Source organism: Pyrus communis, chromosome 5 (assembly GCF_041283825.1).
Source record: "Pyrus communis isolate YQ-2024b chromosome 5, ASM4128382v1, whole genome shotgun sequence".
In the NCBI taxonomy this organism is placed as follows: domain Eukaryota; kingdom Viridiplantae; phylum Streptophyta; class Magnoliopsida; order Rosales; family Rosaceae; genus Pyrus; species Pyrus communis.
Window position 1 is genome coordinate 26199608 of NC_142569.1, and position 72089 is coordinate 26271696.

The 72089-nt window shown below is 39.2% G+C and overlaps 1 long non-coding RNA gene and 1 pseudogene across 2 annotated transcripts; both read left to right on the forward strand.

Moving 5' to 3' along the window:
• Positions 1 to 1003: 1003 nt before the first annotated feature.
• Positions 1004 to 39963, forward strand: LOC137726138 (cold-regulated 413 plasma membrane protein 4-like; annotated as a pseudogene). The gene is made up of 5 exons (XR_015962157.1): positions 1004 to 1182; positions 3695 to 3757; positions 37094 to 37147; positions 37261 to 37331; positions 37549 to 39963. The product of XR_015962157.1 is annotated as a cold-regulated 413 plasma membrane protein 4-like (transcript).
• On the forward strand, positions 24349 to 24874 carry LOC148697029 (uncharacterized). Its single transcript, XR_015963001.1, has 2 exons — positions 24349 to 24477; positions 24642 to 24874. It is a non-coding gene; the product is annotated as an uncharacterized LOC148697029 (long non-coding RNA).
• Positions 39964 to 72089: the final 32126 nt, after the last annotated feature.

A 72089-nucleotide genomic window follows, 5' to 3' on the forward strand; every position in this document is an offset into this window, starting at 1 on the left:
AAGGGGGAATGCAAAGGAAAAGCTAGAAATGCATGTGGAGTGGCTGCAAGGTGAATGAATAATGAAATGGGAAAGCATGTGCAAGGTTTTGGTGTGAATGATTGAATGTGCATGTGGCTGCAATGGAGGAGGAATCCTTCAATTTCGTCCATCCTCTTGGCTCCAAGCATACGATATCCATTCCAATCTCTAATTTGCTCCAAAAAGGCTCCAAAAGGCATCCTTTTGCATACTTTGCCCTTAGAACCTGAAAACACACAAAAGAAGCATAAAGGACTAAAATAACTAAAGAAACATAACGTAAATGCACGAGAACAAGCCATTTAAGTCGCATGAATATGCTCCTATCATAAATGCAAGGAAATAGGCTAACAAAGTTGTATAAATATGCTCCTATCAAACGACCTCTAGTTTTGCAGGTATGGTGGCACGAGATTCGAATGGAAGGTTCCTGGCAGCCTGCAGATACAACATCAAGGTTCCATGTGTAGCAATGGTTGAGGCATTGGTTATTCTACATGGATGTGAGTTGGGTATCTCTTTAGGATGGACTTCAGTTATCATTGAGTCTGACTCGTTGAAATCAAAATTTCTTGCCTTAGGAATACGTTGACAAAAAGGGGAGTCTTTCCAAGATTGTCGTTGGTCTTGGATCCCAATATCAGCCGATATGGCGGTTGACCAATTGGCGTTGCGTCGATGTAGGGAGATGTGCGACTTCATTTTGGTCAATCGATTTTATTTGGTTTAAGTTGTTTGCTTGCCTCTATTTAGGCTTTCTCTGTAATTTCGGCATCTTTACCCTGGTAATGAAGTATCCGGTTCACAAAAAAAAATATATATTATTGGTGTAGTTGCTCGGCCACGTGGCACCAACAGTGTTTCAGCTCTTTATTTTTAGATCTTTACAAATACAATAACATAAGGTCAAAACCATTTGTGTCCCCAATGTCTCTGCCTTTTTCTAGTAAACTTTTTTTCTGTCTCTATCTCTACTTTGGTGATGGCAATCAATAAGAGCTACTTGAAGATGATGACTGAACCGGACGCGGCCGATTTGATCAACAACGATTTCAAAGAGCTCGGTGCTGCTGTTAAGAAGCTTGCCAGCCATGTCGTCCCCCTCGGCAGCTTGGGATATGGAACTTCTTTTCTCAAATGGGTTGCTTCTTTTGCTGCAATGTATGTCATCTTTCTCCTTGTTTTGGATTGGATGCTATGTTTTATGGTTTGTTTTGGCGTTATCATAATTCACGGTAACCAATATGTTTCTGGGTAATTGTGAGTTATTGGAGATGTAGGGTTTCCAAATCCTATATTGAACCCTTTTTTTTTTCTTTTTGGTTTTCAATAATTTAGATCTCTTTCTTTCTTTCTTTTTTTTTTTCTTTTTTTTTTTTCCGTTATTTCACCAATTTTATGTTCATTTTTTCATGTTAATTTAGTTTGTTCTGTATTTTGTTAAATGTTCTTTGTGTGACATTTTAATTTTGCTTGTACTAATTTGAGAAAATAAACATACGCTTAACTATTTGTTTATGTGCTTACTGTAGCTATCCATTTGACACACCTCGACCGAGATCAGGGCATGTTGGCCGTCACGTGGAAGTGACGTAACCATGTGCACAGTGCGGAAGCTAATAAATAAAAATAAAAGTACGAATAAATAAAAACTAGCTATACACAAAGTAATAACATACATGTGCAAGCGTAAGTGTGAAAACAAAGTTTAGAGCACGGAATACCTAATGCAGTCCGGGAGAAACAACACTACAAAAACACACCCAAAGATGGTCCTACACTGGCGATAATCTGTCAGATATGCCGGGAAAATCCTCTGCGGAGCCACCAAAAGCGCTAGCCAAACTAGAACCTGGAGGGGCGCAAAACAAAAAACGTGAGTGGGCAAAAACAAAGCTTTTCAAAAACCATTTCATAAACAAAGTTCTAACCCCTCGCCGTAAAACCTGTATACTTCCCAGAAAAAAAATAGAATATACGTATATATAAATCATACTCGGAAATATGCCATGCCAAATGCCTCAATATAAAATGCAAGTACTCAGGTAATGCCAAACAATGCCATGTAATCTGTCAGCCGGAGTCACCTAACGTGACCTGTACGGCTGAATCTAGAGCTCAAATCTCCATCTCACTAACTATACCTGCACACGAGTCGGAACCACCTAAAGTAGTCTGTACGACAGGGCTGGGTGTATAATAAGTACGCTCAAGTGCTACGATCACGTGAAGGCTGGGCGAATAATCGCGGGTCACCTACAAGTCGGAACCACCTAAAGTGGTCTGTACGACAGGACTGTGCACCTAACTTGGATCCAAGATGAGCGTGTGGTGCGGGAGGTGAACATCACGTGAAGGACTGTGCCCAACTCTGGGCGGGAGCACTAACACTGGGGGTACAGGTTATGAGCTCTTTATGCATCTCAAATCACGACTAAACATAAACATAAACCATAACTTACCTGGCACTTACCTGTGCGTCCGCAGCACCAACATACATATATATATATATATATATATGCTACTAATAATGCATAAACAAACGGCAAACATAATGCATGGCATATAAACGTATAAACGTTTCAATCCACTTTTCGGGAAAAACATAAGTATAAAGGTATATACGGAAAACCAAAAGCCCACTCACTGATATGTAGAAGGGTCGTAACCCCCTTGCCTCGAGTGACCGTGCTCGTCCTCGGGATAGGTCTCACCTATATGCGAAACAACTATAAAAACGTTAATTTTAAAGCACATAACCAACCATACGAAATAACTTCTCATACAAAGCTCAAATGGGGTGTATGAATACACCAACGTGACCTACTCAACCTCAGGAACATCCCCATATTTTTAGAAAAAATTTCCGACGCCGCACGCGCCTCCACGCGCAAGCACGTGCCTGGCACACTGACAGCGTCAATTAACGCCGTCAGGAATATTTCATTAAATCTAACTGATGTCGTTAATGCCGTTAGCAATATTCCGTCTAAACTGATGGAATATTCCGTCATCTTCTCCAGCCAAACTCTGGCGCCGTCGCCGGCGCCAGAAAATCGGGAAATTTTTAAAACTTTGTATCTTCTTCGTTTTTCAACCAAATTTCACAAAATTGGTACCAAAATGAAGCTTACAACAAGAGGAACAAATCCATACCACTTTCAAGCACTAAAACCCACGAAATCTCGCCGGGAAAACACCACCAACTCCGGCCAAACTTGTAACTCACGATCCCGACGTCCAAAACCTTCAAACGAACCACCCTGAGCCTTCTAAGGACCTCACCAAGCTTCCTACAAGCTTGAAATTCCCAAAAACACAAGAATTAACGTGTGCATGAACAATGACTAAATCGGGGGATCCCGAGTTTGACGTGAAAACGAAGGTATCCTTACCTGAAAGGGGTATGGTTGAACTCCTAAGGACCTCACGAGCACGAATATGTAATTTGCTTCCTCGATCTATGAAGGTTTCAAGGGTTTTGGGTGTGTCCGTACGAAAAGGATAGGAAAGGGAGAGAGAGAGAGCTCGAGACAGGGCAAAGAGAGAGGGAAGTGAGTGTGGTATGTGTGTGGTCCAAAATCAGCCAAGCAAACCCAAAAACAACCACACAACGAAACAACCATACTAGGGGCAAAACCGTCAATTCACCCCTACAGTACGAAAAGTCCAGGACGGGCTGTCACATATTAATCTTGGATCGAACAAACTAGAAATCGAACATTTTTACAGGGCTATTGATCCTAGGCATGACAATTCTTAACATGACCTGATAACTCGACACGACACGACACGACACGACACGACACGGAATTAACAGGTGTTTAGGTTGACACGATAACGAATCGGGTCGTTATCGAATAACCCAATAAGCACCTGTTAAGATAACGGGTTGGTTCGGGTATACACGTGGGTAACACAATACACGATAAGCAAAATATTAATTTTATAATTTTTATTACACTAAAAAAATATTATAATAATTATATATATTAATTTAACAATTTTATACCCCTAAAAACTATAATAATTACATATATATATTAAATTAAATATTAAAAATTGGTGACAATTGGATCGGCTTAAATATACATACCATTCACTTTCTGAAGTATTATACGTACAAAATAAATAAATTTAAATCTACTTAATATACAACATTGAACTTGATGGGATACAAATTCTATGAAACTAATTTGAATGATCCAACCATCAAACTTGTTTGTATGCATCGAGATCACATCAGCAAAAATTCGAAAAAAACAAACATTCAAAGATCAAGTAATGGGACAAAACTTTTCGACGGTTATCAACGAAAAATCACAATTTAGCGGTTATTTTAACTCCGATTTTGATTGTTTTTTACAGCTACACTCCTTGACCCTATACAAATACAATGAATAAACTCGATCTTCAATTTAAAATATTTACGCTAGTGGATACCACAAAATCTTATGTTATACTTAATGAAAGTATGAATAAACTCTTAAGTGTTAGTGAATCTATTATTTTGATGGGATACTCATTCTACGAAACTAGTTTCAACGATCCAACTGTAAACACGAAAAAAGTTACTGAAACAAGAAACAAGAATACGTGTACAAAATATATTTTTGTGTTAATGATTTTGGGGTTACAATCTCTTTGTAATTTGATCCTCTGATTCTATCTTCGTAGGGTGTGGGTTTGTGGATGAGCTGTTGATCCAAAGGGCCGTCGGGGCTTGGTCTAAGGATGAGCAGTTGATGAACAGATCTTCAAGGGGCGTTGGACTTGATCTTGAAGACTGGGTGTATGGATTTCTTCAAGGGGGCCGTCGGGGCTTGATCTTGAGGGTTGATGGATGAGCGGATCTTCAAGGGCTTTTGGGCCTAATCTTGAAGACTGGGTGTATGGATTTCTTCAAGGGGCCGTCGGGGCTTGATCTTGAGGGTTGATGGATGAGCGGATCTTCAAGGGCTTTTGGGCCTAATCTTGAAGACTGATTGGATGTGTGGATTTGTTGAGGTTGTTAATCCAAAGGGCCGTTGGGGCTTGATCTTAGGACGAACGGATGATGAACACTTTCTTCAAGGGGCCGTCGGGGCTTGATCTTGAGTCGGCGGAAGTTCTTCAAGGGCCGTTGGGGCTTGACCTTGAAGGAGGGTTTGACGAAGAACGAAGAGTGTTTTCTTGATCCTTCGGGATTTTGCTTGAGAGCTTTAGAGTTTCAAGGCTTCAAGGTTTTGGTGTGATGTAAATTCCCTTCTTTCTTTCTCTTCTTCTTCCTCTCAAAATGAATGCCTTGGCTTCCTATTTATAGAATTCCAAAACTTGATTTTTGGATTTAAATAATCAGATGAAATAAATCATTTCTGCCAGGTAATGACACGTGTCCTATTTGATGACTTTTCCAATTTATTTCGATTTTTCGTTGAGTCACACTCTACATGTAAAATTTATGTGACACGTGAGCGTTGAAATTTTAATTATTGGTCAACATTCATTTCATCGAAATTTCGATGTCCACAAATGCCCCCACTTCAAGGCGCGTCGTAGACATATGCTTGTCACGTGTAGAAGATGCGTTTTGAAGTCCCTTAATGTAGATGTCAACCCAAGGGCCGTCGGGGCTTGATCTTGAATTGGGCTGGAAATTTCTTCAAGGGCCATTGATAGGAGCATATTTATGCGACTTAAATGGCTTGTTCTCGTACATTTACGTTATGTTTCTTTAGTTATTTTAGTACTTTAAGCTATTTTCGTGTGTTTGTAGGTCCAAAGGGCTAAAGGAGCAAAAAGATGCATTTTGGAGACTTTTGGAGCACTTTTGGGCTAAGGACGGATAGCTTATGCTTGAAGCCAAAGTGTTGGACGAAATTGAAGACCTAATTGGAGCCAAAGTGTTGGAACCTTGTTCTCTTTAGTTTTAGGACATTTAAACCTTTCCTAATCCCAATCATGCCATGCATAACACACATCCATTCTAACACATTGTCATTGCACATGCATTTCCTTCATTAGTTAACCCACATGCACTTATCACTTATCATCACCACATATCATATCACTTAATCACTTATCACTTATCATCACCACTTAACCACTTATCATATCATAACCACATATCATATCACTTATCACTTATCACTTAACATAACATCCACCCACTTCACCTACAACATCCACCTACTTCACCTACAACATCCACTTCACCTACAACATCCACCTACTTCACCTACAACATCCACCTACTTCACCTACAAATGACATAGCCATATGTTCCCTCCACTACTCCTATAAATACCCTTGCATTCATTCATTCAAAAACATCTCATTTTCATACACAACACACCACAAACACTTCCATTCCTTCTCTTTGCCGTGAGTCCCCTTAGAATCCAAAACCATCTTTTCCATTCCACACTTCCATCCCCCAAACCAATTATCCCTAGACCTTATGCTACAATAAAGAGGAAGAGAAGAGAGCCTAAACGTTCATACAATTCAAATTTGAGTTGTTGGAATGTTTAGGCGTTTCTTTGATTTCAATGTTTAATTTCAATTCTCTTTGTTTTGTATGAGGAACTAAACCCCCCTTTAGCTAGGGGGTGATTCGAAATTATGTTTATGTTTGTAATATGATTTGATTACTTTTAATTACGTTTCATAAATTGTGAATTCAATTTGTTTAACTGTTTGATTGATAACCTATTTATGTATGTTTATTAAGAATGAACGCTTAATTTTCATGCATGAATTTGACGCTAGAATATAAGTGAGTTTCACATAATAGTTATGAACTTATATTCACAAGTAGTGGAGGTTGCTTATAAACAATCGCGTTAAACAAATTCTTGGCATAAGTTTCATGCAATCATAGTAACGAATGCCTCGTCAACACTTATAGTTTTCATGATGCTTAATGATTCTTGCTTGTTTCTCTATTATGCAATTCATGTAGGGAACTTGTGAGGAATGCTTTGGGTTGTCGTATGCAATCATCCAATTCATTAACTTAAGGAAAACTTGACGGTTAATTTAAGCGGACCTAATTAACCCGGGGTGTTGAGAATTCATGGTTTGTTGAAATGCAATTGGAAATCATTTTATTATGCAAGTGTAACATATATGGAGATGAACCCCTTAGCTAGCCATACCATCCATTCATTTCCGTCAATTTCATATTTACAATTTGTTTTCTTTACAATCTATCCATTTTAGTTTAAATTCGTCCAAATCCAATTCCCCCCTATTTCGTTGAAGTCTTAGTCTTAATCTTTCTTATTTTTAGTTTTGCTTTCTTCGAGCATTAAATAGTGTTTTATATTGTGTTTTTATGTTTTTAAGTCAATTTAGAAGGTTTTAGCAAGCCCTCCTAATCCCCGGTCTAGAACGATCCCTACTTGCACTTATACTACAAATCGTCAAAAAGAGGGTTTAATTTGTGTGCGCATAAATTTCGCATCAGCCATCGAGGCTTGATCTTGAGTTCGACTGGAAGATTTTCTGGTTTCCCCCAATCGTTGATTTTCCACAGGCTTAACCTTGAACTGGGCTGGAGATTTCTTCAAGGGCCATCGAGGCTTGATCTTGAGTTCGACTGGAAGATTTTCTGGTTTCCTCCAATCATTGATTTTCCTTTGTGCTACTCTTGAACTGGGCAGCAGGATTCTTTTGGTCTCCCCCGAAGGTCTGAGCTTACTCCTTTTATCTGTTTCTTTGTTCAATCTCTCCAATTCGTATTGAAGAGGGTTAGAGGATAGCTCAGCATATGCAGTTGTTGCTTGTCTCCACATGCCTCAATGTATCATTTTCACTTGCCTTACTTGCTCCCCTTTGCAGAAGTGGTCCCTTCTCTGGAAGTGTATCAACCGTTGAAGATGACTACTCGAGAGCAACGCTAGGTAAGCAACCAGGGAATAGATTCCAGGCAGTCGGCTCCAGATCGGAAGACTGACTCCAAGTGCCGGCTGATTACTTCTTTCACTTTGCCATGCGAGTAAGAACAAGGACAAAGGAAAAGACAGGGAAAAAGCATGATATGAGATACCTTTGCTTTCAAAGAAGCAGCGAATGAATCAGCACATATATTTGTTGTGCTTGTCTCCACATGCTTCGTTGTATCATTTTCACTTGCCTTACTTGCTCCCTTTGCAGAAGTGGTATTTCCTTATGCAGGTTTGGCATCTTCTCTTGTAGTATTTGTCCTCTGATGCAGGAGTTGAATGCAAACCTTGCATTTGAATGGACCATCACTTCTTGGTGGCAGCGCAGGTTTGAGTGGAAGTTCCGACATATTGCTTTCTTTGTCCTTATCCTGGCAGGTGAGAACAAGGGCAAAGGAAAAGACAGGGAAAAAGCATGATATAAGATACCTTTGCTTTCGCCCTTGATGATATGAGATACCTTTGCTTTGGAAGAAGCGGCGAATGAATCAGCACATGTATTTGTTGTGCTTGTCTCCACATGCTTCGATCTACCGTTTCCTCCTGGCTCATCTGTACTCCATGTATCTGGTATCTTCTTTGGGGAAGAAGAAAAAATTGAGTATTTCGAGAGGCTTTGCTGGGAGTGCGCCCTCAGAGGTGAGGAAGAGTTGGGCATTTTCTTCAGGTCTGCCTTGCCATAAGAGATGAAGGTCGACGTATATAGGGATTTCTTAATAGCAAGTGGACGTCTCTTCGATATCTGAACGACGCCTCTTCGATTTCTGAACGAGCGCCACTTTTGACAAAGTTGCACGCGTTTTCTGAAAAGCAGAGAAAGCGTCGCCGAACTTTGCGCTTGTCGGCTAAAGACGTGTAGTTGCGATGATGGCCTCCACGTGTTTTCGACTTTGTCAGATATCTTTTGACAAAGTTGAACGGTGATGCGAGATTTACTTGACACTCAAATTAAACCCTCGTTTGACAATTGTAGTAGAATGGATAAGTGAGGGATCGTTCTAGACCGGGGATTAGGAGGGCTTGCTAAAACCTTCTAAATTGACTTAAAAACATAAAAACTAAATTAAAATACTCTTAACAAGACTACTATGACTCAGAATGGCTTTAAAACTAACTTTTAAAACACTAAGACAAACTAAAAGACTCAAAACAAGTTCAAAAGACTCCAAATACTTAAAAACATAAAATAAGACAAATCAAATGATTAAGACTTAACAAAATAGAGGGGGGAATTGTGTTTGGACGATATTAAATTAAACGGACAGATTATAATTTAAAACAGATAGTAAAGATGAATGTGATAAAAATATGGATGATGGAATAGCCAAGGGGTTCTTCTCCACACATGTTACACTTGCATACAAAATTGATTCTCAGTTGGTCTTTCGATAAGTTGTGAAACTCAATGCTCCAAGTTAATTAGATCCGCTTAGATTAACTTTCAGATTTCCCTAAATTCGTTGGATTGAATGGAATACGCATTACAACCAAATTATTCTTAATCAAAGTCCCTAACTATGGAATACGCATGATAGAGACATTCAACAAAGATCATTAAGTTCAATGAAAATTATAAGTGTTGACGAGGCATTCGTTACTATGGAATACGCATGAAACTTATGCCAAGAATTCGTTTAACGCGATTGTTTATAAGCAACCTCCACTACTTGTGAATATAAGTTCGTAACGTTTAGATGAAGCTCACTTATATTCTAGCGTCATATTCATGCATGAAAATTAAGCTTGCAATCTCAATGAACATACATAAATAAGTTATCAATCAAACAGTTAAACGAATTGAATCCACAACTTATGAAATTCCAACCAAAAGTAATCAATTCATATTGCAAATATAAACATAGTTTCGAATCACCCCCTAACTAAAGGGGGTTTAGTTCCTCATAACTTTGAAATAAAAGAAACCCCTAAACATTCCAACAACTCAAACTTGAATTGTATGAACGTTTAGGCACTCTTCTCTTCCATTCTCATACGTACAAAACAAAGAGAATTAAATTTAAACTTTGAAATCAAAGAAACACCTAAAAATTCCAACAACTCAAACTTGAATTGTATGAACGTTTAGGCACTCTTTTCTTCCTCGTTGTTGTAGCACAAGGTCTAAGTGAGCTTTGGGGATTATGTGAAGTGTTTTGGAGGGATGGGAAGTGGTTGGATAGTGGCTGCAATGGAGGAGAAAAACTGCACAGAAATGGAAGGGGATTTGCGGCACAAGGGTTGTGTTTGTGTTGTGTGAAGTGTATGAAAATGAGATCCTCTTAAATGAATGAATGCAAGGGTATTTATAGGAGGAGTGGAGGTGTAAATGGCTGTTTGTTTAATGTGTTTGTGTGGAGGAATGATGAGAAAACAGCTAGGACACATGTGAAAATCTGGAAAGCAAATGGAGTGCACGGCATTGATGTTGGAATTGCATGTGTGTGCTGAAAATAGTGTGTGTATGCATGTGTTTGGGAAGCTTTCTTGCTCATTTTCTGGATGCAATGATGAAGATATTAATAATTAATGCATGTAGGTGGCTGAAATGATGAAGAATGAGTGGTGGAAATGAAAGGGAAAGCTAGAAAAGCATGTGAAGATGCTGGAATTTCAAAGGGAACTCACGGCATTGAAGGTTTTGGTGCATGTGTTGGCTGTTTTGTGTTGTGAATTATGATGAATGCATGTGAGTTAAAGAGGGAGAATGTGGTGAAATGATGAAGTAGGAAGGTGGAAATGCATGTGAGATGTTTTGGAAAGGAAATGGGAACCCACGGCATTGAAGTTGTTTTGTTGATGTGTGAATGCATGTGACTTGTTTGTGGAATAAAGAATGAATGGTGGAAATGTGAGTGAATGATGTGCATGTGTGAGAATGCATGTGGAATTAAGAGGAGTATGGAAGTGAAATAAATGAATGATATGTTAAGTGATAAGTGAATGATATGTGGTGAGTGATAAGTGAATGGTTTGATAAGTGATAAATGAACTAGTTTAAAGGGCTAGGGTTTAAGTACATAGAATGGGCCTAAAATAGGTTGGTTTGTATGGCATAATGTGTTTGATTGGGCTAGAGGTTTTCCATGGCTCAAAGGATTTGTTTGATTGGGCTAGGCCCTTTGTTTGATGTCCCCAAAGAGCATACAAGGCTTCAATTTCGTCCATCCTCTTTGCTCCATGATTAAGCTATCCAATTCATGCACAAAAATGCTCCAAATAGCCTCAAAATGCACTTTCTTGCTCCCTAAGCCCTTAGAGCCTGAAAACACACAAAAGAAGCATAAAGGACTAAAATAACTAGAGAAACATAACGTAAATGCACGAGAACAAGCCATTTAAGTCGCATGAATATGCTCCTATCAAACTCCCCCACACTTATCTTTTGCTAGTCCTCGAGCAAAACAGAATAAAAACAAATAAACAAAACGACACTAAACACGTAAAACACAGCCTACACCTTCCAACAATCATTTCAGGGATTTCCAATGCACATGACAAGTTAAAAATCATTATTCCCACAGAATTTAGCCATCTTTACCCTTAAGTACATTCTTAATCATAGTTACCACATACTAGTTCGCAATTAAGCATTTAAAACCATGTTTTGAATGTAGTAACTTGCCTTAGAGAATTTGCTCAATTCCTTTCAAGATATGCACTCAATTTTTACTCAGATTTTCTAACTACACACCCTAATCTAGTCATATGTCAGAAGATTGATGTAAACATGAAAACGACACTCACATATATGTATCACAAAGAACGCAATTTCTGGAGTTAATAATCAAGTTTAGATATTATCTCATGAATGGAATGCTACTACTTAGACGCGAGAACCAGTGACACCATATGCTCATACCAAGTTCAAATTCCACAAATTGAAACACATAACACTCAAGATTGAAGTCACGGGTTGTAATGGGGCTTGGGGCGTGTGGATAACAACGAAGGGATATGGAAAACAAAGGTTCTTAAAGAAATAGTGAGCAAGGCAATTGAATCAACTTAGAATTCACTTTTGAATGCAAACTCAACTTTGGAACAAAAAGGGAGACAATTTAGGGCCAGAATTGGTGTTTTGAGCCCTTTCTTCAATCACTCAATTTTTTTTTTTTTTTTTTTTTTTTTTTTTTGAAACTCAAAACATACTTAAGAACAAGCATTCCTTCCCCCACACTTATTTTCTTGCATAATGTAACTCAAAAGGAATTTATTTAAGTCATGCTCACTATCTTTTAAGAACAAGGGTAAGGACGGTCATATTCTAGGTTAGGTGAAGATAAAGTGGGTTAACAAAGAACATGGGTTAACATGGCTCAACGGGGGTAAAACTTACAACATATACGAAATATGGGAAGCGAGGCTATTTGGCTATGGTGGCAACTACACAACTTCATCTTGATATATGTTATGCAAATCAATAACATGCTTTGAATGAAATGGGCATGAGTTCTAGCATTTGGAACTATATGATGAAACGCCTTCTAAGTAGTAACCAAGCAAAGAATAATGAGATCATGCAACGATTTTAGAAAACAAGAAATCACAGATTATACTCTCCAAAGAACGTTATAGGCTCAAGTCTCTCAGGGTTGTAGCATTTGTTTGAGTTCCTTCCTTCAGGCATGTTACAAAAACTAAATTTTCTTTTATGATTGCATGTGAAGTCATACATTATAACCATAACCAAGCATATACCAAGAGTAAATCAAACTTTTCTCTATGTTTATAACTCTTTTTAACAGTCATGCAATTACAAACCAAATCCTTATCATTGTGTTGGAAGGTATCCTAAGACACAAACACACACACAAAAACAACTTTAAAACAACTCTTTTTGGGTTTTTCAAAACAATTTTTCAAATTTTTATGGGATTTTCGAATTTTTAAGACAAAACACACTAAAACAGTTTTAAAACAGTGAGAAACAACATGTGAAGTGATAGGTGATAAAATCCAACGAATTTGCATCAAATATACTTAGTTACCCCCCCCACACTTAAATCAAACATTGTCCTCAATGTTTTAAGCATAGATTCACACAAAGCATAAGTAAATACACAAAAAGCACTTAAACATACTAAACATGGCATAATGTAATTAACAAAGAGAAGAGTTTAGAGACGCAAATCTGGTTATAGAGTGTAAATTCCATCTTCTCCTTGGTAATTGGATTGAGGCTTTGATCTTTGTGATTCCACAGGCTTACTCTTGAACTGGTTTCTGCCCATCGTTGATTTTCCTTTGTGCTACTTCTTGAACTAGGCAGCAGGAATCTTTTGGTCTCCTCCACTTGTTGATTTTCCTTTGTGCTACTGGGCTGGAGGATTCTTTTGGTCTTCCCCGAAGGTCTGAGCTTACCCCTTTGGTCTGTTTCTTTGTTCAATCTTTCCAATTCGTATTGAAAAGGGTTGGAGGATAACTCAGCCTATGTTTGTCTCCACATGCTTCAATGTATCATTTTCACTTGCCTTACTCGCTCCCCTTTGCAGAAGTGGTCCCTTCTCCGGAAGTGTATCAACCGTTGAAGATGACTACTCGAGAGCAACGCTAGGTAAGCAATCAGGAATAGATTCCAGGCAGTTGGCTCCAGATCGGAAGACTGACTCCAAGTGCCGGCTGATTGCTTCTTTTACTTTGCCATGCGAGTAAGAACAAGGACAAAGAAAAAGACAGGGAAAGAGCATGATATGAGATACTTTTGCTTTTGACCTTGATGATATGAGATACCTTTGCTTTTGAAGAAGCGGTGAATGAATCAGCACATGTATTTGTTGTGCTGTTTCCTCCTGGGTCATCTGTACTCCAGGCATCTGGTATCATCTTTGGGGAAGAAGAAAGAATTGAGTATTTCGAAAGGCTTTGCTGGGAGTGCGCCCTCAGAGGTGAGGGAGAGTTGGGCATTTTCTTCAGGTTTGCCCTGCCATAAAAGACGAAGGTCGACATATATAGAGATAATATCAAGTGGTGGTACTTTTTATCTTTGTCAACAAACGTTTTGATCCCGCAAATCCGGCTTTTTGAAATAATGGAGCCTCTTCGATCTCTGAACACGCCTCTTCGATTTCTGAGCAGGCGCCCCTTCGCTTTCTGAACGACACGTGGTAGTGCAGATGCGGCTGCTTTTGACAAAGCTGCACGCGTCTTCTGAAAAGCTGAGAAAGCGTCGCCGAACTTTGCGCTTGTCGGCTAAAGATGTGTAGTTGCGATGATGGCCTCCACGTGTTGTCTGAAAAGAAGAACTCTTTTGACAAAGTTGAACACGTCTTCTGAAAAGCTGAGAAAGCGTTGCCTAAATTACGCCGGAAATTCCGGCTTTTTGAATCGGTGGACGCGTCGCCTTGGCTTCTTATTGAGGTATCGATCACCGCCACAAACACACTCTGAAGATTTCCCATTCTTGAAAATCGTCTCTGGCCCTTCGAAATTTAACTCCATCCACCCATTCTCTTTGAACACTTTTGAAAAAAATGGCAAACTCATCGAACCTTAGCTTAGATTTGAGTCTCAGCAGCGATCCGGTTGCGCCCCGTTAAGGTAATGTATGGCGCCCTTCTTTTTTTTCTTCTAACGGTCCTCTTTCAGGTGAAGACTCTGTGATGCAGGACGCCACAACAGCTAGAATAGTAGCTAGGAACCTCCTCACTCCGAAAGATAGTAGGCTGCTGTCAGGACGGTCCGATGAGTTGGCCGTTCAAGAGTCCCTCGCACTTAGTGTTCAGTGTGCGAGTTCTGTGTCCAACATGGGCCAACGCCTGCTTGCCCGCTCCCGTCAGGTGGAATCATTGATGGCAGAGGTGGAAAGTCTCAAGCAGGAGATCCAGCAGCTGAAGTATGAGAATAGAAGTTTGCACGTGCTTGCAAAAAACTATTCGACGGGCATGAAGAGGAAGCTTGATGAGCTGCAAGAGTCTGAAGGTCGGATTCACAGTGACCGTCAAAGGTTTTCGTCTTTCCTCCAGAGGCACCTTTTTCCTGGCTCATCCAGCGCTTGGCCAAGTATTGAGGCCTGGAATGCTCTATCTTCGATGTCTCCCGCTCCGATGCCTTCTGCTCCTATGCCTTCTGTTCCTACGCCTTCCGCTCCGATGCCTTCTGTTCCTACGCCTTCCGCTTCAAGAGTAAAGCCACGTAGTGGGGCCTCAAGCAAACAACCTTTGTGAAGCACCATCTTTCTTTGTTTAGCAGTGCCTATCAATAAATCAAACATTTTCTCAATGTTACAATCATAGACTCACACAATTAATAAACAAACAAACAATAACAACTAAACAACCTAACAAGGCAGAAACGAAATAGCAACAAAGAGAAGAGTTTTTTTTTTTTTTTTTTTTTTTTTTTTTTTTTTTTTTTTTTTTTAGGAATCTGGATTTGGAGTGCTTTCTAAGTCTTCCTTTGTTGAATGCATGGGTTGCCTCCCAAGTAGCGCTTGCTTTTACGTCTTTCAGCCGGACGGTACCTCCGTTTAAGCTTGACTAGGTTCCACGGCATGGAGAGGTACCTCCTCCACGACATGCTCCTCAAACATCTCGTAATAGGGCTTCAATCGATGCCCATTCACTTTGAATTCTTGCTGCGTCCTTGAACTTTTGATTTGCACTGCACCATGAGGGAAAACATTAGTAACAACAAACGGGCCAATCCATTTAGAACGCAACTTACCAGGAAACAAACGTAGGCGAGAGTTGAAAAGTAACACTTTCTGCCCAACTGTGAAGGTCTTGGTTCGAATCATTTTATCATGGAATGCTTTGGTCTTGGCTTTGTACATCCGGGCATTCTCATAGGCTTCATTCTGAATCTCCTCAAGTTCATTCAATTGGAGCTTCCTATGAACTCCCGCTGCATCTATGTCCATGTTGAAAGTCTTCACGGCCCAATGTGCCTTGTGCTCTAACTCTACGGGCAAATGACATGGCTTACCATAGACGAGCCGAAAAGGTGACATCCCGATGGGTGTTTTGTATGCCGTACGATATGCCCACAGTGCATCATCTAAACGTAAGCTCCAATCCCTCCTTGTTGGTCCAACGGTCTTCTCCAAAATTTGTTTGATTTCTCGGTTAGACACCTCGGCTTGGCCATTTGTTTGAGGATGGTAAGGTGTGGAGACCTTATGGTTGACATGGTACTTTCTTAGCAACGCCTCAATGGTCCGATTGCAAAAGTGAGACCCTCCATCACTTATGATTACTCTCGGCATTCCAAACCTAGCAAAAATGTTAGATTTCACGAAATCTGCAACCACCTTAGAATCGTTAGTACGGGTGGCTTTTGCTTCCACCCATTTAGAAACATAATCAACGGCTAGCAAGATATAAGTGAAACCATAAGATGGAGGGAAAGGGCCCATGAAATCAATGCCCCAAACATCAAAAATTTCAACATTAAAGACAGGGGTTTGCGGCATTTGGTCCTTGGTACCTATGTTACCCATTCGTTGGCAACGATCACAAGACATACAAAAGGTTCTAGCATCCCTAAATATAGTCGGCCAATAAAAACCACACTCTAGAACCTTGAGGGCAGTGCGTTGTGTGCCAAAATGACCACCACATGCATATGTGTGACAAAAGCTTAGAATTGAGTGAAATTCAGAATCATGCACACATCTACGTACAATTTGATCTGAGCAATACTTCCACAAATAAGGGTCATCCCAAACATAGAAACGTGCATCATTTTTAAGCTTATCACGTTGGTGCTTGTTTACTTCATTTGGAATTTGTTTAGCCACCAAGTAATTCACTAAATCTGCATACCATGGTTCACTTACCTCAATGGATAGCAGCTGCTCATCGGGAAAAGTTTCAGGGATAGGTACGGCATGTTCATGCTCCTCGTGGATCATTCGGCTTAAATGGTCAGCCACTACATTCTCGCTTCCTTTCTTATCCCGGATTTCAATATCAAATTCTTGAAGAAGAAGAATCCAACGGATAAGCCTCGGCTTTGCTTCCTTTTTCGTGATCAAGTACCTCAAAGCTGTATGATCAGAATAAACGATTACTTTAGTACCAATTAAATATGAACGGAATTTATCTAAAGCAAAAACCACAGCTAGAAGTTCTTTTTCCGTCGTGGAGTAGTTCAATTGGGCATCATTGAGAGTCCGAGAGGCATAGTATATGACATGCGGCCGCTTGTCTCTTCTTTGTCCTAGAACAGCTCCTAATGCATAGTCGGATGCATCGCACATGAGCTCGAACGGAAGGCTCCAATCTGGAGGTACAATAATGGGGGCCGAGACTAGCTTCTCCTTGAGTTGGTTAAATGCCGAATTACACTCTTCATCAAACTTGAATGGCACATCTTTTTGAAGCAATCGGCAAAGAGGGTTGGACATCTTGGAGAAGTCCTTGATAAAACGCCTATAGAACCCTGCATGGCCAAGAAACGAACGTACCTCTCTAACCGAAGTAGGAGAGGGTAAGTGACGTACAAGGTCTATTTTCGATTTATCTACTTCAATTCCTTTTTCTGAAACAATATGTCCTAAAACTATACCTTGTTTCACCATAAAGTGACATTTCTCCCAATTCAAGACAAGGTTAGTTTCAACACATCGTTTCAAAATTAAGGTTAGATTATCCAAGCAATTATCAAATGAACTCCCAAACACACTAAAATCATCCATGAAAACCTCAATGATCTTTTCAACAAAATCGGAAAATATACTTACCATACACCTTTGGAAAGTGGCTGGAGCGTTGCATAAGCCAAATGGCATGCGACGATAAGCAAATGTTCCAAAGGGACATGTGAATGTGGTCTTCTCTTGATCATCCGGGGCTATCACAATTTGGTTATATCCAGAGTATCCATCAAGAAAACAGTAAAAGGCATGACCGGCTAACCTTTCGAGCATCTGGTCGATGAATGGCAAAGGAAAGTGATCTTTCCTAGTCATGGCATTTAGCTTCCGGTAATCGATACATACTTGCCATCCAGTCTAAATGCGTGTAGGTACGAGCTCATTCTCATCATTCTTGATAACAGTTACTCCGGACTTCTTGGGAACGACTTGAACTGGAGAGACCCAGCGGCTATCGGAGATAGGGTAGATCACTCCGCAATCGAAAAGCTTGATTATTTCCTTCTTCACCACTTCCATCATCGGAGGGTTGAGACGGCGTTGAGCCTCTCGAGTTGGTTTAGCCCCCTCCTCAAGAAGTATACGGTGCATGCATGTGGTAGGGCTTATTCCTTTAATGTCGGCCAAAGTCCACCCTATGGCCGTTTTGTGCTCTCGCAGCACCCTCACAAGCTTCTCCTCCTCCATTGCCGTGAGACTTGATGAAATGATGACGGGCAATGTTTCGCCTTTTCCCAAAAACACATACTTCAAATGGTCCGGCAACGGCTTAAGTTCAAGCGATGGTGCCTGAAGAACAGAAGGTAGCATCTTAGTGGAAACTGAATTTGAAAGTGAGAGTGGAACCTTACCATATTGTTGTGGCAATGACTCAAGAGCTGCCACAACCTCAATTATTTCTTCACTAGAACCCATTCCAAAGAATTCCTCCTCCTTGCCGTGGCTTTGCATTGGCCCAAATCCTTCATTTTTGCGCTCTATGGCCTTAGTGATGGTTGTTTCCAGGGCGTCCTCGTTCAATTCTTCAAGGTATACCTGCGCCAAAGAATCGATAACATCAATGGAAAAACAAGAATGGTCATCAACGGGATATCTCATAGTTTCAGAAATATTAAAATCAATCACTTCCCCATCGAATTCCATTGTCAAGGTGCCTTTGTATACATCAATCTTCGTTCTGGCCGTCTTCATGAATGGCCTACCAAGGAGAATCGGCAAAGATGTAGAATGGGCTGAATCCTCCATGTCTAGGACGTAGAAATCAGCCGGAAAAATTAAATGGTTCACCTGCACAAGCACATCTTCCAAAACTCCTTTTGGATACGCGTTAGAACGATCGGCCAATTGTATAATTACACCATCTTGTTTTAATTCACCCAAATTCATAGATGCATAAATAGAATAAGGCATGACATTTATGGATGCACCTAAATCAAGCATGGCATGTTCAAAACGATTATGTCCAATCACACAAGGAATCGTGAAACTACCGGGGTCTTTGCACTTGGTAGGCAGTTTACGTTGCAAAACAGCGGACACATTCTCGCTTACCTTCACTAACTCTTTGTTTACCCTTCTTCTCTTTGTATTGCATAGGTCCTTGAGGAATTTAGCATACTTTGGAACCTGTTTGATTGCATCGAGAAGCGGTATGTTCACTTGCACTTTCCGGAACGTTTCAAGAATGTCCTTCTCGCTTTCTTCCTTTTTTTCTTGCATGAACCTGCGAGGAAAAGGTACATTGGGCAGATTAGGACGTGAAGTACATGAATTTGAACTTAAATTACCTGATTTGGCCGAGTTAGGGTGATTGGGGGCCTGCGGCATTGGGTTTTTCACCCTTACCGTGGGTGAGCTAGACACTTCCTCAGGTTGTGTCGTCTCTTCATCTACTTTCTGGGCAGATTTGGGATTGTTTGGCTCGGTACCAACTTCTTTTCCACCCCTTAGGGTGATGGCCTTGGCGGATTCGAATCCTCCCTTTGGATTGACTGTGGTTGAGCTAGGAAGCTTTCCTTGCTCTCTAATCTGTCCAAGGAACTCAGAAATCTGCCCTATTTGTTTCTGCATATCCATCATCTCCTTCTCGTTATTTGCTATCCTGTTGTTTTGATTTTGCAACCCCTGCGAAATAGAGGTTAGTAATTGCATAGCTTGATCACTTTCCAAGGACGTACCTGAATGAGATGATGCCGAAGGTTGTTGGGGTTGTTGGGGTGCATACGGCTTGGAATAAAAACCAGGGGGGTTTGGCCTAAATCCTCCTTGTTGGGCAGCTTGTTGTGGCTCCCTCCATTTGAAGTTTGGATGGTCCCTCCATCCGGCATTGTAAGTGTTCGAGTATGGGTTGTTTTGATTTTGTCCTTGGAAACCAATTGCATTGGCAGATTCCCACCCACCATTCTCGATTAGTTGAGGGCACTTGTCGGATGGATGCCCTTGAATTGAGCACACGCCACAAACTTGGTGTTCTTGTGCTTTTGGACCAATCACAACCTGAGAAACAAGAGAAGTAAGATTAGCAAGTTGTGATTGAATTTCAGAAATAGCACTCACCTCATTTACACTTTGTTGCCGTGGGGCTTCCCTTTGGCCCACTCCTTCATATTGTTGAGCGTTGAGTGCTCGGTTGGCTATGAGAATCTTGGCATCCCTTGGTGTTTTGTCCACCAATGCTCCTCCCGCTGATGCATCAAGCATTTGACGTTCGATAGGAAGGAGGCCCTCATAGAAATATTGAAGGAGAAGTTCCTCCTTCATTTGATGTTGAGGACATGAAGCTACAAGGCCCTTGAAGCGCTCATAATAAGCCGGGAATGTCTCACCATGATTCTGTTGAATACCACTAATTTTCTTCCGTAGGAGAATCACTCTCGAAGTAGGGAAGAATTTCTCCAAGAAAGCACGCTTCATACTCTCCCACGAAGTCACAGTTCCCGGGGCTAGTTCGTAGAGCCAATCTTTGGCCTTGTCCATAAGTGAAAATGGAAAGGCCTTCATCTTCAATATACTCCCATCCATGGCTTGTCTATGGAAGACCCCAACAAACACTTGAAGGAGTTCGAGGTGGTTTGTTCGAGCATGACCCCCGCCAATGTTTGATGCGAGATTTACTTGACACTCAAATTAAACCCTCGTTTGACAATTGTAGTAGAATGGATAAGTGAGGGATCGTTCTAGACCGGGGATTAGGAGGGCTTGCTAAAACCTTCTAAATTGACTTAAAAACATAAAAACTAAATTAAAATACTCTTAACAAGACTACTATGACTCAGAATGGCTTTAAAACTAACTTTTAAAACACTAAGACAAACTAAAAGGCTCAAAACAAGTTCAAAAGACTCCAAATACTTAAAAACATAAAATAAGACAAATCAAATGATTAAGACTTAACAAAATAGAGGGGCGAATTGTGTTTGGACGATATTAAATTAAACGGACAGATTATAATTTAAAACAGATAGTAAAGATGAATGTGATAAAAATATGGATGATGGAATAGCCAAGGGGTTCTTCTCCACACATGTTACACTTGCATACAAAATTGATTCTCAGTTGGTCTTTCGATAAGTTGTGAAACTCAATGCTCCAAGTTAATTAGATCCACTTAGATTAACTTTCAGATTTCCCTAAATTCGTTGGATTGAATGGAATACGCATTACAACCAAATTATTCTTAATCAAAGTCCCTAACTATGGAATACGCATGATAGAGACATTCAACAAAGATCCTTAAGTTCAATGAAAATTATAATTGTTGACGAGGCATTCGTTATTATGGAATACGCATGAAACTTATGCCAAGAATTCGTTTAACGCGATTGTTTATAAGCAACCTCCACTACTTGTGAATATAAGTTCGTAACGTTTAGATGAAGCTCACTTATATTCTAGCGTCATATTCATGCATGAAAATTAAGCTTGCAATCTCAATGAACATACATAAATAAGTTATCAATCAAACAGTTAAACGAATTGAATCCACAACTTATGAAATTCCAACCAAAAGTAATCAATTCATATTGCAAATATAAACATAGTTTCGAATCACCCCCTAGCTAAAGGGGGTTTAGTTCCTCATAACTTTGAAATCAAAGAAACCCCTAAACATTCCAACAACTCAAACTTGAATTGTATGAACGTTTAGGCACTCTTCTCTTCCATTCTCATACGTACAAAACAAAGAGAATTAAATTTAAACTTTGAAATCAAAGAAACACCTAAAAATTCCAACAACTCAAACTTGAATTGTATGAACGTTTAGGCACTCTTTTCTTCCTCGTTGTTGTAGCACAAGGTCTAAGTGAGCTTTGGGGATTATGTGAAGTGTTTTGGAGGGATGGGAAGTGGTTGGATAGTGGCTGCAATGGAGGAGAAAAACTGCACAGAAATGGAAGGGGATTTGCGGCACAAGGGTTGTGTTTGTGTTGTGTGAAGTGTATGAAAATGAGATCCTCTTAAATGAATGAATGCAAGGGTATTTATAGGAGGAGTGGAGGTGTAAATGGCTGTTTGTTTAATGTGTTTGTGTGGAGGAATGATGAGAAAACAGCTAGGACACATGTGAAAATCTGGAAAGCAAATGGAGTGCACGGCATTGATGTTGGAATTGCATGTGTGTGCTGAAAATAGTGTGTGTATGCATGTGTTTGGGAAGCTTTCTTGCTCATTTTCTGGATGCAATGATGAAGATATTAATAATTAATGCATGTAGGTGGCTGAAATGATGAAGAATGAGTGGTGGAAATGAAAGGAAAAGCTAGAAAAGCATGTGAAGATGCTGGAATTTCAAAGGGAACTCACGGCATTGAAGGTTTTGGTGCATGTGTTGGCTGTTTTGTGTTGTGAATTATGATGAATGCATGTGAGTTAAAGAGGGAGAATGTGGTGAAATGATGAAGTAGGAAGGTGGAAATGCATGTGAGATGTTTTGGAAAGGAAATGGGAACCCACGGCATTGAAGTTGTTTTGTTGATGTGTGAATGCATGTGACTTGTTTGTGGAATAAAGAATGAATGGTGGAAATGTGAGTGAATGATGTGCATGTGTGAGAATGCATGTGGAATTAAGAGGAGTATGGAAGTGAAATAAATGAATGATATGTTAAGTGATAAGTGAATGATATGTGGTGAGTGATAAGTGAATTGTTTGATAAGTGATAAATGAACTAGTTTAAAGGGCTAGGGTTTAAGTACATAGAATGGGCCTAAAATAGGTTGGTTTGTATGGCATAATGTGTTTGATTGGGCTAGAGGTTTTCCATGGCTCAAAGGATTTGTTTGATTGGGCTAGGCCCTTTGTTTGATGTCCCCAAAGAGCATACAAGGCTTCAATTTCGTCCATCCTCTTTGCTCCATGATTAAGCTATCCAATTCATGCACAAAAATGCTCCAAATAGCCTCAAAATGCACTTTCTTGCTCCCTAAGCCCTTAGAGCCTGAAAACACACAAAAGAAGCATAAAGGACTAAAATAACTAGAGAAACATAACGTAAATGCACGAGAACAAGCCATTTAAGTCGCATGAATATGCTCCTATCAAACGCGTTTTCTGAAAAGTCGCGAACGCGTCGCCAAACTTCACGCAGGAAAATCCAGATTTTTGAATCGGTGGTCGTGTCGCTTGGCTTTTTACAGAGGTATCGATCACCTCCAACATGCACACTTTGAAGACTGCCCATTTGTGAAAATCGTCTCCGGCCCTTTGAAATTTAACTCCATCCACCCCTTCTCTTGAACACTTTTGAAAAATGGCAAACCCATCGAACCTTAGCTTAGAATTGAGTCTCAGCAGTGATACGGGCGCGCCGCGTCAAGGTAACGTATGGCGCCCTTCTTTTTTATCTTCTAACGGTCCTCTTTCAGGTGAAGACTCCATGATGACGGATGCAACAACAGCTACGATAGTAGCTAGAAACCTCCTCACTCCTAAGGATAGTAGGCTGCTTTCAGGACGGTCCGATGAGTTGGCCGTTCAAGAGTCCCTCGCTCTCAGCGTTCAGTGTGCAGGCTCTGTGTCCAACATGGGCCAACGCCTACTTGCTCGCTCCCGTCAGGTTGAATCGTTGATGGCAGAGGTGGAAAGTCTCAAGCAAGAGATCAAGCAGCTGAAGTATGAGAATAGAAGTTTGCACGTGCTTGCAAACAACTATTCGACGGGCATGAAGAGGAAGCTTGATGAGCTGCAAGAGTCTGAAGGTCGGATTCAAAATGACCGTCAAAGGTTTTCATCTTTCCTCCAGAGGCACATTTTTCCTGGGTCTTCCAGCGTTTGGCCAAGTATTGAGGCCTCGAATGCTCTATCTTCGATGCCTCCCGCTCTGATGCCTTCCGCTCCGAGAGTTTTGCCAAATAATGGGGCTTCACGTGAACATCCTTTGTGAAAGCTCCAATCTTGTATTTTTTTTTTTTCTTTTTTTCATGCTTGTAATTTCTTGAAGATTAATGGACATGCTTTATTTTATTCAGTGTATTGTGATAAATACAGATAAAACATATACATCACCGTCCATCATCATTCCTTTTTATTTTATTTTATTATTATTTTTTTTTATTCTTTTCTTTGCTTTCGGTGGCGCTGATCCACCATTCATTTATATATATATATATTTCAGATGGTGCCAGAAGCACCACCATTGTTTTTTTTTCTTTCTTTTTATTATATATATATTTTTTTTTTCTTTTTGCACATGGTTCCAGAAGCACCATCATTGTTTTTATTATATTTTTTTCTTTGCTTTCGGTGGTGCTGATCCACCAAGATAGATCCTCTTTTTTTTTTTTTTTATATATATATTCCCCACATGGTGCAGGGAGGAAATGCAGAGGAGCTTGGAGTAGTAGGAGGTAAGAGACGGAGAAAGTCTTTGGGTGTGAGTTGCCAAACTTTGATTTTGTCAATCACATTCAAAGGCAGCAGCAGAGGCAAGCAGATGTGAGTTGACAAACTTTGTTTTTGTTAATCACATTCACAGGCAGCAACAGAGGCAAGCAGATGTGAGTTGACAAACTTTGTTTTTGTTAATCACATTCACAGGCAGCAACAGAGGCAAGCAGATGTGAGTTGACAAACTTTGTTTTTGTTAATCACATTCACAGGCAGCAGCCATGGCGGAAGTGCAGAAGCAGCCAGAGCTTGAAGCAGAGTGTAAGGCGTCGAGTTTGAAGACCGGCTAGTCGTTTGACAGCGGTCAATGAAGCTCTTCGTTGATTTTGATCATGGTGGCCAGGGTGACGAGCTCGAGGTAGTTAGTGGATGCTGTTGCTGCGTTTTGGTGAGATCTCCGTTGTTTTTTTTTTTTTTTTTTTTTTTTTTTTTTTTTTTTTTAGTGCTGCAAATGCCTCCATCGGTGGAGATGAAGAAGGAACACTCCGCGGGAGGAGTTGACAGCGGCAAAGATGGCAAGGATGGTTGCTGCTGCAATCGGTGGAGGCGTTGACGGGCAGCGAACAAGCTACTGTTGGAGTTTGAGCTCCATTTGCTCCTCCCTGGAATTAACAGCTTCTGAACTGCCATTTCCTTCCATTGCACGAGCATCCATAACTGAGCTGGGGGAAGGCGCTTCTCTGGACTGATATTCGAATGCCATAGAAGCTGTATCCTGCTGGTCAATATTCAAAGAAGATGACTGGCTTGCAGACGGTGATGCTATATCTTGAAAACCAGCAACAGACGAACCTTTACCATTTGGTCCATTCCCCAGTTGACCAAAACCATGACCTTTGCATTCGCCTGGATCTTCAAAAGCAGAAGAGCATGGTTCAAAATATGGTGATTTCAAAACAATCTCTGGCTGCTGGCTTAAAACACAAAGTCGTGTGTCACACTGGATAAGCTTTTCAAAATGTTTGTTTAATAATCCTTGCCGTCATCATCGTCAACGAACTGTTTTCCGTTCCAAAAGAACTATCAGCCTTCCGTGAAGGTGGAGGAACACAACTTCTTTAGCAGTGAGGAGGCTTGTAGCTTCTTCTCCGATGAGCAAGCACCTTCACTTCAGTGGTACTGTCCAGACGGTGCTGCTTCTGCTTCCAGTCAGCTTCTCTCTCTCTTCTTCGTCTTCTGTGCTGCTGTTGGAGAGTGACGCGAGCAGTGGAGGCGTTAAGGAGAGGAGCTTCGGACGTTGGGCTCCAAAGGCTTGGGAACAGAGAGGCTCCATGCCAAGGAAGATTGTAGAGCAGTGGAGTAGGCACACGTTTGAAACCGTGAGTTTGATTCTGCCGTTGTCGTAACAGAATCGAGAAACTAACTCGAACCCATCAGGGCCTCCCGGGAAGTCATCGATTTCGATCCTGGAATTCTTGATCTGGGGAAATCGACGGTGGTGATGGACGACTCCCCCTAGCTAAAAAAACGGGTCGTCGACGAGCTGCACTTGCTGCTGATTAGGCTGCATCCCAGCGACGGCACCGCCCATTAAAGGATCGAAATTAGGAGGCGGAGGGAGAAGAGGGAAGGAATGATAGGGAGGAGATCCGATTGGGCAGAGAGGGAGAGACGGTGCCGGCTCTGTCCCTCGATCCTCAGCCACCGTCGGCAGACCAGCGAGCAGCGCTTCCGATCGTCGAAGCCGAGGGACTGGAATATGTAGGCCAAGCACTCGTCGGGAAGATCGGAGATGAAATCGGCGCAGTCGACGATCTCAGAGCCTTCCTCCTCGGCCTGCAGCATCGGGGAGGTCGCGGAAGGGTGGCGACGATTCGGGAGAGCGTGGTGTGGTCAGCCAGAACGACGGCGTAGTGTACCGGACTGTGGGAGTAGTCGTCGAGCTTGAGCGGCGGAAACGACGGCGTCGAGGTCGCCGACGATTTGGCCATGGTTTTTACTGCGTAGGGGGAGTCGGGTGTGTTCTGAGATGGGTTGTGGCCGTTCATGGCTGCGATGGTGGAACTTTCACCTTTTTCTTTGCTTTTTGTGAAAATAAGAAGAGCCAAGTCTTCTTTCTCTTCCTCTGCAAAAAACTGAAGCAACACCAAGACAAAGAACAAATTATAAACAATAAATTTATACCTAGTACTTTTGCTTGCTTTGCCGTGAACCCCCCTTTTACCGTGTTTCGATATATATATATATATATATTTTTTATTTTTTTTTATTTTTTTTTATTTTTTATTTTTATTATTATTATTATTTTTTTTTTATTTTTTATTTTTTTAAGTAGAGAATATATATATATATATTTTTTAATACATAGTAACATATGTATTTTTTTTTCTTTTGTAATAAAATTGACTTTCTTTAATGAAACATTTATTTATTTATTTTGATGTGACTGTACTTGAAGTTTTGAAGTTTCAAGTTGCCTACGTACTCTTCCAAAGAAGAGATCAAGTCATAACGTAGTTCAAATGAGTGATGGTTTTGATGATGATTTTGCCGTACACAGTTTATGCTCTTGCGGGCCAGGAGCGTGGCGCGTTTGCTTTAGGGGTAGTAGCGCTTCAAAAATCTGCCGTTGATGGGGCCGATCTTCAACCCGTCTTCTGCCGTGATTAAGTAGGCGCCATTGGTGTAAATCTCTTGTATTACGTAGGGTCCATCCCATTTTGATGTGAACTTGCTTTTTGTCTTATGGGTTGTAATGATAGGCCTACGCAATGCCAGCACGAGATCTCCGGCTTGGAAAGACCTTGGGCGGACTTTCTTGTTGAATGCCTTGGCTAACCGTGCTTGGTAGCATTCCAAGTGTTGTTGAGCTTCGAGCCTTCTCTCATCCAGCGCTTCCAACTCCTGAAGGCGCAACTTTGCATTTTCTTCATCAGTCAAACCTTCTTGTATAGCCATCCTTAGTGAGGGGATTTGACTTTCAAGCGATAGAACAGCTTCTACGCCATATACGAGAGAATATGGTGTAGCTTGGGTAGGAGTCCTATGTGTAGTCCTATATGCCCAAAGTGCTTCACTTATTCTTTCATGCCAGTCTCTCTTTGTTCGGCCGATTACCTTTTTCAGGAGGTTGCACAGCGTCTTGTTGAATGCTTCTGCGAGGCCGTTGGCCGGAGCATGATACATGGAAGACTTGTGCTGCTTGAACTTGTATTTGTCGCAAAGCTCATCCACGAGTCGGTTGGAAAACTGCTTTCCGTTGTCAGTGATAATGTAGCGAGGCACCCCATATCGGTGGATGATATGCTCCTTGATGAAACGAACAACAGTTTCCTTTTTTACTTCCCTTAAAGGTATGGCTTCAGCCCACTTGGAGAAGTAATCTGTTGCAGCTAGGATGTAAGCTTCCCCTGCAGATGACTTTGGCGTAATTGGTCCTACAACGTCCAATCCCCATGCGTCGAACGGCCATGAAGCAACTGTAGGGTGTAATGGTTCAGGCGGTTGATGTATGAAGTTGGCGTGGAATTGGCAGGCTTGGCACCTTTTGGCGTGTTCCAGGCAGTCCTTCACCATGCTCGGCCAGTAGTAACCCATTCTTTTAAGCTGGAAATGTAGCTTTGGTCCAGATTGATGTGCCCCACACACACCTGAATGTGCTTCTTCCATGGCTTGATTAACTTCTTCCTCACCTAGGTATCTCAGGAGCAGTCCTTCAAAAGAGCGTCGGTAGAGTGTTCCTTTGTAGTAAAGGAAGCGAGGTGCTCGTCGACGTATTTCGGAACGGTGTCTAAGATCATCTGGAAGCTTTCCGTGCTCTAAGTAGTCGATCAGCGGCTGTCTCCACTCTTCAGCATCGACTGGAAATACTGAGATGACATTTGTATCATCTAGTGACATTTCATTAACGAGCGAAATCACCCATCTTTGGCAAACTGGCACGTTTGCAACTTCATCTTTTCCTAGTGCCATACTTGAGGCTAGGTTGGCGAGAGCGTCTGCCATTTGATTTTCCTTTCTTGGCACATGTTCTAGTGTCACAGCTTCGAACCTTTGTAGCAGTTGGGTCGCTAGCCGGAAGTATGGGACGAGATCATCTTTCCTCACCTCATATTCAGTTAAGAGTTGATTGATTATGAGCTTGGAATCGCCATATACCTCAAGAGCTGTGATTTCCATGTTGATCGCCATTTGGAGCCCGATGATCAATGCTTGGTACTCAGCAACATTGTTGGAGCATAGCTCATTCAATTGGAAGGAGTAAGGTAGTATGTGCCTTTGTGGTGACATGAATACTACTCCTGCCCCTGCTCCGTCTGCTCGTGCGGATCCGTCGAAGAACATCGTCCATGTCGGGAAGATGTCGATGTAGAACACCTCCTCGTCAGGTAAGTCGTCTGAGATTTTCCAATCAGCCGGGATTGGATGATCGGCAAGGAAGTCTGCTAGCGCTTGTCCCTTGACGGCTTTAGCTGGGACGTAGATGATCTCATATTGATTAAGAAGCAAAGCCCATTTAGCGAGTCGCCCTGTCAAGACTGGCTTAGTCATAACGTATTTGACAGGGTCGGCTTTAGCAACCAAGTGGATGGTGTAAGCATGCATATAATGTCTGAGTTTCTGAATGGCAAACACCAAAGCGAGGCACATCTTTTCTATTGGGGAATAGTTCAACTCAGCGCCGGTGAGAGTTCGACTGAGGTAGTAAAGTGCTCCTTCTCTTTGGGATTCATTCTCTTGCGCCAAGAGTGCTCCGATTGAACTTTCCTGAGCAGCAATATACAATATGAGTGGTTTCCCGGGCAAAGGTGCCCTCAGGACAGGTGGACTTGACAAATATTTCTTTATGCTTTCAAAAGCATTATGGCATGCTTTGTCCCATACGAATGGAACATCTTTCTTCATAAGGCGACTAAACGGTTGACAACGCCCTGCGAGGTTGGAGATGAAGCGTCTGATGAAGGCTAGCCGTCCTTGTAGACTTTTCAGCTCGTGCAGGTTTCTTGGCTCGGGCATGCTTTGAATGGCCTTGATCTTTGATTGGTCTACTTCAATACCACGGTGCTTGACGATGAAGCCGAGGAATTTTCCAGAGGTGACGCCAAACGCACACTTTAACGGGTTCATCTTGAGGTTGTATTTTCACAGCCTTTCGAACACTATTCGCAGATCCCTCAAGTGTTCTGATCTTTTCTTCGTCTTAACCACCACATCATCTACGTAACATTCTACGTTTTTGTGTAGCATGTCATTGAAGATTTTTTGCATTGCGCGTTGCTACGTAGCTCCAGCGTTCTTTAGACCAAAGGGCATTACCTTGTAGCAGTAGATACCTTTTGGAGTACGAAAGGTTGTTAGTTCCTCGTCTTCGAGGGCCATGCGAATTTGATTGTACCCAGAAGAGCCATCCATGAATGATAATGCCTCATGGCCAGTGGTTGCATCCACCATGATTTCAATGATTGGCAAGGGGAAGTCATCCTTTGGGCAAGCATCGTTGAGGTCCCGGAAGTCTACGCAAACATGTATTTGTCCTGATTTTTTAAGGACAATGACGATGTTGGAGATCCACTTGGGGTATTGCACTTCTCGAATAAAGCCTGCTTCGATCAGCTTGTCGATCTCGACCTCGATTTGTGGGATAAGCTCAGATCGATAGCGTCTTTGAGTTTGCTTTATCGGCCGTGTTCCAGGCCTGACCGCAAGATGATGAACAGCGATGATAGGGTCCAGGCCGGGCATTTCTTTGTAGGTCCAGGCAAAGACGTCTTTGTACTCTAACAACAGCTGATAATACTCCTCTATCTCGTCTGTACTTAATAATGCACTTACGAAGATAGGCTTTGGTTCCTTGCTTGTACCTAAGTTGAGTTCCTTGAGATCATCGATTGTGGCTTGCCCCCCATCTTCGAGCTGTGGTGGTGCAGCAGTGACATCTTCCTCGGGGATTTCGTCTTCTTTACCTTCTTGAACCGTGACGTGGAAAACATCTTGGATCTCCTCTTCGGTGCTGTCTTCTCGAGCTTGTCGGCATAAGGATTGTCTGGTGTTCTGGGAGAGGCGTTCCTCACAATCTTCATAGGAAGGAGCCTTGACCGGGTAATTGAAGAAGTCTTCTGGGAAGAGGTCGCACATTGTGATGGGGATGGACGATCTTTGTGTCGAAATTTCATTATCTCCAACACTTTCACATTGTTCTGGAGGTTGACAGGAGCTGTTTTGCCCCCTTTTCGACTGATAAACTTGTGGACAAGATGGTTGCTGCTTGTCCAATTTCTTCGATGCGATCTTCGAAATGCATTCCTCACAATCTTCATAACAAGGAGCCTTGATCGAGAAATTGAAGACGTCTTCGAGGAAGAAAAGATCCCGCATGAACGATCTTTGTGTTGTAATTTCATCATCCTCAACATTTTCATGTAGCTTTGAAGGTTGACGGTAGCTGTTTTGCCCCCTTTTCGATTGGTGAACTTGTGGACAAGACATATGTTTCCCGTGCAGTTTCTTCTGAGTGACATGAATCCATCCTTCATCATCACTTGACTTGACTGACATGGTTTTGGAGCATGCCCCCAGCGGTTGAGGTGAAGACTTTGAGTCGAAAGAGCCAGAAGTGACATCTTTCCTAGGGATTTCATCTTCAGTGCCGTTCTCTTGGGTTTGTTGGCATGAAGATTTGCCAGTGTGGACGATGATGCGCCTCCTTACCTTTAGTGGTCCTTTTGTGTCAACCTCTAGGATTGCTTGGCGCTTCATCCTTGAAGGAATCAAGCTTCGAACGTCGTCCTTTTCTCCTAACCCATTGAGCTTTTCTTCCTTTGGTGTTGTCTTCCTCTTTCCAAAAGGCTTCCCATTATCTTCAAACCTTTCTGAAGCTGATCGCCGCAGAGGAGAGATAACTGTGTTGCTTTGTTTCTTAGGCTTTAACAACCTTTCAAAAACAGAGCTTTGGGATGTCGGCGCGTTAAGCCTCTTGAAGACAGAGGTTCGGTCTTGACCACCAATGCGATTAAGCACTGAAGTTCTGGAGCTTGACTGGCTCATCCTATCGAAGACCGACGTCCGAGGGGAGGGTTTAGGCTCTTCTTGGTCTTGTTCAATGCTTATGTTGACATATTGAGTGCTAGTGTTTTTCGCTTGGCTTGAAATCATCACAGGTGCATTTGGTGTGAAACCAAGTCCGGCTTTGTTGTTGTCAACTCCGTAACCATGCTCTTTCAACTTCTTTTGAGTTTTGGTGAGGTTGCGTTCTTCGTCATTGACAGTGTTTGAAACCTTCTTTCCAGCCACCGCAGAAGAAGCGAAGTCGTACCCGGCCTTTGACATGAGTTTGTAGGCGTTAGGGTCGAAACCTTCCTCGGTCCTCTTGGTTGGAAGAAAGCTTGATTCCACCTTCTTTGGTAGAGCTTTTATGAAGCCTTGTGGTAGTCTTGCGGCCTTAGCACCCCCTAGCTGTGTCAGAGGCAAAACTGCATTCGTCTTGAGCAACTTCACGTTATCCGTGTGCCACTGTGTGTCGGCTTTTCTAGTTTCGAATGGAGATTGACCATTCTTTCTTCTTGACATCGGGATATACCGGAATATGGGTGCGTTCGGTCCTTCTGACGGCATCCTACTCCCTTTGGTTGTTGTAGGTTTAGCAAACTCGTCATCATCTTTGCTTGAAGATGGCCCGGCCTGCTCTTTTTGCTTTTCAGGCATGGCTTGCCACTCCTGCTTTTTAGGTGCTGCTCTGCCCGTGGATTTGATCTCTTCCGGAAGGGCTTCGGGTATCGTCTCTTCATCCATGTAGAACTTGGCATCTGCAAAGTGTGATTCGGCTTCGGTGAATGGCTTGGTATCACCTTGGATCACCTTCACTCCTTCTCGGTAAAATTTTAGGCATTGGTGAAGGGTGGACGGCACTACCCCATTTGCGTGGATCCAAGGTCTTCCTAAGAGCAAGCTATAGGAAGTTCTTGCATCAATCACGTGGAATATCGTGCTTGATTTGAGCTCACCCATGGTCATCTCTACTCGGATCATGCCTATCGCCCTTTGTCCTCCTTGGTTAAAACCCTGGATCAGCAGACGGCTCAGGGATAGTTCATTCACCTTGATGCCGATTATGGTCATTGTTGATTTTGGCATGATGTTTATGGCCGACCCACCATCCACAAGCATGCGGTTGACTTTGTATTCCTTTATGTACCCGGAGACGAAGAGAGGACGGTTGTGAGGCTTTGATCCCAACAGTAGGTCTTCGTCAGTGAAGTTAATTACGTCATGGGTGGCACAACATGTGGCACATTCATGTGGCTGAAGCTTCGAGCCTTCGTCGTTACTTTCTTGCACTTCGTGGTCGTCGGGACCTGCCAAGACTGCTGCTAGTGCTCTTCGCATCTTTTTTGGCAATGGTAGTGCTTCCTCGATGCTAAAGTGTGTTGGCAGACCTTCTCCAGGTGTAAGGGTCTTTTCTACCTCAGTGGCGATAGCTTTGCCTTTTGAGGGCTCTTCTATTTCTACTTCAACCATGTGACAGGCCACGGTAGTGCACTGTTGGAAAAAGTCATTCGGGAAGTACTCACGCAAGGAAACTGGAATGCGTGGCTCCTGCTCCATAGGTTCCCTAACATATGTTGTTTTATTATGCTTTATGTTTCTTTTAGGCTTCGCTTTGTTGCGGCCGTGGTGATTTCTTCTTTGTTCCACCTTTGGCTGTATGACTTGTGGTCTTGGTTTCCTTATCTTTTTGTAGGTTACCAATATCCATCCTTCTTCATCATCATCATGTGTATCTTGGTCGCTTCTCTCCAGTGATGGTTGTGTAGGAGGTGTCGTGCAACTTAAGCATTCACGGGAACGGTCAGGTGTCATTTGGAGAGGCACAGGATTAAACGATCCAAACGCAATTGTAGTGGTATGCGTTGCGGCCGTGTCCTCAAGGTCGAGCTCAATTTGCCCTTGTTGTGCTAGCTTCATGATGAGTTCTTTGAGAACGAAGCACTTGCCAGCAGGATGGCTCACAATACGATGGTACTTGCAGTACCTAGGATCGTTTGTGCGATTCATTTCTTCAGGACGCTTGCATTCGGGTAGCTCAATCACCTTTTTTTCTAGCAAGTCATCTAACATGGCAGCCATGTCAGAGTCAGGAAAAGGGTACGTTTTCTGTTCCAACTCTCTCAAGGTGCTCTTGTATCTGTCTTGGGTGCGAGAAGGCTCACTTGTCTTTATCTCCTTCGCTTTCTTCTTGGAGGAGATCTTGATGGGCGCTGAGGAGGTCTTGATGGGCGCTGAAGAGGTCTTGATGGGGGTAATGTTGACGGTGAAAGCTTCCTTAGCGGGCTTCTTCCCGGTCTTGTCTACATTTGGGGCGAATACTTTCTCCTTATTGAAGTTAGTAATTGGCTCCTTTTTCCCATGATTAGCGATACTCAGCTCCATGTCGTGGGAACGAGTTGCTAGCTCTTCGAATGTTCTTGGTTTTATGCCTTGGAGGATGTAATGTAACCCCCAGTGCATGCCTTGAACGCACATCTCAATGGCAGAGGTTTCAGAAAGCCGATCTTTGCAATCCAGACTTAAGGAGCGCCATCTATTTATGTAGTTGACGACAGGTTCATCTCTCCACTGTTTCGTACTGGTCAGCTCTAGCATGCTTACAGTACGACGAGTGCTGTAGAAACGGTTGAGGAATTCCCTTTCTAGCTGGTCCCAACTGTTGATAGACTCAGGTTCGAGGTCAGTGTACCAGTCAAAAGCGTTACTTTTCAGCGAACGCACGAACTGTTTGACGAGGTAGTCTCCCTCTGTCCCAGCATTGTTGCAAGTTTCAATGAAATGGGCGACATGTTGCTTCGGGTTGCCTTTTCCATCGAACTGCATGAATTTTGGGGGCTGATAACCCCTTGGCATCTTCAAAGCATCAATCTTCTTGGAGTAAGGCTTTGACTACAGAACGGAGTCATGCGAGCTACCTTCGTACTGTGTCTTGACAGTGCTTGCGATCATCTCCTGTAGCTGCTGGATAGAGAGAGATCCCATGAATGCCGTTGCTTGGTCTAGCTTCGGCTTCTCTTCAACTTTCTCCACTGGTGGCTCATCTTCTTCGTCGTCTTCTTTCTTTAATAGGCTAATATTTGGGTCGACTTTCACGTCGGGCAGCGCATCTAGTTGGTTGACAAGTGCGGCAATCTGCAAGTCCTTCTCTTCCACAGTCCGTGTGAGCTTTGCGATTGCTTCATTCATCTGAGCTAGCTGCTCCTTGATTGAAGTTGCTCCAGTGGTCATGACTTGCATGGTTGTACTACTGCTCGAATCAGCGTCGGAGAGTAGGGACTCTGAGTATTTCCTCGGGCTTTCCCCCTTTGATGCCCTTAGCGAGGCTAGGGTGATCACAGGCTCGTACCTCAAGTGCTCTTGTTCCTTTGACAGAGTTAATGCAGGGGTGGAAGCCGCAGCAAAAAGAGCTCTTGCCTTACTTCGGGTTATGATGCCCGAAATATCACCACTTGCGGCGATGATGTTCTTGTTCTTTGCTTTGATTGCAGGAACAGCTTGATCATTTCTTGATGCCATTTGCGTTTTTCGATGATTTGAGGATAGAGATGAGAGGTAGAGATGTCCCACTGGGCGTGCCAAATTTGTAAAAACGAAAAAAGTTCCTGAAACAAGAAACAAGAATACGTGTACAAAATATATTTTTGTGTTAATGATTTTGGGGTTACAATCTCTTTGTAATTTGATCCTCTGATTCTATCTTCGTAGGGTGTGGGTTTGTGGATGAGCTGTTGATCCAAAGGGCCGTCGGGGCTTGGTCTAAGGATGAGCAGTTGATGAACGGATCTTCAAGGGGCGTTGGACTTGATCTTGAAGACTGGGTGTATGGATTTCTTCAAGGGGGCCGTCGGGGCTTGATCTTGAGGGTTGATGGATGAGCGGATCTTCAAGGGCTTTTGGGCCTAATCTTGAAGACTGGGTGTATGGATTTCTTCAAGGGGCCGTCGGGGCTTGATCTTGAGGGTTGATGGATGAGCGGATCTTCAAGGGCTTTTGGGCCTAATCTTGAAGACTGATTGGATGTGTGGATTTGTTGAGGTTGTTGATCCAAAGGGCCGTTGGGGCTTGATCTTAGGACGAACGGATGATGAACACTTTCTTCAAGGGGCCGTCGGGGCTTGATCTTGAGTCGGCGGAAGTTCTTCAAGGGCCGTTGGGGCTTGACCTTGAAGGAGGGTTTGACGAAGAACGAAGAGTGTTTTCTTGATCCTTCGGGATTTTGCTTGAGAGCTTTAGAGTTTCAAGGCTTCAAGGTTTTGGTGTGATGTAAATTCCCTTCTTTCTTTCTCTTCTTCTTCCTCTCAAAATGAATGCCTTGGCTTCCTATTTATAGAATTCCAAAACTTGATTTTTGGATTTAAATAATCAGATGAAATAAATCATTTCTGCCAGGTAATGACACGTGTCCTATTTGATGACTTTTCCAATTTATTTCGATTTTTCGTTGAGTCACACGCTACATGTAAAATTTATGTGACACGTGAGCGTTGAAATTTTAATTATTGGTCAACATTCATTTCACCGAAATTTCGATGTCCACACCAACCATCAAACTTGTTTGTATATACTTCAAGATCGCATACGCCAAAAATTGCAAAAAACAAACATTCAGAGATAAAGTAATGGGACAAAACTTTTCGATGATTATCAACGAAAAATCACAATTTAACGGTTATTTTAACTCTGCTTTTGATGATTTTTTACAACTACACTCCTTGACACTATATGAATATAATGAATGAATTTGATCTTCAATTTAAAATATTTACCCTAGTGGATACCACAAAATCTTATGTTATACTTAATGAAAGTAAAAATAAACTCTAAGTGTTAGTGAATCTATCGTTTTGATGGGATACGCATTCTACGAAAATAATTTCAACGATCCAACTGTCAAACTTGTTTGTATGCTTCAAGATCGTATATGCCAAAAATCGCAAAAAACAAACATTCAGAGATCAAGTACCGGGACAAAACTTTTCAATGGTTATCAACGAAAATTCACGATTTAACGGTTATTTTAACTTTGATTTTGATGATTTTTTCACAGCTACACTCCTTGACCCTATATGAATACAATGAATGAATTCGATCTTCAATTTAAAATATTTACACTGGTGGATACCACAAAATCTTATGTCATAATGATCGATGAAAATTGAGGATTTTGTAAAAGGAATAACATGCCAAGCTTTGAGTTCCATTGGCAAGGTTTAAACTTTTGAGAAAGGCTTCACAACCTTGAAAACAAAAACTCTTTCATTTTGCATATCCTTGCACATTTAATATTTTGTAATAGACTAGGGTGTATAGATGTTTGTTTATTAGGCTCTTATTTTCAAGTGTAGATGTAGTATTTAAATAACAAATGTGTTTTAATGTTTTGAAGTAATGTGGCAATGTGTGGTATGTGTGGTATGTGCAAATTTAAGAAAAAAAAAATATTTTTCTTAACGAGTCATAGTCGGTCATAACGGGCTAGGTCACTTTACCCCGGTATGTGCAAATTTAAGGAAAAAAAAAATACATTTTTCTTAACAGGTCATAACGGGTCAGGTCACTTTACCCGTCCTGTTAAGGACCCGTTAAGATAATGGGTGTGATACGACACGACCCGTTAAGATAACAGGTGTTACATGAAAACGACACGGACACGACAGACACGACCCGTTTGCCAGGCCTAATTGATCCCCTACATTTTCTTCACCCTTCCTTCGATATTGTTCGACATCTTCAGGTGACTTTCTACACTGTGTGCAGCAGTTACATATTTCCTGTTATCTGTGTTTTCGGTCCGGTTTATTCCCTAAACCCTCCCTGATTATAGCTAAAAAATCTGTATTTTCTCAGGGGAAGAAGTAGGAAATGGATTGCTTTCGTTGGTGTTGTCTTACGGCTTTTCTTCCCTAAACGTTTCCCAGGTAAAATATTGTTTTAATTCCTAATGTGAGCATTACCACTACTTTAATCGCCGTTGGATGACTGATTTAACCAGTCTACTTAGGCAAATTTTGAAATTTAAACTCGTCCAACGGCAATTAATACGGTGATAATGCTGGTGAGCAAAATGGTTGTTACATTATCCTAATCCCATTCTGTTTACTGATTGTGGTCACAAACTGTGATGATAACCTCCAGAGTGGCTGGAATTGCCGGCAGCGTTGATTCTTCTTATAGTGGTTGCTCCTAGCTTATTTGCGGACACTCTGAGGGGCGACTGGATTGGTGTTGTAATGTCTTCTCGTCGCAGGTTATTTGCTTCAAGAACACATCCGGGCAGCCGGTGGGTTCAGAGATGCTTTCACCAAACCTGGCGGAATATCAAACACTGTTGGCATAATCATTTTGTTCGTCTACCCTGTTTGGGCAATTGTACTTTACATCTTACAGACTTTTACTACCATGCTTACCATCATGATTCATGTGGAGTGGTTTTGAGTTTCTACATTTTCACGGGTTCCTTTTTGTGTCATTCATTCGTGTAATCCTACAACAATTCATATTTTTGTTGTCTTTCCGTATGTATCGTATGGTTTGCAATCATCAAAACGTGAGCAAAAACCTTGTTGAAGATACAGTTCATCTTTTTTACTTATCGAAAGTATATATGTTTATGGATAATCTAACTGAGCCTTTTTTTCCCAGGAAGTATTGGTCCCCTTTCTTCGGGCAAGGGTGGGTGTTATGCCTCCTACATTGATTGTTATCGAGAATAATCTCGTCTGATCCTATTCTATTTATTTTGCAAAGGAACTTAAATTTCCACCAAAAGAAGAAACAAATGTAAACTTAATTACAACCTTCAATCATGATTGCAACTCCTTATTTTCTTCTTTCCTTCTCTCCAAGATGAGGGAACACGCAAAGCGCCAACAGAGACACAAAGGTAGAACCAAACAGCAACCTTCAAGCTTCACTTCAGGAAAAAAAAATAACATAATGCAGAATCTTCATCCTCATGGACCTCGGCCAGTCGGCCTTCATTATCTTCACCACCTTCGTTATCCCTGATACCTCTTCTTTGTGTGTTCATCCTCCGGCATTATTACATGGGCACCACAGCTTGCGGTCACACAACGAAGTTCCTGCAATTTAACAAATTGTTATTGCAGGTGGGAAGGTTAACAAAGTTGCTTCCTGATAGATCAAGTTTTTGCAATGTGGACATGCAATCAAGGTTCACATAGAAATCAGTGATATTCATAAACAGCATCCTCCCAAATAGCCTGGGAAACGCTAAGTTGCCTTCATCACAGCTTTCTACTTCTAATAAATTTCCTTCATCCAGATATATTACATACTAACACAGCTGCATACTGATCAAAGAAACGAAAGGTATCAAGCAAACTTCTTATGTTGTGGCCTATGACTTACTCATCTGTTTTTCTGAATCTGGTTCAGTTTGTTCTCACTTCTCTGTTTCCGTAGCATTGATAACTTTTATTCCCAACATAATCAAGCAACCGAATTACTGTTTGCTGCAGCCTAACTATTGCAATTAAGAAAGGGACATAAGTATTCAAATATTGCTCAGAAATCAATTGTGTTTTTGTTCTTTTTATCAAGAGATTTTCCCAATACTGCTAATATATTGTGTCCATATGAATTTATACGATAACATGTATCAGAGTTTTGTTGTAGGGATACATATATGTATGTGTGCGAGGGTATCAATACTACTTATACATGAAGGTAAGCCAATAAAACAAAAAGTAAAGGAACAACCAATCCACCCTTCAAACTTTTTCAACTTTGTTCCAAGGTAAGCCAAAATTGCCTTCGTTCCATCAATCCTTTTTCAGCTATTTATGTGTGTGTATGCTCAGAAATACATCATATCACCATGAATTGGGGGAGAGAGAGAGAGAGAGAGAGAGAGAGAGAGAGAGAGATCCCAATATGTTACCACTTACCACCACCGTACCAAACAATATGGAGTAGATTACCTATTCATGGCGATACACGCTACAACTTTACAAACCATCTGTATAGCAATTTGGTTCATAAGGTGATTAACCTTCATAGATGATAGTGAGCTTCCAAACGGAAAAGAAATATCACCATCAAAGTTTCTCAAAGCAATTGAGGAGTCAAGGACTTGAATCATTGTATTTTGTGAAAATTATGCATCCTTAACATGGTGTTTGAATGAACTTGCTAATATCCGTAAGTGTAAATAATATTCAAAGCAACAAAAGATTTGATCAATTTTTCACAAGCTGAATCCCTTAGAAGTACCAAAATTTTCCTTTGATTTTTGTGCTTCCGCGATTCACCTTGTAAAAAATTTGCTAAACTTATCATTTCTTTGAAAATTCTTTACATTGAAGGATCTTACCAAGTTTATCCAAACACCATGTTCCGGATGCATAACTTTTCAGAAAATGCAATGATATATACAAATCCTCGACTCCTCAAATGCTTGAGAAGCGTCGACGCTGATCGCTTTCTCTCTCCCCCTCTGTTGGTCATGACCAGATCGGATGGAAGAGCTTCTCTCAACATGTTTGCACTCTTTGGTGCTATGCACAAACTCTTGGCCTTGCACCCCGCACACTCATCTTTCTATAACTCCACACTTTATTGACATCGGCGGAGGCGGTAAACCTAACTTTCTCAAGGCAAGGATCGGACAGTCCTACCTACTAGCTTTAGCCAAAGTAGTTGTCGGCCTACTTTACTTTTCCTTTTTCCTTTTTCCTTTTTCCTTTTTCCTTTTTCTTTTTGGTTTTGGTTTTGGCTGGGATTCATTTATGGAAAAGCTTTGGCTAACAGACCAATAGAAAGCGTTGCTATTGGGTTAACAAAAACAAAACCATCATTTTTCTAGTTCTTACAAACTAGCCATTTCTCAATTTAGTTGTTGCAAGATAGTTTTTGTTCTAATATTTGTTCTTGGGGTAATGATATTGTACAAAATGACACATTTGCTCACATTTTCTAATAAATGGTCAGTTTTGTGTGTGCAAATGATGTTTATCATTATTCACGACCGAAAAAAAGAACATTATTGGTGTTCTTGTAATCCCATGAGACTCCTGTCTCATTTGCAATACTACAATCATCAACCCTTCTCTAACCTGCAATCCTCATGTTGTTTCCAAATGCAAGAGCCTAGGTGTTATGTCATCTCCAGTCATAGATAGCTAAATAACTTAGGCTACGTTTAGCCTTCAAAAATATAATTTTTTAAAGAATATTGCAAGACTATTTTTTGTTTTCTTCTCGTCATACATTGCTTTATTTTTGCCCTATTCGCATTTCGTTAGTTTATATGTTTTGAGCAAAAACTATGGTGCAAAACTCATACGTTGACATTTGCATTTAATTTCCAAGGAAAAACAAGATGTGAATATGAACCAATTAATAGATTGCTTTGAGTTATAAAGCAAAAGAAAAAGAAGAAAAGAAAGAGGAATAGATGCTACGTAAACCCTTTAATTTTCTTTACGAAAAAAGAAAGGCAAATAAAAGGAAAAAGGAGATTCTGCAGTTGGGAGAATTGATAGGAGCATATTTCTACGACTTTGTTAGCCTATTTCCTTGCATTTACTTAGTTATTTTCGTGTGTTTGTAGGTCTAAACGGTAAAGTTGGCAAGAAAAGGCAATTTGGAGCATTTTAGAACAGTTTTGGACTTGGATTGGATAACATGTGTATGGAGCATAATGGATGGACGTTTTTGGTGACAAATGATGCTAAAAATGTGCTACAAATCTGGAAGAATTAAATTAAGGCTTGGAAGACAAGGAATCAATTGAAAACAAGGAGATGTTATCCAACCTTATCCTATCTTATCCAATCTTATCTTATCTTATCCCATATTATCCAAACATTATCCTATTTAATCCAAAATTATCTAAACTTATCTCCAGCTGCAACAGGAGTCCTTATCCTATTCTAAATACTTCCCATCTGATTCTAGGAGTCCTAATCCATTCAAACAACTCAATCCCTTTCCTTATTGGATTAAGCCATTTTAACCCTATATATATGAAGTTCCTGCAGAGATTTAGGGACAACCATAGAGAGACAAATTAAGAGAAATTAAACACTTTGTGCCGTAGCTTTGCAAGGAAAGAAGGAGAAGAAGAGCTTGGAGCCATGCCTGCCATCCAAGGCCTTTGGGATTGTTGGAGCGTTCCTAGGTGTATTCTAACCTTAGTTTTAGTCCAATGTTTGTTTTAATTTGGTTTTCAATTATGATGAACATGTGGAACTAATTTCTTTTTAGCTAGAGGTGGATTCAAAGCCATGAACATATATGTGATATGAATTGATTACATCCAGTTATTGTTTTATAAAACATGAATGTGATTTACTTTTCTGTTTGATTGATAACTTATTCTTGTATGTTGATTAAGGGTGCACACTTAGTTTGCATGCATGAATTTGATGCTAAAATATATGGGAATTTCACCTAATAGTTATGAACTTATATTTATAAGTAGTGGAAGTCACTAGTCATGATTGTGTTAAGTAAATCCATGGTAGGAGTATCATGCAGTTCCTAGTTACGAATGCCTTGTCAATGCTTATGATTTTCATAGAACTTAATGATCTTTGATATGTATCTCTATCATGCAGTTCATATAGGAAACTTGATAAGAATAATTTGGTTGCGTCACTGAGTCCAATTCAATGAATTTAGGAAAATCTGATGGTTAATTTGTGCAGTTCACGATTAACTTGGGGCATTGTCATTCATGGTTTATTGGAATAATAACTGAGAATCGATTTGTATGCATATGTGTCATGTGTGGAGATGAACCCTCTAGCTAGTTTTTCACCCATAATTCACCCAATTTCGTACCAAACTTAATTCGTTTTTGCAATCTGCTTAGTTTTAGTTAAATTCGTCAAAGCAACCTCCATTGAGTATTTTGAGTCTTTTTAGTTTAAATTTCGTCCAAACTTCTTTCTAGTGCTTGTTTTGAGTCAATTTAATTTAGTTTTGTGTTATTTTAGTTAATTTAGCTTGTTTTGAGTTGTTTGAGTCTAGTTTTCTGTTTTTGAGTCTAATTAGTGTAGATTAGCATCCCTTCTAATCCCCGGCCTAGAACGATCCATACTTTCACATACTACAACTATCAAAAAATAACACACAAATGAAACCCTTTTTAGACAATTGTAGTATACGTAAGTAGGGATTGTTCTAGGCCGGGGATTAGAAGGGTTGTTAATTAACACAAATGAGACTTAAAAACACAAAACTAACCAAACTGACTCAAAACAATGCAAAACAAACAAATTGACTCAAAACATGTACTAAAGGGTAATTTGGACGATTTCTAGACTTGACTAAAAATACTAACCCGGGGGGGGGGGGGGGGGGGGTTTGTTTAGACTGATTTTAAACTAAAACGAAGTAGGTTGCAGAAACAAAGTAAGGGTGGTAAGAAACTAAGGTAACTTAAAGGGGTGAAAAGCTAGCAAGAGGGTCATTCTCCACACATGATACATATGCATACAAATCGATTTCCAGTTATTATTCCTATAAACCACGAATGACAATGCCCCAAATTAACCGTGAACTGCACAAATTGACTCTCAGATTTTCCTAAATTCATTGAATTGGACTCAACGATGCAACCAAATTATTCTTATCAAGTTCCCTACATGAACTGCATAATAGAGATACATATCAAAGATCATTAAGTTCTGTGAAAATCATAAGCATTGACATGGCATTCGTAACTATGAACTGCATGATACTCCTACCAGGAATTTACTTAACGCGATTGTGACTACCAACCTCCACTACTTGTAAATATAAGGTCATAACTATTAGGTGAAATTCCCTTATATTTTAGCATCAAATTCATGCATGCAAACTAAGTAGGCCTCCTTAATTAACATACAAGAATAAGTTATCAATCAAACAGTTAAGTAAATTGCATTCACGATTTATGAAACAATAACTAGCTGCAATCAATTCATTTCACATATATGTTCATGGCTTTGAATTCACCTCTAGCTAAAACGAAATTAGTTCCACATGTTCATCATAACTAAAAACCAAATTAAAACAAACATTGGACTAAAACTAAGGATAAAATACACTTAGAAAAGCTCCATCAATCCTAAAGGCTTTGGATGGCAGGCACGACTCCAAGCTCTCCTTCCTTACAAAGCTGTGGCACAAAGTGTTTAATTTCTCTGAATTTCTCTCTAAGGCTCTTCTCTCAATTATGCAGCAGATATGGGTATTTATAGGGCTAGGGGGGCACGACAAGGTTGTGTTGGAGAAGGATTACACACTCCAATGCCACAAGGAAAAAGCTAATTACATGGCAGAAACCAGGGAGAATAAGGAAAGGGTGGTGCGGCACCTTTTTAGGCTTCTAGAATTCTGATATTAGATGTTCTAATGTGAAAATAACTCCCCCATGCAGCTGGAAAGAAGGTAGGATAGGATTAGGATATGATAAGATTAGTTTGGATAATGTTAGAGAATATAAGATTGGATAAGGTTGAGATAAAACAGGATTGGAAAAGGTTTTGGATAATGTTCATTCTCTTTAGCTGATTCCTTATCTTCTATGTCTTGAATTAATTTTTTCAACTTTTTAGCACATTCCGAGCCTCTTTTGATCTTCAAAAACGTCCATCCACCTCACTCCATGCATGTGCTATTCATTCCAAGCCCAAAACTGCTCTAAAATACTCCAAATTGCCTTTTCTTGCCACTTTTGCCATTTGGACCTATAAACACACGAAAATAGCTTAAAACACTCTAATAAATATAAACTAAGTAAATGCAAGGAAATAGGCTAACAAAGTCGGATAAATATGCTCCTATCAAGTTTCCGACCGAGTCATCCTTTTGTTTGAGTCTATTTCGATGTAGATAGTGTGTGATAAATAACATAAGCATTAGAACCACACCTCCAATATGAATTGAATCGAAAGGTCGATGAGGTTGATGGATTTGAACCACACCTCCACTGGCAGCATCTGACAATGTCGATGAGGTTGATGGATTAACTGACAAATCGAGACCAAAATTAGAAAATGTTGTAGGCGTATTGGTTCGCTACACAAATTAATGGGTAACATCATTTAATTATATGCTAAGCAATGTAGATTCAAGCATTTATGGCTTTGAGATCAGAGATAAGGTATTTCTAAGACGAATTACTTTATTCAACCTCACCTAACCACACTAGATTCAAAGCAATCAATTACTTTAATGTCTTGCTTTGTTACAAGTCTGCATTAGTTGCCTTCGCTAAAAAGGAGGATAATTACTTTCCTAAAGTCATGCATTCTTCCTTGGAAGGAAGGAAATAAAACAAATATACACTGGCTAGGAGTAAATACATATGGTTCATGTGGAAAAATAGTAAGAACTAACAAAGCACAAGTTTATGTGGTTCGGCAAATTAGCCTACGTCCACGGTATAGTTGATTAGCTAGTCTTATTGATCATAATTTGAAAAGTCCCCTAGGAACCCAACACATTTACACCACCCAGCCACCTTAGATCATCTTCAAAAGTGATGTCAAATATATCAAATAAGACTCAAAGACATTTAGGTATTCTCCAAAGGAGATGCCATATGTGGTGTGGCAATTAAGTTATTTGACTCCTTACTTTATAGCATTTTTTTTTTCACAGAAGAAAAAGGAGTCCAATATATTTAATTTAATTTTCTTAATTTTTAGGTCCCATTGACAACCAATAGAATTAAAACTTAAAATCAATTTCAATTATTTTTTAATAGCTGATGTAACCATGGAGCCCAATGTAATAATAAAATAAATATTTGACACATTGTTGACCCTAAAAATTACAAAGCCTACGTGGCGCGCAGGCTGAGTAACTAATGAACTAACTACGTCCTTCGGTTGATGTCGAGCGTGCCAACTCGTCGGCCGAGGAGTAAAATTTGTTGTTATTGCGTTGAGCGTGTTGCTGACTTCTTGATTTTGCGACTGCAGCCGAGGAAGGAACAAGTCTCGGCCTTTGGATTCTCGAGCTTGAAGACAAGGCTGCTAATTCTGTGAAGTTCACGAATCATCGGCGCCAGATTCGGTCACAGTGATTATATTCGTGAGAGTATAAGCACGTCGAATCGACACCAAACTATATGGACAGAAGTACTCAAAGGTGACGTATGTCTTGATGGTAAATGTGGTTCAACCGTCAGAATGCCGAACTCTGAAACTCATTTGTGAGTATCCAATCATAAAATTACTCAGCGTTCAATGTGCCGAATGTCGTAACTCGTAACACCTTACTTCGCCGAGAATGCTAATAAGGTGACCTCTGCCAATAAGGATTCGGAAACCCTTCTTGACCGAGACTTGGATAGGTAACCAGCGACCTCGATGCAGTGCTGTTTATCCAAACTGAAAGTGCTCCTTGGTCGATTGATTTTATGGCAACAATGTTGCTTATCCAAACTGAAGATGTGTTAGCGGAAAAAGAAAATGAAAAATCTCAAGTTTGTTTGTGAGGTTTGCGCAGGGCAATTGTGTGTTGAATTGGAGAGACTTTAATTGCGCACACCGTTCTCTATTTATAGCAGCAAAAACAAATCCTAACCACACTCGAACTAGGACACCTTACCCCAATCCATCTTATCTCGGCCAATCCCCCTTCTATTAGGATTTTGAATTCAACCTTTTATTAGGCCACATTCACTTCCACTTTTCAATATCTTTATCTGGCTAAGAATCCTTACTGCATCAGGACTTAACCTCTTCCTTCATCCGCTTCGCAATAGGGCCCACCACTTCCTATTCATCTGGAATATTCTTTTCCCAAACAGGACTTGGCCGACCTTAGTTAGGCGGCCCATGAACTGGCTGGTTTGTAGCAATCCTCAAGCAGAGCTTCTGGGACGAGAACAATTCCATACTCAGCCCAGCCCAATAATTTTAGGTCCAAACACACATCCATTGCAAAAGAAGGAGATTTAACATTTGTATTCAATTGGCCACGTTAGCCATCAAATAAAGTTTTGGGCCACATTAGCCATCAAATAAAGTTTTGACATCTCTTTTAGATATGCTCTTATAAATGTAATCAAAGAACAATATAATTATTCCAACACTTCATCTCAAGCTAATGCAAGAATATTGAAGTAGACAAGCTTGAAGAGAAAGTTTTGAAATTGAGTCTTAAATAGGCATTTGGTTAAGATGTCAGCCAGCTGCTCTCCACTTTTAACAAACATCATTTGGATGGTATTGTCTTGAACATTTTCCTAAACAAAATGACAATTAACTTCAATGTATGTGGTTCTTTCATGGAATATAGTAGTAGAGGCAATGTGTATGGGAACTTGATTATCGCTGAATAATTTCATGGGTTGTGGTGAACCAAATCCCAAGTCGTTAAGAAGAGCTCGAAACCATATTAACTTATTGGTTATAAACGATATCTCTATATTAAGCTTCCGCACTTGAACAAGCAACTACATTTTATTTCTTACTCTTTGAAGTGACTAGATTTTCTCTGACAAATGTACAATATCAAGTAGTGGACTTCCTATCTGCTTTACAGCCCATCCAATTGGCATCGTTTTATCCAACTATCTCATTATGTCATTCTTTTTCATCATCACACCTTGTCCTAGAGAACCTTTTAGATATCGTAGAATTCTTCCGACTGCCTGCAAATGGTTAGTTCTTGGAGCATGCATATGTTGACTCTCTAAGCTAACAACATACGTTATGTTTGGGCGAGTGATTGTGAGATAAATAAGTCTCTCAACCAGTCTTTGATAATGCCCAACATCATAATTTGCTTTCCAGTGTCTTGAAGATGAGCCATCATATAGTTCATTTGATTAAGAAACAATCACTTTTCAAAAAAGCCATTTCAATGCCAAGGAAGTATTCTAGAACACCTAAATCTTTATTGAAAACTTCTTAAGAGAGAAAAGACTTGAGCTTCTTTATTTCATCCATGTTACTTCAAGTGATAATAATATCATCAATATAAATCAAACAACAAGCTTTCCAAATGGTCATGCCTTAACAAACAAAGAAGAATCAGCATAGCTACTCTTGAAACCTATACTTTCGAGAACTGAGCTAAGCTTCGTATACCAGGCCCTTGGAGATTGCTTGAGAGCATAAAGTGCTTTATTTAATTTGCAAAACCATACCTTTTTATATTCTTGAGGATGCCCTTGAGGAATGCACATATTGACGACAATATACAGAAGCACTCAAACTATGTTCATCTTAATTTGCAACTGGAATACAGGTTTCGTTATAATCTACTCAATAGGTTTAAGTGAAAACTTTGCTGATTAGCCTTGCCTTATGTCTTTCAATCGAACCATCACTATTGAATTTAGTCCTGTAAACTCATCTACAAGCAACAGGTTTCTTTCCTTTTGGTAATTTGACAATACTCGCGGGGAAGGAAAAACGAGCAGTTTACTTTCATCGCATTCCTCCACACTGGTTGAGTAGAGGCTTCTTGAAAGGATTTAGGTCCAAATGCCTTTGAAATGCTGCTTAGAAAAGCATAATGTGATGAAGAAACATTTTCATGAGACATGTAATTTTGAATTGGATACCTAGCCTTCATGATCATGAGTTGAATGATAATTTTCTGCTGCAATTTTAGAATCATCATGAGATAAATTTGATGTACTGGAATTGTTGATGTTTATACCGATTGATCATAGAAGAAAATTTTTGATATGCTTGCAAAAAGTAAGATAAGTAAAAAAAAGTTGGCAAAGGTACCTGATCAACAATTGGAAAATGTACTTGATCAACAAAGAGCTCCCCTGAAATTTAGCTCCAGACTGTTTGTCAAAGAATACCTTCGTTTCAAAATTGAACATCACGAGAGATTAGTATTTTCCTTGTTTTAGGATCATAACACTTGTACCCTTTTTTTTTTTTTTTTTTTTTTTTTAATTACGAATATCCATGAAATACAAACTTTATAGCTCAAGGATCAAATTTATCTCGATGAGCAGCTTGAACATGAACAAAGCATGTACATCCAAAAACACAAATGCAAGATATTCATCTTTTGTTTTTAAGAACTTCAAAGGGTGACTTGGAGCCAAGAGTACGAGTTGGAAGTCTATTACTTAGGTATATAGTAGTAAAACTCCATGCGACCAAAACTTCTTGGGAACATTCATTTGAAACATGAGTTTTTCTCAAGAAGATCCACATTTTTTTCTCTCCACCACCCCATTTTGTTAGGGTGTACCCAAACAACTCGTTCAATGTACGATGCCTTGATCAATTAAAAAACCTGAAAATAAACTTGTCATAAACTCAGTGCCATTATCAGATCGGAACACCTTGAATCGAGTACCAAATTGATTCACAATTTCCTTACAAAAAAATCTTTTGAAGCATGATAGAACCTCACTCATAGAATCAAGTATCAAATTGGCTCGAGAAAAGTCATCAACAAAGGCAACAGAATACCTAAAACCATTGTGAGATTCTAAGAGCACTTTCAGTGTAGGAAGGACCTCATGGGCAATAAGCAACACAATCCATCCCTAAGTTGAATAGCCCAGACAATTCGTATTAAAATATTAGTATTTTTTTATTTTTTATTTTATAAAATAATAAAAGATAACTGTATTTTTAATTTCGGATAATAATAAAAAAATTATTTGAAAGTATTCGAAAATATTGAAATGTAGTGTAAAGTGAAAGAACATGGTTAAATATTTATAGAAAAAATTATAATTTTTTATATTTTTAATTAGCTTTTTATAATTTTTTATATTTTTTAATAATTTCTATAATTTTTTAACACTACTACATAAAACAGTTTTGGCGACGAAATAGAAATCGCAATCATCGCACATACCTGTAAGTGCGATGAAATAAAACTCCTTGCATGAGTTTAAAGGGACAAAGATGTTCGTGGCGCAAGATAGAGCAACGAAGGTGTCTTTCATTGCCAATACTTTTATGGGACAAAGCTCTCCTTATCGCAAGATTGTACTTTGTTTTCGCGTTTGTTAATAGGATTATTTTGTCGGGCAGACCATTGTTAATTTTTTTTTTAAAATAAAATTATATATAAACTAAATTTTAAACAAAATAATTTTGTTTGGTTAAATTGAATTAGGAACAGTAATTGATAAAAAAAAATATTAATTAAAAATATATGTGAAAATGTACGTACAAGCTAGGAAATTTTTTAAAAGTACGAATGTTTAATTAAAAAAAAAAAATTATTAGAGTCAGCTCCGGCAGTCGGCTGTGCTGGGTCGAGGGTCTAGTTAGTAGAAGGTGTAGTAGAAGGAGGTGTAGCAGCAGGGATGTCGAAGCCTCCCCTCAAAAGTGCGATGATGATCTGGGCCATCCTAGACTCTTGGGTAGTAATATGAGCATGCTAGGTGGCGATATGGGTAATCTACGTCGCAATGTGCTGATTTTAGGCCATCACCTGCCGTTGGAATTCCTCTACTTGCTCCGTCAATGATGCGACCTGTCCCGAGGTGGAGGTGGAAGAGGAGGCTCCTGTCTCATGATGGCGGGGATTTCCCATCCCCCGATACATCTTCGCCCGCCTAAGACCTAGTTTCTGGTCGAGGGTATCTATCGTGATACAGAGACCTGCATCCTTAAGGGGGGTAACTCCTTCACCACGGTGTCAAGGGGAAGTTAGGAAGCCACTTCCTCGAGGACAGCCGGACTCCTCTTAACCATAGTAGCCAATAATTATAACGGGAGTTTTAACGAAAAGCCCACGGTACTATTCAATTTAATGAAAAGCCATATTTTTACACTAAAAAGTCAATCCTGATACTGTGACATCCCACATCGCCCAGGGGAGTGATCCTTAAATGTATATTCCCATCCTTACCTAGCACAAGGCCTTTTGGGAGCTCACTGGCTTCGGGTTCCGTAGGAACTTCGAAGTTAAGCGAGAAGGGGGCTAGAGCAATCCCATGATGGGTGACTCACTGGGAAGTTGCTCGTGAGTTCCCAAAAACAAAACCGTGAGGGAATGGTAAGCCCAAAGCGGACAATATCATGCTAAGGTGGTGGAGTGGGCCCGGGAAGTGGTCCCCCCCCCGAGCCGGGATGTGACAATATGGTATGAGAGCCTAACCCTGGTCGTGGTGTGCCGACGAGGACGTCGGGCCCCTAAGGGGGGTGGATTGTGACATCCCACATCGCCCAGGGGAGTGATCCTTAAATGTATATTCCCATCCCTACCTAGCACGAGGCCTTTTGGGAGCTCACTGGCTTCGGGTTCCGTAGGAACTCCGAAGTTAAGCGAGAAGGGGGCTAGAGTAATCCCATGATGGGTGACTCACTGGGAAGTTGCTCGTGAGTTCCCAAAAACAAAACCGTGAAGGAATGGTAAGCCCAAAGCGGACAATATTGTGCTAAGGTGGTGGAGCGGGCCCGAGAAGTGGTCCCCCCCAGGCCGGGATGTGACAAATACTATTCACTTTAGCCTTTATTTTGTCCTTATCATTAAAACTCAAAGTTTTCAAACTCTTTTCATTAGTTTTCCTACTTATAAAAGCAAGTTAATCAATATTTATATAACCTTTATTTAAAATGAATAAGAATTATAAATTTAAAAATTACAAAAACTTACATGGAGCTCCTCCGTCAACTCATCACCAGGCAGCACGTACACCTTCTTGAACGTGTCAATCTCAGGAAACTTCGACCCTGTCTGCTTTAAAAATTAATAAAGACACGAGTTATTAGTTGTGTAATTTAGAGTAAGAGTAATAATTTTTTATTTTTTTTTAAATGTGGTCATCGGACGTCTCTCCTCCATCCTGTATGAGAAGCGTCGAGAGCCGAAGTGGTGAATAAGCTTCTTCTTCGACCTATTTATTGTGTTGGCCTTGGCTCTTTTATGTTAAAAAGAAACGAACCGTACTAGTGCCGATATTAATTATAAAGTATTCAAATAAATTAATAAATGGAATTAAAGTATTGATAAAATATTATTAATCTAAAATAATTTATATAATTCATTTACCAAGTATTTTTCGTCCTGAAAATGGGTGCAAAGCCAGGCCCAATTTTTAGGGTGCTTCACCAACTCTAAGTGGCACCCATGTGCTAAAGCGATAGCCAGATCGTCGAATTTCTGGAAATACTTGTGGAGGTCACTCTTCCACTAAGTGAACCTGCCAATGAAAAGTTCCTGGATTTATTTGGTTTGATTGGCATCAAGGTCCTCGCGCTCATAAGGATGATGCGAATAAGATAAAAATTAATCAAAGTTAACAATTATTAATTTTCACAATTTACTTAAAAAATAATGAAACAATAGATTTTGCTAACTGATTGCTCATGAAGAATGGCGTCCTTAGTCTCATGTGGGACAAGTCTCCAAGACTTCCACTGCATGGGCAATGGCAACGCACATTGGAGCCAATATTGTGGACCAAACGGTTGTGCTACTCCTTTGTTGATGTCTCCCGATGTCGAGCATCCCAAGTAATCTTTATACGCTCTTGGGTGGTACGGGTGAGCTGTGAGGTGCCCATGAGTCTACATGGGCCCCTAGTGTTTTTACGAGCAGCAAAAAATGAAATAAGTTACTGTAAAAACAAATTAAATAATCTACAAAAAATTCGACAAAATTTTCCCTAAAATTACAACATTTCCCAAAACCTACAAACAAATATACAATACAACCAACACAAGTACCCAACAATTCACACATAAAGGAATCAAATAATAGTATATTAAATTTATTAAATTAGATTTTTTCACAAAAAGATGTATTACATGTGTTGGCTCCCTCTCCATCTATGGTGGAAGTCGAAGCAGACACCTCTCCCTCGTCGGTAATCCGGGCCCATCGATGTGTCCGTCGGGCACTTAGTGATGTGTTATAAACTAGCACTCAAATTAAACCCTCTTATTGACAATTGTAGTAAAGATGTAAGTAGGGATCGTTCTAGGCCGGGGATTAGGAAGGATTTCTAATCTACTTAAAACTGACTCAAAAACATAAAACTAGGCTTGAAAACACTTAACTAGACTCAAAGAACTCAAAACAAACTAAAAAGACTAAAAATAGCTCAAAACAATAAAAAAGACTCAAAACAGACACTAGGACTTACTTTGGACGAATTCTAACTTAACTTTGACACAAAACACTAAAGCAAACAAACTAAAACAGGTTCTAACTAAGTAAAACACAAAATATTAAAAGGGGGGGGGGGGGATTGGTTTTGACGAATTTAAAGTAAAACAAACAGATTTAAAGACTTAATTAGGTGAATTTATGGGTGATAAGCTAGCTAGAGGGTCCTGATAGGAGCATATTCATGCGACTTAAATGGCTTGTTCTCGTGCATTTACATTATGTTTCTTTAGTTATTTTAGTACTTTAAGCTATTTTCGTGTGTTTATAGGTCCAAAGGGCTAAAGGAGCAAAAAGATGCATTTTGGAGACTTTTGGAGCACTTTTGGGCTAAGGATGGATAGCTTATGCTTGGCGCCAAAGTGTTGGACGAAATTGAAGACCTAATTGAAGACCAAAGTGTTGGAACCTTGTTCTCTTTAGTTTTAGGACATTTAAAACCTTTCCTAATCCCAATCATGCCATGCATAACACACATCCATTCTAACACATTGTCATTGCACATGCATTTCCTTCATTAGTTAATTCACATGCTCCATACTTATCATCACCACTCATTACTTATCACATATCATCACCACTTATCACTTATCATAACCACATATCATTCACCACTTATCATATCATACATTCATTTATCACTTATCATAATCATTCACTTATCACTTAACATATCATACACTTATCACTTATCACTCATAATCATCTACACATTTCAACCATTTAAACACATGTACTTCACCTACAACATCCACCTAGTTCACCTACAACCTCCACTTACTTCACCAACCTCACACACTTACTTCACCTACAAATGACATAGCCATATGTTCCCTCCACTACTCCTATAAATACCCTTGCATTCATTCACTCCCCATTCCATCTCTCCATTTCTCACACCACAACTAACACAAACACTTCCCCTTAGAATCCAAAACCGTGAGTCCCCATTCCACCACTCCTCATCCATTTCCATAATCCCCCAAACCTCACCTTAGACCTTGTGCTACAACAACGAGGAAGAGAAGAGGACCTAAACGTTCATACAATTCAAGTTTGAGTTGTTGGAATGTTTAGGTGATTCTTTGATTTCAATGTTTCATTTTAATTCTCTTTGTTTTGTACGTATAAGGAATGGAAGAGAAGAGTGCCTAAACGTTCATACAATTCAAGTTTGAGTTGTTGGAATGTTTAGGCGTTTCTTTGATTTCAAAGATATGAGGAACTAAACCCCCTTTAGCTAGGGGGTGATTCGAAACTATGTTTATATTTGCAATATGAATTGATTAACTTTCGTTGGAATTTCATAAGTTGTGGATTCAATTTGTTTAACCGTTTGATTGATAACTTATTTATGAATGTTTATTAAGAATGCGTGCTTAATTTTCATGCATAAATATGACGCTAGAATATAAGTGAATTTCACCTAATCGTTATGAACTTATATTCACAAGTAGTGGAGGTTGCTTATAAACAATCGCGTTAAACGAATTCTTGGCATAAGTTTCATGCGTATTCCATAGTAACGAATGCCTCGTCAACACTTATAGTTTTCATAATGCTTAATGATCTTTGATTGTATCTTTATTGTGCTTTTCACGTAAAGGACTTTTGGAGAATGTGGTGAATTGCGTTGCGCTAACCCATCCAATTCATTAACTTAAGGAGAACTTGACGGTTAATTTAAGCGGACCTAATTAACCCGGGGCGTTGAGTTTCATAATTTATCGAAAGACCAACTGAGAATCAATCTTGTATGCAAGTGTAACATGTATGGAGATGAACCCCTTAGCTAGCATTCATCCATAAATTTCATATTTACATTCTGTCTAGTTTATTAACTTGTTTCGTTATTTCAATTTTCGTAAAAACCTCAATCCCCCTTTTGCTTTAATGTTCATTTTAGTTAGAATTCAATTTAGTTTGTGTTTTTAAAGCATTTTGAGTTTTTGGTTTGTCTTAGTGTTTTAAACTTTAATTTTGCATTCTTTGAGTCTAGTTTAGTGTTTTAAACTTTATTTTACGTTTTTGAGTCAGTTTCCAAGAGATTTGCAATCCCTCCTAATCCCCGGTCCAGAACGATCCCTACTTGCACCTATACTACAATTTGACAAAAAGAGGGTTTAATTTGTGCGCGTATAAAACTCGCATCAGGTCCTTCTCCACACATGACACACTTGCATACAAATTGATTTCCTGTTGCTTTTTCAATAAACCATGAACCTCAACACCCCAGATTAACCGTGAACAGCACTAATTAACCCTCAGATTTTCCTTAAGTCATTGAATTGGATGGAATACGCATTAGCAACCAAATTATTCTTCAATAGTTCCCTACAGGAACAACATAATAGAGATACAATCAAAGATCATTAAGCTTTGTGAAAATCATAAGCATTGACAAGGCATTCGTAACTATGAACAGAATGATACTCCTGCCAGGAATTTACTTAACAAGATTGTGACTAGCAACCTCCACTACTTGTGAATATAAGTTCATAACAATTAGGTGAAACTCCCTTATATTCTAGCATCAAATTCATGCATGTAAACTAAGTGTGCACGCTCAATCAACATACAAGAATAAGTTATCAATCAAGAGGTTAAGTAAATTGCATTCACGATTTATGAAATCACAACTAGAAGTAATCAATTCATATTGCAAATATAATCATGGTTTCAAAGTCTCCTCTAGCTAAAACAAGTTTAGCCTCTCATGTTCACAATTAAACAAAGAAAACTTAAACTAAACATTGAAAACAAAGATTGAATACACCTAGAAACGTTCCAACAATCCAACTTGAATGACAGGCACGGCTCCAAGCTATCCTCTCTCCTTTCTCCTTGCAAAATTGCGGCACAAGGGTGTTTGGGTATGAAATTAGGTTGTGATGGATGAATGGTATGGTGTGGATGTAGGTGTGGAAGGGGTGAATGATGGCTGAATGATGGATGTTTCTTTTGTGCGGCAGATTGTGTAAAATAAAGGGAGAAAGGGCAAGGCATTAATTAATTAATTTGGGAAAGATTTAAGACTCCAAATCCCCCAAGAAAAGGGTAACAAATCAAAATCCCAAAGAGAAAAGGGTAGGAAAGTTGCGGCGGCATCCAAAGGGAAAGGGAAAGGAACTTCCTTCCACGACAAGGAAAGGAAAAGGGAGAATTGGTGCGGCATCCCTCTTTGACTGGGATTAGGGCTTCTAGAACCATGTAATTAAGTGTCCTAATATATTTAGGGACCCTCCTTAACAGCTGGAAATTAAGGAGGAAAATATTAGGATTGACTAAGTCAAAATAAGGAAGTTTGACTCATGTTTCCTTCTTTCTTGCTGATTTTGTGTCTTCCAAGTCTTGAATTAATTTCTTCCATCTCTTTAGCATATTCTTAGCCTTTCTTGACTTCAATTTCGTCCATCCATCTTGCTCCAAGCATATGCTATCCATTCCAAGCCCAAAACTGCTCCAAAATGTTCCAAATTGCACTTTCTTGCCACTTTAGTCAATTGGACCTACAAACACACGAAAATAGCTTAAAATACTAAAATAACTAGGAACTAATAACATAAATTCAAGAAAACAAGCTAACTAAGTCACATAAATATGCTCCTATCAAATTCCCCCACACTTAGCTTTTGCTAGTCCTCGAGCAAAACAAAACAATCAAAACAAACAAAACACAATCTAAACCTTCCAACATTTTCCTCAGGGATTTCCAATGAACAGAACATATTAAAAATCACTACTCCCACATATTTTAGCTCTCTTTACACTTGAGCAACACTTAACCGTAGTCACCACTTACTAGCTCGCATTTAATCAATTAAAACAACAATTTGAAAGTAGTAACATGCCTTAGAGAATTTCCTCAATTCCTCACCAGATATACTCTCTATTTTCACACAGGTTTTTTGACTACACTCCCTACACTAGGTATATGTGAGAAGATTGATGTAAACATGTAGACTAACACTCACACATGTTATAACAAAGAAATCATTTTCTGGAATTATTAATATGAACATGTATATGATCTCATGAATGGAATGTCACTACATAGAAGCGAGAACCAGGGATTCCATATGCTCATACCAATTTCAAACTCCACATATTGAAACACATAACAATCAAGATAGAAGTATAAGGGTTGTAACGGGGCTAGGGTATTGGCTAACAAAGAAAGGTTAAGGATAAACAAAGGTTCTTAAAGCAATAGTAAGCAAAGTAATGAAATTGGCACTTAGAATTCACTTTTGAATGCAGAAATCAACTTTAAATACAAAAGGAAGATTCACACAACACTTAGGGTCAAATTCAAACTTTTTGGACCCTTTCTTCAACAACCAATACTTGTGAGTTCTTTCTCACTTATTTCTTAACTCTTTTTCTTTCTTTTCACAACTTTTTCTAGTTTTTTTTTTTTTTTTTTTTTTTTTAGAAGTTTGTTATTTTCCTTCCCCCACACTTGTTTTTCTGCAATATGTTGATCAAAAGGAATTCCCTCTAAGTCATGCTTCACTATTCTTTAAGAACAAGGGTATGGATAGTCCTATTCTAGGCTAGGTAAGGATAATGTGGCTAACAAGGAAAATAGGCTAAATAAGGCTCAAAAGGGTTAAACCTACAATACATATGCAAAGGGTAAGGCTTTTTGGCTCTGGTTTAACTAAACAACTTCATCTTGTTCTATGTTATGCACTCAATTTTATGCTTTGAATGAAACGGGCATGAGTTCTAGTATTTGGATATATAGTGATGAAAACGCATTCTAAGTAGCAACCAAATAATGAGATCATGCAACGACTTTAAAAACAAGAATATCACTAATTAATAACTCTCCAAACAAAGATTAGGCTCAAGTTTCTCAGGGTTGTAGCGTTAGTTTGAGTTCTTTCCTTCCAGCATGTTGATAGGAGCATATTTATGCGACTTAGTTAGTTTGCTTTCTAGCATTTACATAGCTAATTTCTACTTGTTAGAGTGTTTTAAGCTATTTTCGTGTGTTTTCAAGTTCAATTGACAAAGTTGGCAAGAAAGTGCAAATTGGAGCATTTTAGAGCAGTTTTGGGCTTGGAATGGATTGCACATGCATGGAGCAAGGTAGAAGGACGAATTTGAAGATCAAGAGAGGCTAGGAATGTGATTAACATCTGGAAGAATTAAATTGAAGACTTGGAAGATAAGGAATCAGCTACAAAAAAGGAATATTATCCAAATTTCCTTATCTTATCCAAGCCTTATCCAACCTTATCTTATCTTATCCTATCCTAATCTTTTCCTACCTTAATTCCAGCTTCAAAGAGACTCCTTTTCACATTAAATCACCTAAATATCATGTTCTAGAAGCCCTATTTTCGTGCCCTAAGTTTATGCTACATGTAACCCTTCTAGAAGTTCTAGAATCTGCCACAAGGACCATTCCTTGTCCTCCTTGGATTGTGATTGAAAGTGTCCTTGTTCTTTGGTGATTCGGAGTCCTAATTCCTTTCAGTTTCAGCCCAAATTTCGTGCTTTCCTTTCACCCTATAAATACATGATGCTGCAACACTCATAAACCACCACCCTCTACCACAATTTTACACCACACCATCCACCACACCTAAAGAGCCTAAATTCACACAAATCCCCATTGTGCGCAGCAAGGAAGGAAGGAGGAGCCACCTGGAGTGTTTCTAGGTGTATTCTATCTTTGTTTTTAATGTTTAAGTTTAATTATCTTTGTTTTGCGAACATGAGCTAAACTTGTTTTAGCTAGAGGAGACTTTGAAACCATGATTATATTTGCAATATGAATTGATTACTTTCAGTTGTGATTTCATAAATTGTGAATGCAATTTACTTAACTGTTTGATTAAGAACTTATTCTTGTGTGTTGATTAAGAGGGCCCGCTTAGTTTGCATGCATGAATTTGATGCTAAAATATAAGGGAGTTTCACCTAATCGTTATGAACTTATATTTATAAGTAGTGGAGGTTGCTAGTCACGATCGTGTTAAGTAAATTCCTGGCAAGAGTATCATGCTTTTCATAGTTACAAATGTCTTGTCAATGCTTATGATTTTCACAAAGCTTAATGATCTTTGATTGTATCTCTATTATGTTGTTCATGTAGGGACCTATTGAAGAATAATTTGGTTGCCGATGCGTATTCCATCCAATTCAATGACTTAAGGAAAATCTGAGGGTTAATTAGTGTTGTTCACGGTTAATCTGGGGTGTTGAGGTTCATGGTTTATTGGAAAAGCAACTAGAAATCAATTTGTATGTAAGTGTGTCCTGTGTGGAGAAGGACCCTCTAGCAAGCTTATCACCCATATTTTTCCCTAATTTCGTCCAAAGTTATTTAAGTCTTTAAATCTGTTTGTTTTTACCTTAATTTCGTCCAAAATCCAATCCCCCTTTACCTGGTTGTGTCTTTTGGTTAGAATCTGTCCAAATTTATGTTTTTAAGTGTTTTGAGTCAAAGTGAAGTTAGAATTCTTCCAAATCACTCTTTAGAGTCTAGTTTGAGTCTATTTGATTGTTTTGTGCTGTTTTGGGTCTTTTTAGTTTGTTTTGAGTCATATAAGTCTAGTTAAGTGTTTTTAAGTTTAGTTTTATGTTTTTAAGTCAGTTTAGAGTAGATTAGCATCCCTTCTAATCCCCGGCCTAAAACAATCCCTACTTTCATATACTACAATCATAGGGTTTTAATTTGAGTGTTGGAATATTTCACATCAAATTTTGGCGCCGTTGCGGGGGATTAGTAAAATTACTTATCCCTCTATTTGTTTGTTTATTTTTCTTTTGATATTTAATTTAGTTTTATTTCGTTGATTTCAGGTATTAGAGGAGCAAGACATGGCAATTGCTAATCTTCAAGCTCAAATAGCGAATCTTAATTCTCAGTTGTCACAGTATGTCGAAGGGTCCACAATGCAAAGTGTCCCTACAGTTGGTGCTTCTTATAGGACATAATATCAAGCAAATCAATGTCCACAAAGAGGTTGGAAGAATGTCAATACCTGGGATTATCAAGATCATAATCAATCAGGGAACTATTAGTTTTCTAACGTGTACAATTCAGATTGGAGTGATCATTCAAACTCTATGTGGTGGGAATCTCAACAAGTTCAACACGAAGGATATTGGCAGCCATATGAGGAGTTTTATTCAAGACCTATGCAGCCACCACAACCTCATATACAATATGCCCAACCAAACTCAGGTTCGTCAATAGATTGTGCTCAAATTCTTGATGAATTAATTTCTTTGGCGCAGGACTCACAAAATCAAACCAAGGAGGCTCAACAAGGAGAATATTGGCAGCCATATGAGGAGTTCTATACAACGCCTATGCAACCACCACAGTTTCTCCCACAACAATACCAATCAAATTCAAGTTCGTCATTGGATTATGATAAAATTCTTCCAATACTAACTTCTTTAACTCAGGAATTACAAAATCAAGCCCAAGTGATGAGCGAATTGAAGAATTAAATGGGAGAGATCGTGAAATTCATGGGGCAATGCAAGAACAAAGTGAACTATCCGACTCAACTGTTGAAATTGCTGAAGTTATCACCTTGGAAAGTGGCATGGAGGTTGGAGATGAACCCAAGACATCCAAACCAAGGCAAAAGATGGATAAACAACTGCTACTCTATGAAAATGAGGATAACAAGGCCACGGCAAGGGAAGAACCACCCTTGCCGCAGCCACATATGCCCTCTATGCCGTCCACTACAACAAAGGTTAACCCAAATTCAATTCGTCTTGACCCCGTTCCACCAAATTGCCATATTCCTTGCAGGATCATGCAATGTAAGGAAGAAGAGGGTGAGAAAGGCATCTTTGAAACCTTCCCAAAGAATCAAGAGCAAGAAGTGGCTGGGGAATGTCTAGAATTCATTAAAGAGGATATACTTGAGACAACAATTCCCAAAGAAGTTGGATTTTATGACACGGGACAAGTCATAACCCTCAAAACACCAAATCTGGCTGAATTTACCAGTCCTACAACTTTCGAAGGGGTGTTAATTCTTGAGTTCATGTCAAAGTTCACAGGTAGGCCACCTCCCCGAATTTCAATTTTGTTTTATACTAATATGTTGTTAATGATTCAGGCACCCACTCTAGAATTTAAACAATTACCAGATCATTTCAAGTATCACCTCCAAGTCAAAGATCACCTCCATGCCGTGGGCACTAAGGGAGCTTAAAAGGAAGTATCGTCCAGCTGGAAGACGTTAAAGCAAGCATTTCTGGGGAGGCAACCCATGCATTCAAATAAAGAAGACCTAGGAATCTCCGACTCCACAACCAGATTTGCGTTCCTAAACACTACTCTTTATTGCTTTTACTTTGCCATGTGTGTCATGTTTGTTAGTTGTGTTATTTGTTTGTTTGTTTGTGAGTCTATGTAAAACATTGAGGACAATGTTTGATTTAAGTGCGGGGGGGTAAACAAGCTGTTTTTGCATGATTTTCATAGGATTTTATCACCTATCACTTCTAAAGTTGTTATTCACTGTTTTTAAGTGTTTTTAATGTGTTTTGAAGTGTTTTTATGTGCCTTAAATAGAAAATCTGAAAATTTGAAAAAAAATCGAAAAAGAGTGTTTTAAAAACCCAAAAAGAGTTGTTTTTAGAGTCGTTTTTGTTTTTATGTTTGTTTGTGTCCTAGGATACCTTCCAACACATTCATGAGGATTTGGTTTTTAATTGCATGACTATTAAAGAAAGTTACAAACATGGATGGAAGTTTGATATGCTCTTTGGTTCATGCTTAGTTGTAGTTGTTGTTTACGAATTCACATGTAATCACAAAAAGGAAAAAAATCAGTTTTTGTAACATGCTTGAAGGAAGAAACTCAAACTAATGCTACAACCCTGAGAGACTTGAGCCTAAACTTTGTTTGGAGAGTTATTAATCTTGATGTTTTTGTTTTCTAAAGTCGTTGCATGATCTCATTATTCTTTGCTTGGTTGCTACTTAGAATGCGTTTCATCACTCATGCCCGTTTCATTCAAAGCATAAAATTGAGTGCATAACGTAAAACAAGATGAAGTTGTTTAGTTAAACCAGAGCCAAAAAGCCTTACCCCTTTACATATATATTGTAGGTTTAACCCCTTTGAGCCTTAGTTAGCCTAATTTTCTTTGTTAACCACATTATCCTTACCTAGCCTAGATTAGGACGATCCATACCCTTGTTCTTAAAGAATAGTGGAGCATGACTTAGAGGGAATTCATTGTGAACTACAATTTGCAGAAAAACAAGTGTGGGGGAAGGTTTTTCGATGGAAACTTATGACGATGTACGTTTAGTGTGCCAAAGAAAAAAGAATAGGGCACGAAAAAAAAAAAACGTGAAAAAGAAAGCAAAAAGAAGAAAAAGTAGAGAAAAGAAAGAAAAAAGAGTTGAAAATAAGTGAGAATGAACTCACAAGTATTGGTTGTTGAAGAAAGGGCTCAAAAGTTTGAATCTGACCCTAAGTGATGTGTGAATCTTCCCTTCGTGTTTAAAGTTGATTTCTGCATTGAAAGAGAATTCTAAGTGTTTATTTCATTACTTTGCTTACTATTGCTTTAAGAATTTTTGTTTACCCTTACCTTTCTTTGTTAGTCAATACCCTAGCCCCGTTACAACCCCTAGACTTCGATCTTGATTATTATGTGTTTCAATATGTGGAGTTTAAAATTGGTTTGAGCATATGCTATCCCTGGTTCTCGCGTCTAAGTAGTGGCATTCCATTCATGAGATCATATACATATACATGTTAATAATTCCAGAAAGTGCCTTCTTTGATTATACATATGTGAGTGCTAGTCTACATGTTTACATCAATCTTCTCACATATACCTAGTGTAGGGAGTGTAGTCAGAAGATATGTGTGAAAATAGAGAGTATATCCAGTGAGGAATTGAGGGATTCTGTAAGGCATGTTACTACATTCAAAATGTTGTTTTAATTGATTAAATGCGAGCTAGTAAGTGGTGACTACGGTTAAGTGTATGCACAAGAGTAAGGATAGCTAAAATGTATGTGAGTAGTGATTTTTAACATGTCATGTTGCATTGGAAATCCCTGAGGTAAATATTGGAAGGTCTAGGTTATGTTTTGTTTGTTTTGTTTTGCTTGGGGACTAGCAAAAGCTAAGTGTGGGGAAATTTGATAGGAGCATATTTATGCGACTTAGTTAGCTTGTTTTCTTGCATTTACATAGCTAATTTATACTTGTTAAAGTCTTTTAAGCTATTTTCATGTGTTTTCAGGTTCAATTGACAAAGTTGGCAAGAAAGTGCAAATTGGAGCATTTTAGAGCAGTTTTGGGCTTGGAATGGATTGCACATGCATGGAGCAAGGTGGATGGACGAATTTGAAGATCAAAAGAGGCTAGGAATGTGATTAACATCTGGAAGAATTAAATTGAAGACTTGGAAGATAAGGAATCAACTACAAAGAAGGAATATTATCCAAATTTCCTTATCTTATCCAAACCTTATCCAACCTTATCTTATCTTATCCTATCCTAATCTTTTCCTACCTTAATTCCAGCTTCAAAGAGGACTGCTTTGCACATTAAATCACCTAAATATCATGTTCTAGAAGCCCTATTTTCATGCCCTAAGTTTATGCTACATGTAACCCTTCTAGAAGTTCTAGAATCTGCCACAAGGACCATTCCTTGTCCTCCTTGGATTGTGATTGAAGGTGTCCTTGTTCTTTGGTGATTTGGAGTCCTAATTCCTCTCCTTTTCAGCCCAAATTTTGTGCCTTCCCTTTACCCTATAAATTCATGATGCCGCAACACTCATAAACCACCACCCTTTACCACAATTTCACACCACACTATCCACCACACCTCAAGAGCCTAAATTCACACAAATCCCCATTGTGCGCAGCAAGGAAGAAAGGAGGAGCCACCTGGAGTGTTTCTAGGTGTATTCTATCTTTGTTTTTAATGTTTAAGTTTAATTATCTTTGTTTTGCGAATATGAGGAGCTAAACTTGTTTTAGCTAGAGGAGACTTTGAAACCATGGTTATATTTGCAATATGAATTGATTACTTTCAGTTGTGATTTCATAAATTGTGAATACAATTTACTTAACTATTTGATTAAGAACTTATTCTTGTGTGTTGATTAAGAGGGCCCGCTTAGTTTGCATGCATGAATTTGATGCTAAAATATAAGGGAGTTTCACCTAATTGTTATGAACTTATATTTATAAGTAGTGGAGGTTGCTAGTCATGATCGTGTTAAGTAAATTCGTTGCAAGAGTATCATGCTTTTCCTAGTTACGAATGTCTTGTCAATGCTTATCATTTTCACAAAGCTTAATGATCTTTGATTGTATCTCTATTATGCTGTTCATGTAGGGAACTATTGAAGAATAATTTGGTTGCCGATGCGTATTCCATCCAATTCAATGACTTAAGGAAAATCTGAGGGTTAATTAGTGCTATTCACGGTTAATCTGGGGTGTTGAGGTTCATGGTTTATTGGAAAAGCAACTGGAAGTCAATTTGTATACAAGTGTGTCCTGTGTGGAGAAGGACCCTCTAGCTAGCTTATCACCCATATTTTCCTCTAATTTCGTCCAAAGTTATTTAAGTCTTTAAATCTGTTTGTTTTTACCTTAATTTCGTCCAAAATCCAATCCCCCTTTACTTGGTTGTGTCTTTTGGTTAGAATCTGTTCAAATTTATGTTTTTAAGTGTTTTGAGTCAAAGTGAAGTTAGAATTCATCCAAATCACCCTTTAGAGTCTAGTTTGAGTCTATTTGATTGTTTTGTGCTGTTTTGAGTCTTTTTAGTTTGTTTTGAGTTATATAAGTCTAGTTAAGTGTTTTTAAGTTTAGTTTTGTGTTTTTAAGTCAGTTTAGAGTAGATTAGCATCCCTTCTAAACCCCGGCCTAAAACGATCCCTAGTTTCATATACTACAATCATAGGGTTTTAATTTGAGTGTTGGAATATTTCACATCACATGACAAAAACTGTTTTTTTTTTCCATTGTGATTACATGTGAATTTGTAAACGACAGCTACAATTAAGCATAAACCAAAGAGCAAATCAAACTTCCATCCATGTTTGTAACTTTCTTTAATAGTCATGCAATTAAAAACCAAATCCTCATCATTGTGTTAGAAGGTACCCTAAGACACAAACAAACTCAAAAATGACTCTAAAACGACTCTTTTTGGTGATTTTCAAAACTTTTTCGATTTTTTTCTTCAAATTTTCTTATTTTATGTTTAAGACACATTAAAACACTTCAAAACACACTAAAAACACTTAAAACAGTGAGAAACAACATTAGAAGTGATAGGTGATAAAATCCCACGAAAATCATGCAAAAACAGCTTGTTTACCCCCCCCCCCCCCCCCCAAATACTTAAACGAAACATTGTCCTCAATGTTTCAAACAAAAGATTCACACTTAAACAATCAAACAACAACTAACAAATATGACTATCATGGCAAAGTAAAAGCAATAAAGAGTAGGGTTTAGGAATGCAAGTCTGGTTGTGGATTGTTAGAGATTCCTAGGTCTTCTTTATTCAAATGCATGGGTTGCCTCCCAAGAAGTGCTTGTTTTAACGTCTTCCAGCCGGACGATACCTCTCTTTTAAGCTCCATTAGAGCCCACGGCATGGAGGGGTACATTCTCCATAACCTGCCCCTCAAAGTACTCATTAGAAGGCTCTATGAATGGAAGGGGATAGTGATCCTCCCTGATTGTGGTGTTGAGCTTCCTAAAGTCAATGTGAACTTTCTCACCACCTTGATTTCGATTGGGAACCTATATTAAAGAAGGTAACAACCTATTAGTTGAAATGGGAATTGGAATTGGGATTGGAGACTTACAAACACATTGTGATGGAGGCTCAAAAGTGGCAGCACTGTCAACAAAATCACTAGTGGTGCTCTCGGCCAAATTGGGTGTTTTTAGGGCAGCCACTCCAATTCCCTCTTCGATGGTGATTAGATGCATCCTTCTTGATAGGTGTGGATTGTTCCTGCCCTATATCTTTGTTCACATCAATGGCAAAACAAGGGTGAACATCATTAAGATTCTTAATAGATTCAGAAACATTGAATTTAATTATATCACCACCAAACTCCATTGTTAATGCTCCCTTGGCCACATCAATCTTGGTTTGGGTTGTTTTCATGAATGGTCTTCCAAGGAGGAGTGGCAATGGTGGAGAATGAGCCGAATCTTCCATTTCAAGCACATAAAAATCAGCCAGAAAGATTAAATGATCAACCTGCACCAAAACTCCTTTTGGATATGCATTAGAACAATCAGCTAATTGAATAATAACTCCATCATTTTTAAGCTCTCCTAAGTTCATAGATGCATAAATAGAGTAAGGCATAACATTAATGGATGCACCTAAGTCTAACATAGCATGTTCAAACCTTATATTACCAATTACACAAGGGATAGTGAAACTACCTGGATCTTTGCATTTAGGAGGCAATTTCCTTTGTAACATTGCACAGACATTTTCACTTACATGCACCACTTCCTTGTTTGAAATCCTTTTCCTTGTTGTACAAAGTTCTTTCAAGAATTTGGCATACTTTGGAACTTGTTTGATTGCATCAAGGAGATGGATATTGACTTGCACCTTTCTAAATGTCTCAAGAATGTCCTTGTCACTTTCTTCTTTCTTTGATTGCAAAAATCTGCAAGGGAAAGACACATTTGGTGGAATAACATTAGAAACAATTGAATTTGGACCTAACTTACCGTTGTTGGATGGCATAGGAGCTTTAAGTGGCTGCGCCAAGGGTTGCTCCACCCTTGTCGTGGCTTTGCCTTTGTCCTCCTCTTCTTTCAGCAACTTTTCATCCTCCTTGTAGCTTGATTTGGATGGTTATGGGTCAGTTCCAACTTCCTTACCACTTCTCAAAGTGATGGCATTAGCGGTTTCAGCAGCTTTTCATCCTCCTATCACTCAGTAACGGATGAGTCACCGAAAAAGTAGAGGACTCAAGCACCATAGACATCGGGGCCTGGGGCAAAGGTAAGATAGGCTCCAACGTCGAGGCTAGTACTGGTGGAGCAATGGCGACTGTCGTCATAGATGGTAGAGGTGTCAGCGGGGACCTACTCACTGACTTACGCTGCCTAATCAACTGCGACATCTACAAAATCCAATTGAACGACAAACATTTAAAACTATGTTATTAATACCAATTTATATAATCAATACAAAGTCCTAAAATTTAAAAAGTAAAAATTGGACCCTATAATTATACAATTAACACAAAATTTATGAAATTGTAAAAGCGACCCTAAAATTAAAAAGGTAATACAAAAAATTTAAAATTTATACCTGTAACCTAAATATTAATCTAAGTTTATAAAATTAAATTAAAATTGTAAACCTAGGATTTAGAAATTAACAAAATGAACTAATTTACCAATTTAATCCCGAGAAATAATACTTCATCCAAATCCTTTTATATTTTAACCCTGTATTAATAATATTATACCTATAGCTAAAATCTTAATCCTAAAATTAAAAAATTAAGCTAAAATCCTAAACTTATGATTTTAAAGTTAACATATGAACATCGTAAACTAATTTAACAAATTAATCGAACAATATTGTTAATCCTAACATTAGCAAATAAACCCTAAACTTACAAAATTCAAAAAAAAAAAAAAAATATATATATATATATATATATATATATATATTATCAAGTTAACAACTTAATCAATTTAACTAATTTAATATGTTAACATATTAACAAATTGAATAAATTCCAATTTAAATGAAATATGCAAAAAAAAAAAGAAAAATAACAAACTAATTAAACCCTACCCAACCTCCACCCTGCACCACCTCCACCCCTACCCAACCACCACCCTGCACCACCTCCACCCCTACCCAACCCTCACCTCACGGCACCTCGACCCTAACCCAACCCTCACCTCACGGCACCTCCACCCCAACCCAACCCCTACCACCCATCCCCGACGCCCACCTCGAGCCCTAATCCCCAAATTGACAAATTCCTAAATTCCCTATTTCTAAAATCCCTAAATCCCCAATTTTGAAATCTATAAATCCCCAAATTGACAAAATCCCTATATCCCTAACCCCTAATGCCTAATACCCTAATACATAATCAATCCACAAATACCATACAACTAAAATAATTAACAAATGAAGAAAAAAAAAAAGGAAATTTACCTCAGAGTTGAGATAGAGAGAGATTTCGCGGGGGAGAGAGTTACAGGGAGCTAGAGAGTTGCAGGGAGAAAGAGAACTCGAGGGAAAGAGAGCTTGAGGGAGAGAGAGAAAGTTGTAGGGAAAGAGGGTTTGAGTGAGAGAGAGAAGTTTTGGAAAATGAGAGAAAGAAAAGCTCTCTGGAACTAATAATGCAAAGGACTTTGTGCGATCACCATATTCGTCGTGCAATTTGAATGAATTTTAAAAAAACCCGCCCAATTCTTGGTTAATTTTGGGAACAATGCGCCATGAAAAGAAACTAATTTGTCGTGCATAAGGAAAAAGTGCGACAAATCTAGCACATTTTGTCGCTCAATATTTAATGAACATTTTTAAAAAAAGGTGCCTACATTTTAATTTGGGAAATTTTGAAGGACCTTTAGTGATGAATTTAGCACCTTCATCGTGCAATACTGCATTACGCGACGAATTATCCTCATTCGTTGCTCAATGTTTAATTAACATTTAAAAAAAGGCGCCCATATTTTGACTTTGGGAAATTTTGTAGGCCTTGCGTGACGAAAGTAACTGATTTCATCATGCAAATGTCCATTATGTGATGAATGTGTACCAATTGTCGCGTAACCCTGGAAACTCAATTTATTGCACTTGTTCACATTTAAATTTCATATTAAATTTTTCTACCTTGTGCGACGAATGTTCTTATTTTCATCCAACGTTTACGTTATGCACGACGACTTTCTTTTGTTCGTCGTGTAAAATTAACTTTATTTTGTTTTTTTGTTTTTAATCCTTTATCCAATTACAAATTTAATAAATTAAAATTTGTTTACATACAAAAAAATTAAATACACTTAATTGCATTGCAGGTAAGTCAAAAGTCCTTAATCCTCATCCTCGGTACAATAAATATCACTATCCTCACTTTGATCACTTTCAGTTTCCCATTCATCCTCATCTGTTGGTACATCAACAAACATCATCCGTGCCTTCAGGTGGATTGTATCTTGGGAGACTTTTGAGATCATTTGTAATTAAGTCTATAGAAACTTCAATATGAGGACCTCCAGCTACCTTAGAAATTTCAATATGAGGACCTCCAACCACCTGAAATGGTTCTTAGACAATATTAGTATTCCAAAGTGTTTATGCACCAATTTGTGTCGAAGTTTTGAGGAGTTGGTCAACAAAGTTGTTATCATCATCGTTATCGTTAGGATCTTGGTTTAGAATATCATACACCCCTCTATGATCAATTCTCTAAACAACTTTCCATCCTCTCTTGGTCTTTGGTTCATCGATGTAGAAAATTTGCTTGGCCATAGTTGCCAAACTGTACGGGTCTTCACTGTACCAACATCGATTAGTGTTCACCGACAGTAAACCATCGTCCTATTTAATACTCTCATTCTTGCTAGGGTTTGTATCGAACCAATGACGCTTAAAAAAGGAATGGTCTTTGTAAAGCAATTGGACCACACTTGTTAGTTTGCCATAGAAATCAATGTCCGCAATATCTCTCACTCCTGGGGCTGTACCCCATTGTTTTGAGTACAAAGCTTGTCATCACGCTCAGCTCCCAAGAATTTTATGCCGTTCACATGACACCCTGAGTACAGTTCCGCGCTTAGAGGTCCGATAGCTAAATTGTATAATTCATCAGTATTTGCGAAGGAATTGGTTTCCTTCATTATTTTCACTTAATTTAAACCAAAAATTTGACGTGTTCGTTTTACCAAAATTTAAGACAACTGACATGCAATTTAGGAAAACATCCATCCAAAAAAGCCTAAACAACTTACTTGTTTGTGAAACCAATGAGGAAACAAGTCACGATGCTTCACGGCATATAAATGCGAAGGATGTTTCTGCTTCATCAACTCTTCATGCTCATTCAGGTACTCAATTATCTCATCGCAATTTATATGTACGAACCAATGAGCTACCTACATGTCCCTTTCTGTGAATGAATCGCCTCATATTGGTTCACCAAATGGTTGTGCAATTTGGGCAAACACAGATAGTTTTTGCCTTCTCACACCACCGTCATTATTACGTTATGGTTGATTGAACGCCGTCTCAACGTCTTGTAAGTACATAGCACAAAATGTATTCATCTCAAATGCCACCCAAGCCTCCACAATTGACCTTTCGGGCTTCGTCCTATTCCTTGTGAAAAAAATCTTGCACAAGAAAGGAGGACATATTTGTTCAAACTTGCACAAGACTTCGACAATGTCAGTGCATAACTGTTGTACATCAGTCTTTTGCAACGTCCTAGTAGATATAATTGTGAAAAAAATCTCACCAACAATAGTATCGGCTTAACTACATCTTCTGGAAAAATGAGTGAAATACCAACTGAGAGTAGGCGTTGCAGTATGACATGAAAATCGTGGCTCTTAAGCCCAGAAAATTTGCCCCTATCTACGTTTATGCTTCACCTGATATTTGAAGCATACCCATCTGGAAATTTTACGGAGGATAGAAACTTTAAAAACTCTTTCCTCTTCTCCGATTTTACTGAAAAAAATGCTTGGCCCTTTTCTAGCTATCTCACCCTCCCTCGTCATCCATAAATGTGGCCTATTCCCATTCGCTTCAAATCGATGCGAGCTTTGATTGTGTCTTTTGTTTTTCCCTCAATGTCTAATATAGTTCTAACCAGTGTATCAAACACGTTCTTCTCAACATGCAAAACATCAAGATTGTGATGCAGTTTCAATTTCGACCAGTACGGTAACTCAAGCAACATACTTTTGTGTGTCCAGTTTAGATAGATGTTTGGTCTGGTCTTATTTACCAATTTGCCAAACGGACCAAAATCCAAATGATTCAAGTGCGCTAAAATATTTTCTCCGGACCATTCTTTAGGTCTTGCCTAAATCTCTATTCCATGGAAGAATCATGTCTTGTTTTGATGCCACTCGTGGTTCCATGGCAACCATTTATGATGCCCTAGGTAACAAACTTTTCCTGCATGCCAAGAAGACCTTGTATCCTTCCTGCAAACTGGGCATGCAAAATAACCCTTAATACTCCACCTGAACATTATAGCATATGCTGAAAAATCGTTTATAGTCCATATCATTGCTGCTCGCAAGGTGAACATCTCTCCAGTTGATTTATCATATATCAGAACTCCGTTTTCCCACAAATCTTGCAGCTCATCGACCAACGGCTGCAAATAAACATCAATAGACTTGCTTGGATCCTCGATTATCAACATAGTCATCATCATATATTCTTTCTTCATGCATTTCCAAGTGCTGTGGTTTTGGTTTAATACCCCGAAAGGATTAAATCCGTTTGTGGCAAGCCCCAATTTTACAATCCGTGGCTCTCGTGCAAATTTGGGGTATAAACGATCAAACTCTTTCCATGCCTCACCATCAGCAGGATGCTTCATCAAATCGTCATCCACCCGTTTGTCCTTATGCCATCTCATGTCGCTAACAGTATGTGTCGACATATACAAATGTTGAAACCTAGGCTTTATTGGAAGGTAACACATAACTTTTTGTGGAATCTTCGTCATTCGATTTTGAGCTGTCATTTTAAACCTCGACTCTTTGCATATAAGGCATTTATCTAGCGCTTCATTCTCCTTATAGAACAATATACAATTTTTTTTTCACGTGTGAATTTTTTTCATGGCCTAATCCCAGACCATTGAACACCACTGAAAAGGCCTAAAAAATAATCAAAGCATTAGTTGGACATCCGAAATTTTATTTTTCCATCCATCAACTCCACAATACCGTCAGTAACGAGAAATCCTCGCAACCGGGGTATAATTCTTGTTTGGCACTTTTTAATAGTTTTTCATAATTTTTAAATGCCCCACCATCCATGCTTCGAGGGACTTCATCTCCCTCTTCCTGATCAAAATTGGTTGAGGCGTTTGGAAAAGCACCTTCTAGGATATCCATAATTTGTTCATTTGGATCAACGTAAGATTCAACTGCCTCAATTAATGGGTTCACATATGAAGATGAAGGATGTACTAATAGTTCCCCATGATGATTCCAAGTGGTATACGTCTCCATCATACCATTTCTTACTAAATGGTATCAAACATTTTCATAATTCCCAACCATTGAATTATTACAGTTCCTACATGGACATCGAATTAGAGGTGAACCCTGGTTGTGTGCCATTACGAAATCAATAAACTGATTTATTTTATCCATCTATTTGTCTGCACATCTGTTAGGATTTTGTATCCACTGTCTGTCCATATCACCTGCAAACAAAACAAAATCACAATGGTTACAAACACTTCAATTATAACATGTTGATGCACTTCAATTATAATATTTTATTGAACAAAAAATTTTAAATCGCATATTAAAAAGTAATAATGTTCATAAACAAAAACTTAAAACCCAAATGTTATTATTT